The sequence below is a fragment of the Oncorhynchus nerka genome, linkage group LG12 (assembly GCF_034236695.1).
Source record: "Oncorhynchus nerka isolate Pitt River linkage group LG12, Oner_Uvic_2.0, whole genome shotgun sequence".
Lineage (NCBI taxonomy): Eukaryota > Metazoa > Chordata > Actinopteri > Salmoniformes > Salmonidae > Oncorhynchus > Oncorhynchus nerka.
In genome coordinates this window covers 26,381,531-26,453,619 of record NC_088407.1, presented here as the reverse complement: position 1 = coordinate 26,453,619, position 72,089 = coordinate 26,381,531, and the positions used below count along the sequence as shown (strand labels likewise).

General features: G+C 42.6%; 1 protein-coding gene, 1 long non-coding RNA gene and 1 pseudogene across 2 annotated transcripts; all 3 read left to right on the top strand.

The window, feature by feature from the left end:
- The first annotated feature begins 18,742 nt into the window (after positions 1-18,742).
- LOC115138023 (uncharacterized) lies at positions 18,743-47,448 on the top strand (annotated as a pseudogene).
- Positions 26,730-27,830, top strand: LOC115138034 (uncharacterized). The gene is made up of 4 exons (XR_003864881.2): positions 26,730-26,785; positions 26,968-27,065; positions 27,470-27,501; positions 27,651-27,830. It is a non-coding gene; the product is annotated as an uncharacterized LOC115138034 (long non-coding RNA).
- Positions 47,449-51,338: 3,890 nt separating the features above from the next.
- LOC115138020 (uncharacterized) lies at positions 51,339-53,225 on the top strand. Its single transcript, XM_029674409.2, has 6 exons — positions 51,339-51,418; positions 51,571-51,936; positions 52,043-52,393; positions 52,485-52,613; positions 52,752-52,801; positions 52,924-53,225. Exons 1-6 carry the CDS (start codon positions 51,376-51,378, stop codon positions 53,053-53,055), a joined length of 1,071 nt encoding a protein of 356 aa, XP_029530269.1. The 5' UTR covers positions 51,339-51,375; the 3' UTR covers positions 53,056-53,225.
- Positions 53,226-72,089: the final 18,864 nt, after the last annotated feature.

Genomic DNA, 72,089 nt, shown 5'->3' with positions numbered 1-72,089 from the left:
TGCTGATTTTATACAACTCAAAACAATGAGATTCTACCTGTAGAACAATTCTGTGACGCTGAACTGTGCAAGATACACGTTTGTTATGTCTTTGTTTTAGTTTGGTCAGGGCGAGAGCTGGGGTGGGTAGTCTATGTTTGTTTTTCTATGTTAAGCTTATGTGTTTGGCCTGGTATGGTTCTCCGTGGATAAATGAGAGACCCAATGCTGAGCTCAGACAATACACCAACAGAAAAGGTTCTGCACCATTGTCTGTGAAAATAACCGCATAACACATGTAAGGTTGGGCAGGCTCGGTGCTCAAGAGCTCCAGTGCGCCTGCACGGTCCGGTCTATCCGGTACCACCTCCACGCATCAGTCCTCCGGTGGCAGCTCCCCGCACTCGCCCTGAGGTGCGTGTCCTCGGCCCAGTACCACCAGTGCCGGCACCAACCATCAGTTCTATAGTGTGTCCCGCCTGTCCAGCGCTGCTAGAGCCTTCCTCCTCTCCAGCGCAGCCGGAGTCTCCCGCCTGCCCCGTGCTGCCAGAGCTCCTGCCCCTCAGTCCAGAGGCACCAGTGCCGCCAGTCTGCAAGGAGCCGCCAGTGCCGCCAGTCTGCAAGGAGCCGCCAGTGCCGCCAGTCTGCAAGGAGCCGCCAGTGCCGCCAGTCTGCAGTCCCCTCTGTCCCGAGCTGCCCCTCTGTCCCGAGCTGCCCTTCTGTCCCGAGCTGCCCTTCTGTCCCGAGCTGCCCCTCAGTCCAGTGGGTTCATTTAGAAGGGTCGCCGTGGTTAGGAGGCCACGGAAGCCGACAATGGGGCGGACTAAGACTATGGTGAAGTGGGGGCCACGTCCAGCACCAGAGCCGCCACCGCGGACAGATGCCCACCCAGACCCTCCCCAATAGGTTCAGGTTTTTTTTGGGGGGGGGGGTACTGTCACACCCTGACCATAGTTTGCTTTGTATGTTCTATGTTTTGTTTGGTCAGGGTGTGATCTGAGTGGGCATTATATGTTGGATGTCTTGTTTGTCTGTTTCTGTGTTTGGGCCTGATATGGTTCTCAATCAGAGGCAGGTGTTAGTCATTGTCTCTGATTGGGAGACATATTTAGGTAGCCTGTTTTGTGTTGGGTTTTGTGGGTGATTGTTCCTGTCTTTGTGTTTGTTACACCAGATAGGGCTGTTTTCGTTTTTTCACATTTCTTGTTTTGTATATTGTTCATTTATCATCTTCATTAAAGATGTATCACAATAACCACGCTGCGTTTTGGTCCACCTCTCCTTCAACAGAAGAATCCCGTGACACATGGAGAGGGAACACCCCCCTATCCACATCGATGGAACAGTAGTGGAGAGGGTAGTAGGTTTTAAGTTCCTCGGCATACACATCACAGACAAACTGAATTGGTCCACTCACACAGACAGCATCGTGAAGAAGGCGCAGCAGCGCCTCTTCAACCTCAGGAGGCTGAAGAAATTTGGCTTGTCACCAAAAGCACTCACAAACTTCTACAGATGCACAATCGAGAGCATCCTGGCGGGCTGTATCACCGCCTGGTACGGCAACTGCTCCGCCCACAACCGTAAGGCTCTCCAGAGGGTAGTGAGGTCTGCACAACGCATCACCGGGGGCAAACTACCTGCCCTCCAGGACACCTACACCACCCGATGTTACAGGAAGGCCATAAAGATCATCAAGGACATCAACCACCCGAGCAACTGCCTGTTCACCCCGCTATCATCCAGAAGGCGAGGTCAGTACAGGTGCATCAAAGCTGGGACCGAGAGACTGAAAAACAGCTTCTATCTCAAGGCCATCAGACTGTTAAACAGCCACCACTAACATTGAGTGGCTGCTGCCAACACACTGACACTGACTCAACTCCAGCCACTTTAATAATGGGAATTGATGGGAAATGATGTAAAATATATCACTAGCCACTTTAAACAATGCTACCAAATATAATGTTACATACCCTACATTATTCATCTCATATGCATACGTATATACTGTACTCTATATCATCTACTGCATCTTTATGTAATACATGTATCACTAGCCACTTTAACTATGCCACTTTGTTTACATACTCATCTCATATGTATATACTGTACTCGATACCATCTACTGTATCTTGCCTATGCTGCTCTGTACCATCACTCATTCATATATCTTTATGTACATATTCTTTATCCCCTTACACTGTGTATAAGACAGTAGTTTTGGAATTGTTAGTTAGATTACTTGGTGGTTATTACTGCATTGTCGGAACTAGAAGCACAAGCATTTCGCTACACTCGCATTAACATCTGCGAACCATGTGTATGTGACAAATAAAATTTGATTTGATTTGATTTGAGAGACGGTGTACTCTGGGATCAGACAGTAGAACTGGATAATTGAAAAACAATTAGCTTTTTATTAACTCTTTATTAAAATTATTAGCAGTATGACTGTGACTAATAATTACTGTAGCTACTTTAATTAAAGGGGAAGTTCATCCATAACACTTCTGGGCACTTTATAACACTTTCCTGGCCATTTTGAGATGAGTTGCATTAGTATATTTACCAATGTATTTAGTTATTTTCATATTGAAATCCAGGAGTAGATTAATGTCTGCCACGAATGCAAAATATAAAGACAACAATCAGCAGGACAGGATAACGTCACCATTATAGTAGCAAGCCAAATACACCACGAGCTAGTTCAGCGAATGGCAAACAAATAGCGTTATAAATGTAGTGACACTTTTGTAGTGACTGCAGGGGTTAGCAACTTTGCTTGCAATCTACCTCGAATGGTTGGAGCTTTCTGGTCCATGGTGGAAAGACGGTGGGAACAGAACCCAATTTCAACCAGTCCCAAAGTGATCAAAGCGATCACTGCACACAGATAACGCAGCCGGTGAATCACTTCAGGCTTTGTATCGACACCAAAATCAGAATGTCGGATGTCCTGTAGCCATAACTGAAACATCCCACTGGGAAAAAACTGAATCAACATTGTTTCCACATTAGTTCAACCAAAAAAAATCAATCAAATCAAATCGAATCAAATTTTATTTGTCACATACACATGTTTAGCAGATGTTATTGCGACTGTAGCGAAATGCTTGTGCTTCTTGTTCTGACAGTGCAGCAATATCTATAAAGTAATCTAACAATTCCACAACTACCTAATACACTCAAATCTAAGTAAAGGGATGGAATAAGAATATGTACATATAAATATAGGAATGTGCAATGACCGAGCGGCATATGGAAGAAGCAATAGATGGTATAAAGTACAGTATATACATATGGGATAAGTAATGTAAGACATGTAAACATCATTATTAAAGTGGCATTAATAAAGTGACTAGTGATCCATATCCATGTGTTAGAGTGGCCAATGATTTCATGTCTGTATGTAGGCAGCAGCCTCTCTGTGTCAGTGATGGCTGTTTAACAGTCCGATGGCTTTGAGATAGAAGCTATTTTTCAGTCTCTCGGTCCCAGCTTTGATGGACCTGTACTGACCTCACCTTCTGGATGGTAGCGGGGTAAACAGGTTAGGGGGGGTTGTTGTCCTTCATGATCCTTTTGGCCTTCCTGTGACATCAGGTGGTGCAGGTGTCCTGATGCGTTGTGCAGACCACACCACCTTCTGGAGAGCCCTGCGTTTGTGGCCGGTACAGTTGCCGTACCGGGCAGTGATACAGCCCGACAGGATGGTCTCAATTGTGCATCTGTAAAAGTTTGTGATGGTTTTAGGTGACAAGACAAATTTCCTCAGCCTCCTGAGGTTGAAGAGGCGCTGTTGCGCCTTCTTCACCACACTGTCTGTGTGGGTGGACCATTTCAGTTTGTCCGTGATGTGTACGCAGAGGAACTTTATTAAATTGTTCCACCTTCTCCACTGCTGTCCCGTTGATGTGGATAGAGGGGTGCTCCCTCTGCTGTTTCCTGAAGTCCGCGATCATCTCCTTTGTTTTGTTGACGTTGAGTGAGAGGTCGTTTTCCTGACACCAAACTCTGAGTGCTCGCACCTCCTCCCTCGTTGTTGGTGATCAAGCCAACTTGATGAACAAGTTGGAGGTGTGCATGGACACGTGAATTCTGATTGGATTTGCAAAAAGTAATTAATGTAAAGGCTTTTTTTCATCCAAACTTTTAACGTAAATGCAATAAAATGGTGACCTTTTTTATTGAATTCACGTTAGCTGAAAACTCAAAACCAAATCAAAACTAGATGTTGAATTGACATCTGTACCAGTGGGAAAGCTCTATGTATGAAATATGAAAATATACAGGATATGTGTACCTGACGGACATTATTGCACACAGGTACAATGCACCTCGTTTTGAACAGATATTCTGCCTACTTACTTCCCTAAAGTTAATCAGCAACTATTCGCCTAATACTTTACTTTACTTGATTGGAAACCACTACTAACTGCTAGCCTATCTACTAGCTATCATCTCTTACTGTTTGTTACTGTCATCGTGACTTCCTTCCTTGAAGACCAATAGTAAGACGCTCCTTCGTTCCGCCTCCTGTAATCATCAATCTTAGAACCATAAGAGTATCAACATATTACAGACAATATGGAAGACCTTTACGCTAGCACAAAGTAGGTCTTTGTGTTGTTATACTTTTTAGAAAAAAATACACATTCATTTGGCAATTCAATGCCAAAACACCAATTCCTGTTTATGTAACGGTAAATACACATAGTTTTTCATGCATTTTAAGTAATTTCTGAAATGTATTATTTTGATTTAATAACACAGAAATATCAACACCTACAAACTGTCTGGGGTACTGACAAACTTCCAGGAAAGTGTTAAAGAGCCCTGAAGTGTTTTATGGTGAACTTACACTTTAAGTGCATTGCTTTTATTCCATACTAATTTGAAATGTACTTGCTTGTAAAAAGACGAATAAAGAATTTAACAATAATCAAGAAAAAATAAGTTGAGTGTACTTACTCAGGCATCTTTAAGTCATAGTGTTGAACAGATCTATTGACTCAGACCATTACTGATAAGTATTACGAATGTTGCCTTGTGTCAGCCAATCATCAACACCATATGTTTAAAAAAGTCATGACGACCACCACGTAGTTGTTTGAAGTCTCTAACAAGACCCGGATCCAGAATGTCCCAGGCAGGCACCCACGCTGGCTCCTCGGGACCGTAGCCCTCCCAGTCCACCAGGTACTGCAGGGTCCCTCGGACCCGACGAGCCTCCAACAGATGCAGGACCGTGTAGGCCGGGCGGCCATCCATCCAGTCAAGAAGGCGGAGGAGTACAGTGCCTTGCAAAAGTATTCACCCCCTTGCCATTTTTCCTATTTGGTTGCATTACAACCTGTAATTTAAGTAGATTTTTATTTGGATTTCATGTAATGGACATACACAAAATAGCCCAAATTGATGAAGTGAAATGAAAAAAACGGTATTGCCATACCCGTTGACCCGGCCGGAGGAGCCGAAGAGGTCTTCTGTGCCAGTTTGCCTGATGTTGGTGTTGGGGAGAGGAGTGGAGCTGAGTATTGAACGTCTCGGCTGATGGCACCCCCGATTCAGCCTCTTGTTCAGGAAACGGGGGGGGGTGACCCGAACTGACACTCACACGGCGACAGTCCAGTGGACGAGTTCGGCCCACTCAGTTTGCCGATTCGACTGAAGGTGGAACCTTGAGGAGAGACTCACCGATGCCCCCAACAGGGAACAGAAGGCCTTCCAATACCATGCAACAAACTGGGACACGCGATCTGAGACAATTTCCTGGGGAAGTCTGTGTAGTCGAAAGACATTGATAATCATGAGATCAGTGGTCTCCATCGCTGAAGGCAACTTGGGTAAGGCGATGAAATGGGCTGCCTTAGAGAACTCATCGACGACCACCAGGATAGTGGTAAGACGTTGAGATGGAGGTAACCCTGTGATAAAGTTTACAGACAGATGAGACCAGGGCCAGCTGGGGATGGGCAGAGGTTGGAGCAACCCGACAAGTCACTGACGTGAAGACTTGATTAGGACACAGATGGAACAGGCCGCAACAAAGGATCTCACATGCTCCATCATTTTGGGCACCAGAATTTCCGCCTCGAGAACTTCAGTGTCCGATTAACCCCCGAATGCCCAGTTAATTTAGAGGAGGGTCCCTATTGTAGTACTCGGGACCGGGCTGATCGCGGAACATAAAGTCTGTTAGTGGCTCCCACGCTGGGGTCAGGTTCTCGGGTCTGGGCTTTCAGATTGTAGTCTCAATACTACATATCACAGGGGCCACGATGTGTGAGCTGGGGATGATGGGCTTGGAGTCCCTCTTCTCATTAGAGACATTGTGTTTTGGCGGGAAAGGGCATCTGCCTTCTGATTCTTGGATTCTGGGCGATAGGTTAGTGTGGAATCCAACCTGTTACTAAAACAGAGCCCACCTAGCCTGGAGAGCATTCAACCTCTTGGCTTCTTGAATAGAGAGCAAGTTCTTTTGGTCCGTCCAGATCATGAAAGGATGAGGTTCCCCCTCCAACCAGTGTCTCCTCCCCTCAAAAGTCCACTTAACTGCCAAGAATTCCCGGTTGCCAATATCGTAGTTGCGTTCTGCTGGCGAGAACCGCTTGGAGAGAAAGGTGCATGGGTGTAGTTTCTTTCCGCTGTGAAAGGAACGCCCCTGCTCCGGTGTCCAAGGTGTCCACCACCACCACAAAGGGACAAGTCAGATCAGGATAAATGAGGATGGGTCCAGAAGTGAATCATCCCTTGAGCTCCATGAATGCCCTGTCAGCCTCGGGAATCCAGCAAAGTTGCGGATAAAATGCCTATAAAAAATTGGCAAACCTGAGGTTCCCCTGGACTATCTTGAGTGAGGCGGTAAGGGGCCTGTTGGGCCATCGCCTCAATTTTTACAGGGTCCATTCGGTGGGCTTGGGGTGCTCAGGAAACCGGAATAATGGAGAGGTGAGGCGAGTGTGCGGAGCTCAATGGCGAAGTCAGCCACTGGTCTGGCCCCTTGGCGGAGGTTGAACAGTCGGCCGGACTCTTCTCATCCGCCGACTGTGTGTTCGAAGACTCATCGCAGCTCGGCAGTTAAGGCTACTATGGATCTGCAAGATGGTGGCTGCTGTTCCCACACCAACGTTGCACACCAGGGCCTTGCCTGAGAGTAGAGAGATGATGTAGGCGATCATGGCCCAATCGGTGTGGAACGAGGAGGACTGTAGCTTGAACACCAGAGAACACTGAGTGAGGAACCCCTTGCATCCTCCCGGGTGCCGTCATACGCTCATTCCGGATCACATTCCGGATCTGGGTGATCTCTGCTGGGTCCATGTTGTGGCAGAATCTTGCTGTGACGTGGTAAGGTAGGACCAGGTGTAGAGAAGAGACCAGACGAGGGATCGCTGGTTAAGGATAAAAACACAATACTTTACTGAGAAACGGTAGCCGTAGGATCACAGTACACTTGAAAAACAATGAGTCTCAAACTCACTCCGGAAACGAGTGATTTTGGTAAACAATTCAAGCTTCTGCAAAGGACCACAGAAAACACACCTCTTTTAACAGGGACACACCTGAGTCCAATAAAAGTCTCTAGGGCAGTCTCTGCCGCACTCTGGTGCCAGGAGGAACCGTGACATAATGTTAATTTGCTGAAGCATTATGACTCAGTGACAAAATGTTAGGGATTAAGTGAGCTGGGCTTGGGTCATTGATAAGTCATTGTCTCAACACAGCCTTAAAACCCTGTGAAAGTAAGCAGGAAACCAAATAAGATGTCAAATTTGGCAATAAATCTTACACCCACAGAGCTGCAATAATCTCACAGCCAGATATGGAGGGTTAAAGTCTGCTGAAACATGTAATACCACCGTTTAGGGAGGGCAGAGGGCCAGATATTATGGGGAGTTTGTTGGTGTCAAGCAGTTACCCAATCAGTTCTTTAAAATCCTAATCTGCCCAATGAACTATGATAGATTCAATTTCCTGATGCTGGTTTAAAATGTTTGTGAGCAGCTTATTGATGTCTTGTACTCTGTACTCTGAGACAATTCTCACCATTGAACTGCCCAATACAATGGCTGGAGAAGGGAATGGAGAAATCCGTCCATTTCTACCCATCAAACAATTCGTTGACACGGGCCCACGGGAAGCAGGATAGCTTATGCCTGCTGCTCCCGGCGATAGGTCCAGACCTCCCACAGCATAGTTCGAGTCAGCACCGCAGTCGCAGACAGAAGCAATCCCAGCGATGAAGGTGCTGGTAGATCAGGAACCAGTGCAGCGAAGCAATTCCTTATGTCAATGTCTCATAATAAACACAGCTTCTGCAGCGCTGGAAATGTGCTAGAAATGTTTGTTAGCCATTCCAGGAAAGAGCGGGCTCCAATGCAAACTGGCTAGCAACCTAGCTGGTTAGTTGGTAGCAGGTGTTGACACAAACACTTATGAACTAAATAAAAATAAAACAAAGTAAAACAACAGGCCAAAGCAAGAGGTCGAGGCGCAGGAGTTATCTGAGTTTGTGACACCTACCCAAGATGCACCTGCGCATTCAATTACTCACTAAACCCTACACCACTATTTGTAACTGGTTGGTTTAAATTAACTGAATTACTCTACTGTTCTCTCGCCACTATTGACCACTGTTTGTAGCTGGTTGGTATTCTTTTGTCTATTGCCTCAATCTACCAGTCACAGCTATCCGTAGCTGTTAGATTTCTTTAGACTCACACAGGTTGCCAGACTGTCCTCCGTAACATTCATTGCGCACACCTGGGCCCTATTCCCAGTGATTCGTAGTTGTATAAGTGTGTCCTTGGTTTACCAATGTCCTGTCAATTATTCTTACAATGTCCGTTGGTGTGTGTGAGTACCTGTGCTGTGAGTGTTGGGCTTTATTGCCCTTGTGTATTGCGCAGATGATTATGGGTCTCGTCCCATGTGTTAATCATTGTGCATGTGTGTTATTTATTCGAGGTACTCCTCGCTCTTTTGTTTTGGGTTTCTACCCTGTGTTTATTATGTGTTTGTCTGGTCTTTGTCCCTGTGCCTTTACATGGCACGCCTTAATTTGGGTACAATAACACTATTACGTATTCCTGCGTCTGTCTCCAGCATCCTTGATACCAATGTGACACAGACAGTTTTACCGTTTCTGCCAGGCGATGATGGATTCCTGTGTTGCCACGGTGAGTGCCATTCCTGCCTGGGCAAAGCTCACCTCATGCAGGATATTGATAACACGTGCAATGAGTGTTGGATATATCCAAGGAAGAGAGTATTAAACTGTCTAGGTTTGTTGAACAAACAGCCCAGGCTAATGCTACACAGCCCACCACCCCTTTCAGAGGCAGAGAACGTCAACTTATTGGGCAGCCACCGGTCGGAGCCTTGAGTTAGCCAAGAAACAAGCGCCCCCTCCTGAGGAGAAGAGCACTGATATTGTCACCCAACTGGTGCTGCTAGCTGCTGTCCAATCTCTTACTAAGAGGATGGACGACTATGAATCCCGTCGCCCTGTTACTGATGTGTCACTAGCTATAATGTTCCCCCGTCAGATTTGGAGGATGACGCATAGTGTAACCCTGACATGTTCTCTCTTCTTGCTCACAATTTCCTAACCCAAAAGGATGAGCAAACCCACAGCACTGCAGACTCTGGCAATCGGCCATCTTCGGTTCCTAACCAGGATGTGGAGTCAAACGCAGAGGACAGCAATACAGGTGTCAGCTTCAGGTAGGGCTGTGGCGGTCATTCAATTGCTCACGGTAATTGACCATTAATTAACATAATGTTTATCATCTGGTATGACGGCTGCATGGTCCCATGGTGTTTATACTTGCGTACTATTGCTTGTACAGATGAACATGGTACCTTCAGGCGTTTGGAAATTGCTCCCAAGGATGAACCAGACTTGTGGAGGTCTACAATTTTTATCTGATTTCTTTTGATTTTCCCATGATGTCAAGCAAAGAGGCACTGAGTTTCAAGGTAGGTCTTGAAATACATCCACAGGTACACCTCCAATTGACTCAAATGATGTAAAGCTTCTAAAGCCATGACATCATTTTCTGGAATTTTCCAAGCTGTTTAAAGGCACAGTCAGCTTAGTGTATGTAAACTTCTGACCCACTGGAATTGTGATACAGTAAAATAATGTAAACAATTGTTGGAAAAATTACTTGTGTCATGCACTAAGTAGATGTCATATCTGACTTGCCAAGACTACAGTTTGTTAACAAGAAATTTGTGGAGTGGTTGAAAAACTCATTTTTATGACTCCAGCCTAAGTGTAAACTTCCGACTTCAACTGTATCTCACCCCATGCTTCAACAGCAGGTTGAGGAGCATGCTCTCGCTGCACACTCGTGCCCCTCTGCACGCTCAAGAAAGGAATAAAGGAGAGAGAGGAGGATATGGAAACACATGGTGGTTTTCTGTATAGATAAGTTAATGTTTCACACAAGTAATTATGAAAATATTTAAAAAATCACAAATTTACTAATTACTAACGGCATCTTAATTAAATCAGTTTTGTTCGTTTTTCTGCAATGCGTAATATGCAGGGGGCTATGTATTGTATAACAGCACAATTATCCTTTTAATTCAGTTTTTTCAGGCTTGCATAAACTCTAATATGTTTATGGGGGTTTTGAATGAATCTTCAACTTAGAAAGCGTTGTCCATTTCGTTGTGTTATGCTTTGAAACAACATCCACAACAACCATGTTTTGCACTGTTTCCTCAAATTGATCATCACATCACATCAAAAGCATTATACTGTTTTGATAAGTGTTTGATGGGATTTTGATGTCAGAGTTGTAAGAGGGATAATAAAGCCCTGAGTTCCAGGCCGTTAGGACCTGAGTTCCAGGCCATTAGGACCTGAGTACCAGGCCATTATGACTCATGACTGCCGGTGTGGCAGTAATATGGTCACTGCAACAGCCCAAGCCTCTGGACCCGCGTCCTAGGGTCCAGAGTAGTAGTAGGGCTACAGATCTCAGTTCCTGCTCCCACGCCTACTGGAGGGATCTGGGTCAGGGTTTCTCAGGAACATCATCTCACTGACATCCCTGCAGCAGTGGACCACTATGAAAAGCTCAGAAGATCAGGGAACTCTGCCATGGCACCCCCTTCAGTTCATCAAACTCATTACGTTCCCCAGACTGGATGGGTTACATGACTCCCGTTGAACAATACATGGCGGTCTTAAACCGGAGCACGTAACCCCCAAGCAACACTGCCTTTGAAGGCGTGTGACAAAACTGGCAGGTGTCCAAACTCAGATCCCCGCCCTCCTGACTGCGGCTCCAGGCAACCAGCTCCATAACTTCTCTTGTCCTGTGCCTAATAAGAAGCGTCCCCCCAAGGGCCGAGGACGAAAGGGTGGTCAGGCCTCGGGGTGCGGGGCCGGCAATCGACAGCCCACCTCAGCAACCTCTTGGCTGCTGGGGAAGGGGTGGTGTAAGACCCCTGGATACTGGCAACAGTATCCAAAGGTACAGGCTCCAATTTCGACGGCCACCCCTTCCCTTTTCAGTCGTCTGAATGACCAAGGTCACAGACCTGAACCAAAGCCAGAGTTTACACAACGAAATCTTCACAACATATGTTCTAGTTCCCAAGAAGGACGGGGGCTATCGTCCCATCCTCTACCTCAGATGCTTGAAATGTTGTCTGAAGGTACTGTCTTTCAAGATGTTGCACACGACCCACATCTTTCAGTCCATAAAACCAGGAGTGGTTCACTTCTCTAGACCTCAAGGACGCCTACTTTCATATCCCGATATGGCCAGATCACTGACCCCTCCTGTGATTTGCATTTTTTGGACAGGCCTACCAGTTCAACATCCTACCATTTGGCCTGTCCCTGGCAAAATGGTTCAAACGTTTTGTCTCAGAAGCTCTAGCTCCTCACCAATTAGCAGGACTGACGATACTCACCTACTTGGAGGACTGTCTGATTTGTTCGCCATCTCACAGGTGTCTGATAATGGAGACCGAGAGGATGATGGCTCACATCTAGCACCTGACCATAAAAGTGAACTTGGATAAGAGCAATCTGAAGACCAGACAGCAGACTGCTTTCGTGGGTCTATCTCTCAATTCCCTAACCATGACAGCGTCCCTCACCCCAAGATCCTGAACCTCCTCGACCATTTCCGCCTCGGCAAACATCTTGTTGCTCCACTGTTTCAAAGCCTTTTAGGGATGATAGCAGCAGCAACGACCATGGTTCCGCTAGGCCTCAGAGCCCAGAGATGGTTCAATCCATTCTACCTTCACCCCAAAACAGACAAAAGGGTGAAGCTCAAAGTGACGAACACGTGCCTTCTGACCCTCCATCCCTGGAGAGAAAGGATTCTCTTAACTCAGGGGATTCCTCTGGGGAATCTCCCTTTCAGGAGGACTGTAGTAATGACAGACTCCTCCCTGACAGGCTGGGGGCCTGTAGGCCAAGTAGGTGAGAAGGGTGTTGCCTTCAGGTGGGCTCTACCCCGCTTGGCTACCCTCAGGACCATCCATGTGCCGGGCTTTACAAACCATGCTACACACCTCCACTCCAGGTCCGCTTCCAGGGGTGTGGCGCCTCCATCAGATTTGGTCTAGATTTGGGAATTCCCAGGTGGACCTGTTTGCCTCACAAGAGACCACCCACTGCCAGATGTGGTTTTCTCTGAGGGGTTTAGGGGGCAATCTTGGCTGGATGCTCTGTCCCAAGAGTGGCCAGAAGGGTTGATGTACGCTTTCCCCCCATTGCCTCTGATCTCACAGGGTCAAGCACGGACACCACAGGGTCCTACAAGTAGCGTCAAGATGGCCAGGCAGACCTTGGTTCTCGGAGCTCCTTCGGGTGGTGTGGGGATCCCCTGGACCCTCTTCCAACCAGGTCAGACCTCCTGTCGCAGGTGGACCGCCAGATTTGGCCTCCCAACCCAGCTTCCCTTCAGCTGTGGGTATGGCGAGTCCATCTCTCAGGAGCTAGACGCAGCTATTCATGACTCTCTAAGAAATGTGAGTGCCCCATCCACCCGCTCACTTTATGTTCTCAGATGGAGCCTATTCCCTTCTCAGTGTGACGCTAGACAGACCCAGTTACCAGCCCTGTCCTTCTCCGATTTCTCCAGTTCCATCTGGACATGGGCAAGACAGTCACCACTACTAAAGTGTACATGTCCTTCATTTCAGCTTCTCGTGACCTAGTGGATGGCCACAAGCTGAGCAGTCACCCCCTTGTGTCGTAGTTTCTGAAGGGTGTCTGCCAGCTACACCTGGGCCGCGTTCTGCGTCCCCCTGCTTGGGAGATTCCTCTGGTCTTGCGGGCCCTAGCTAGGCCTCCATATGAGCCAGTAGCTCAGTCTGATGAAATCTCTCTCAATAAAACTGCCTTTCTCCTGGCACTCTGCTCTGTTCAGTGTGAGCTACATGCCCTATCTGTAAGTGTGGACTGTTTGAGATGGAAGGCTGAGAACATGTGCTCTCTGCCGCACATTAACCTGGTGGTGGAGATATGAGCATTCCATTCTCTGCTTCCACTATCTGGCATAGATGAGAGTGTGATTTCCCTGTGCCAGGTCATAGCGCTACGAGCATACGTGTCCAAGACGCAATCTCTGAGATTAACCCAACAACTGTTTGTGTGAAAAATCTGGGCCTGCCGCTCTCTAAACAGCGGCTTTTCCATTGGCTGGTTGATACCATCTCCTAGGCCTACACAAGTCAGAGTCAACTATCACCAGGAGGCGTGGTGGCCCATTCCACCATGAGCATGGCCACATCTTGGGCAGCCGTGAAAGGTTTTTGCTTGACTGGCATTGGTGCGGCTGCCACCTGGCCCTCGCCATGCACATTTGCTAGGTATTACAGAGTTAACTTGGCAACTCCCGCTCCACTAACCTCCACCATACTTTCCACCGAGGTGTTAGGGATGTAGAATCCACCATTCCTCGCGACCTTGTTAATAAAGGCATCCAAGGTAAGGAACGTAACACTTATCAGCGACAGTCATCCTTCGGTCTTATAGATCTGTAGTTATGTAGGTAATTTGTTTTTTCCCCCCTCGCATGCCACTAACACGCCCTCACACACAGCAACATAGTTACAGGTACTCTGTGGTCAGTGATGAATACACAATGACTAGATGAGTATGTCTCTTTGCTATGGTCTGCTGGCCTTTTCCACACACACAAAGCTCTACTCTCATGAAATCTCTCTTATTGCTCTCTCTCTCTCTCATTTTAATATAATATTTAAGGGCTTTATTGGCATTTATCTTTGCCGAAGCAAATTAAGGAGATAATAAACAAAAGTGAAATAAACAACAAATGAACAGTAAACATTACTCACCGAAGTTCCAAACAAATAAAAGACATTTCAAATGTCATTATGTCTATATACAGTGTTTTAACTATGTGCATAGTTAAAGTACAAAAGGGAAAATAAATAAATATAAATATGGGTTGTATTTACAATGGTTCTGTCCATCGTTAGGAGACCAAGGTGCAGCGTCGTAGGCGTACATTTGAGTTTATTTTCAAATGACACCGAAAAACCACAAAAAATACAAACAAACGAACATACGTAAAGTTCTGCAGGCTCCACAGCAACTATGCAAAAACAAGATCCCACAAACTAGGGTGGATAACAGGCTGCCTAAATATGAATCCCAATCAGAGACAACAATAGACAGCTGCCTCTGATTAGGAACCATACCCGGCCAACAAAGAACTAGAATGCCCACCCAAATCACACCCTGACCTAACTAGATAGAGAAATTAAAAAAGGCTCTCAAGGTCAGGGCGTGACAACAATGGTGTTTGTTCTTCACTGGTTGCCCTTTTCTTGCGGCAACAAGTCACAAATCTTGTTGCTGTGATGGCACACTGGTATTTCACCGAGTATATATGGGAGTTTATTAAAATTGGGTTTGTTTTTTAATTCTTTGTGGATCTGTGTAATCTGAGGGAAATATGTGTCTCTGATATGGTCATACATTTGGCAGGAGGTTAGGAAGTGCAGCTCAGTTTCACCTCATTCTGTGGGCAGTGTGCACATAGCCTGTCTTCAAATCAAATCAAAACAAATGTATTTGTCACATACACATGGTTAGCAGATGTTAATGCGAGTGTGGCGAAATGCTTGTGCTTCTAGTTTCGACAATGCAGTAATAACCAACGAGTAATCTAACTAACAATTTCAAAACTACTACCTTATACACACAAGTGTAAAGGGATAAAGAATATGTACATAAAAATATATGAATGAGTGATGGTACAGAGCGGCATAGGCAAGATGCAGTAGATGGTATCGAGTACAGTATATACATATGAGATGAGTATGTAAACAAAGTGGCATAGTTTAAAGTGGCTAGTGATACATGTATTACATAAAGATGCAGTAGATGATATAGAGTACAGTATATACGTATACATATGAGATTAATAATGTAGGGTATGTAAACATTAAATTAAGTAGCATTGTTTAAAGTGGCTAGTGATATATTTTACATCAATTCCCATTATTAAAGTGGCTGGAGTTTAGTCAGTGTGTTGGCAATAGCCACTCAATGTTAGTCGTGGCTGTTTAAAAGTCTGATGGCCTTGAGATAGAAGCTGTTTTTCAGTCTTTTCGGCCCCAGCTTTGATGCACCTGTACTGACCTCGCCTTCTGGCTGATAGCGGGGTGAACAGGCAGTGGCTTTGGTGGTTATTGTCCTTGATGATCTTTATGGCCTTCCTGTGACATCGGCTGGTGTAGGTGTCCTGGAGGGCAGGTAGTTTGCCCCCGGTGATGCGTTGTGCAGACCTCACTACCCTCTGGAGAGCCTTGCGGTTGTGGGCAGAGCAGTTGCCGTGCCAGGCAGTGATACAGCCCGACAGGATGCTCTCGATTGTGCATCTGTAGAAGTTTGTGAGTGCTTTTGGTGACAAGCCGAATTTCTTCAGCCTCCTGAGGTTGAAGAGGCGCTGCTGCGCCTTCTTCACGATGCTGTCTGTGTGGGTGGACCAATTCAGTTTGTCTGTGATGTGTACGCCAAGGAACTTAAAACTTACTACCCTCTCCACTACTGTCCCATCGATGTGGATAGGGGGGTGTTCCCTCTGCTGTTTCCTGAAGTCCACAATCATCTCCTTAGTTTTGTTGACGTTGAGTGTGAGGTTATTTTCCTGACACCACACTCCGAGGGCCCTCACCTCCTCCCTGTAGGCCGTCTCGTCGTAGTTGGTAATCAAGCCTACCACTGTTGTGTCGTCCGCAAACTTGATGACTGAGTTGGAGGCGTGCGGGTCTCGAGCTTGATGACGAGTTTGGAGGGTACTATGGTGTTAAATGCTGAGCTGTAGTCGATGAACAGCATTCTCACATAGTTATTACATTTACATTACATTTAAGTCATTTAGCAGACGCTCTTATCCAGAGCGACTTACAAATTGGATTATTCCTCTTGTCCAGATGGGTTAGGGCAGTGTGCAGTGTGGTTGAGATTGCATCGTCTGTGGACCTATTTGGGCGGTAAGCAAATTGGAGTGGGTCTAGGGTGTCAGGTAGGGTGGAGGTGATATGGTCCTTGACTAGTCTCTCAAAGCACTTCATGATGACGGAAGTGAGTGCTACGGGGCGGTAGTCGTTTAGCTCAGTTACCTTAGCTGTCTTGGGAACAGGAACAATGGTGGCCCTCTTGAAGCATGTGGGAACAGCAGACTGGGATAAGGATTGATTGAATATGACCGTAAACACACCAGCCAGCTGGTCTGCGCATGCTCTGAGGGCGCGGATGGGGATGCCGACTGGGCCTGCAGCCTTGCGAGGGTTAACACGTTTAAATGTTTTACTCACCTCGGCTGCAGTGAAGGAGAGTCCACATGTTTTGGTTGCGGGCCGTGTCAGTGGCACTGTATTGTCCTCAAAGCGGGCAAGAAAGTAATTTAGTCTGCCTGGGAGCAGGACATCCAGGTCCGTGACTGGGCTGGTTTTCTTTTTGTAATCCGTGATTGACTGTAGACCCTGCCACATACCTCTTGTGTCTGAGCCGTTGAATTGCGATTCTACTTTGTCTCTATACTGACGCTTAGCTTGTTTGATTGCCTTGCGGAGGGAATAGCTACACTGTTTGTATTCGGTCATGTTTCCGGTCACCTTGCCCTGATTAAAAGCAGTGGTTCGCGCTTTCAGTTTCACGCGAATGCTGCCATCAATCCACGGTTTCTGGTTTGGGAATGTTTTAATCGTTGCAATGGGAACTGATGATCTGATGAGACAAAAATAGAGCTTTTTGGTCTAATCTCCACTCGCCGTTTTTGGAGGAAGAAGGATGAATACAACCCTAAGAACACCATCCAAACCGTGAAGCATGGAGGTGGAAACATCATTCTTTGGGGATGCTTTTCTTCAAAGGGGACAGGACGACTGCACCGTATTGATGGGAGGATGGATGGGGCCATGTATCGCGAGTAAGAGCAATGAAGATGGGTCGTGGATGGTTCTTCCAGCATGACAATGACCTGAAACACACAGCCAGGGCAACTAAGGAGTGGCTCCGTAAGAAGCATCTCAAGGTCCTGGAGTGGCCTAGCCAGTCTCCAGACTTGAACCCAATAGAACATCTTTGGAGGGAGCTGAAAGTCAGTATTGCCCAGCGACAGCCCCAAAACCTGAAGGATCTGGAGAAGGTCTGTATGGAGGAGTGGGCCAAAATCCCTGCTGCAGTGTGTGCAAACCTGGTCAAGAACTACATGAAACGTATGATCTCTGTAATTGCAAACAAAGGTTTCTGTACCAAATATTAAGTTCTGCTTTTCTGATGTATCAAATACTTGTCATGCAATAAAATGCAAATTAATTACTTAAAAATCATGCAATGTGATTTTCTGGATTTTTGTTTTAGATTCCGTCTCTCACAGTTGAAGTTTACCTATGATACAAATTACAGACCTCTACATGCTTTGTAAGTAGGAAAACCTGCAAAATCAACAGTGTATCAAATACCTGTTCTCCCCACTGTATGTTGAAGAGGGTGTGGCTTAAGCTGCATCGCTCTCGCTCTCGCTCTCACTGTTTCTCTCTTTCTGTGGTTTTCAGTCGGATATCTCATAACTCTCATACTGTAGGCTATAATACTTGCACTTCAAGTTGACCATTTTAGCAACAGTTAACCAACTCTGTTGATGAGGCAGCTTATGTATGTATATATATTGGACTGAAATATGTGAAAAAAATGTCCTTTGACCTAGAGATCAGAAGTTCTTAGTCAAACACAACCCACAGTGTTAACTGTAATGTGTATCATTATCAACTAGGCCTAGAAGAATCTGTGTCATTAATAACAATATAATGAGAGGAATTTATATCCATCCAATTGAGTGTAAATCCTGAATGAGAGATCACTAAAAGAGGACTACTGTATTGTGTTTGCTGTGTTTTTTCCATATATGTTTTTGGGGAGGTGAAGTGACTGTGTGGTGATAGAAGCCCTAGAGGATGAGAGTGTCATACCATCAAAGTCACTCACTCTATGTGTCTCTTAGACAACAGTAGCTGCAGTAATAAAGAATATTGGATGCCAAACTGTCTGATAATATACCTATAAGTCCAGCTAGGAGACTCTGAACTGTAAAATACACAGTTAAAGACCATAGACTCGAATGAGTCGTCAACAAATATGATGCGGTCCAGTTCGACCAATCACCTGTAACTTCATTGTTGAAGTGTTGTCTACATGGGTGGACTCTTTCCACTCAAGACCCAAGTTGTGAAGAGCTGACAACTTTAAAGATGATCACACTGTGTCTGATATTTCCACTTCTCGTAGAGATTGGTAAGTCCATCTTTAATTATTCACTGCTTATGTGATGATTTGGAGACATAAGGTTTCCAATTACTATTTTATAGACACTTTGAGAATCCAAAGTTGTATTTGAGATGTGTAACAGCTAATATATGTTTATGTTCTCTAGTTCACGGGGTAGCTGGGATTGAATCTTTATCCATACGTCAGGAGAGTGGTCTCAAGTCAGCCAAAATTGGGAACACATTGATTTTGCGTTGCTTCTATGAAGGCGACATGGCCATGCATTTCTCCTGGTACAAGCAAAACTTGGGAGATAAACTTCAGCTCTTCTCAACCATTCATTATAAGTATGACAGGAATGCAACATTCTACCATGAGTTTAAGGATAACCCTCGCTTCTCAGTGCAAAATGGCCCAAAAAAGAATCACCTAAGGATCTCAGACATGCAACTCTCTGATTCCGGCACTTACTACTGTGGAAATGCTTATACCAATAGGGTGGAGTTTGGAAAAGGAGTTATTCTCATTGTAGAAGGTACGTAGAAAGTTTTTGATTTAAATCGGAATTTACAGATATACGGTGTAAAATGTGCTATTATGTTAGTCAGATGAGATCTTAATTTAACAAATGATAAATTAAAATACTCGCTACCGTGATAATCTAGAAATGAATGGGTTAGTTTACCTTTTTGTCAGGTTCCAGAAACATGCCTATACTCCAGCAATCTGTGTCTGAGTCAGTCCAGCCAGGAGACGTTGTGACTCTGAACTGTACAATTCACACCGAGACCTGTGCAGGAGAAGACCGTGTCTATTGGTTCAGACGTGGCTCAGGAGAATCCCATCCAGGAATCATGTACACCCATGGAGACAGGAGTGATCAGTGTGAGAAGAGCCCTGAGGCTGTGTCTCCTACACAGAGCTGTGTCTACAACCTCCCCAAGAGGAACCTCAGCCTCTCTGATGCTGGGATGTACTACTGTGCTGTGGCATTATGTGGGGAGATACTGTTTGGAAACGGGACCAAGCTGGAAATTCAAGGTAATTCCAATTTCCTCTGCTATACATTGCCACAAATACATTTTAAAATATGCCACATATCTCAAAATGACTGCTTTTTGTTTCAACCAATTCATGCCCCTATAACACAGAAGCCTTAGTTTTAGTAGGACCTTTATTGTTGCACAATGTATTTGGTAAAAAGTGTTTGTCTCTACAATGGGTACTTTGAAATTGACTAGTTTACTAGTATCATATTTTACCTAAGCGTTCATGAATACAATATGAATCTACTGATACCTTTTCACAGTTCCAGAGGATTATTCTCCATTTGATCTAAGTCCTACTGTTCTTGCCTTGGTCGTGTCCAACATCGTTCTTGGGACAGTGACCCTTCTGCTTGCCTGGGCACTTTACAAGAATCTGAACAGACATCACAGAGGTCATTCTTTTACTTTATATCATGTCTGTTTCATGTATATGTATAAAATATCAAGTCTGTCAACGCCAATTTAATATCTAACTTATAAGCATTGTCGATTAACTACATGAGGTAGGAAAATGTATTGTCTTAAAAAAGAATAAATGTCCTTCCTCTGTTTCAATCTCTGAAGGGAGGAAAGAAGGTCCAACATCCCAGGGGAATCAGGTAAATTCAAAAAAGTTCATGAATATATTCTCAGTTTTTACATAAGTGTCTCTTTACAACTGTCATTTAGGTTTCCTTACAACTAGTATTCAGCTTGGAAGTAATAGATCACTGTACTAGATGTAACTTACTTTTCTTTGTGATGGTTGTTACTTATTTCCATGGACTTTCTCTCTGTCACTGTTCCACTGACTGCAAGGTCATTTAGTGGGTGTACGGTGTGTTCGACAGGTCTTTTGTAGAGGAGAAAATCACATGTCATATAGCAGTTCATACTAGCATCATAATGCATTTTGCCATGGTTTCACCTCTCACAGAATCAAGACAGTGACGTGTTGAACTATGCTGCTGTGAGTTTCACTCCCAAGAAGAACTCTTCTCCCTCCGGAAGAACAAGAGGGAAGACCAGCAGAGAGGATGCAGTGTACTCTGAGGTCAGCTACCTTCAGCAGGAGTGAGGAACACAGTATCACCACTGTCACAAAGACTCCCAAGCAGAACCAGTTTACTCTTTGTAATAAAAGGACTGTTAATAACTGAAATGTATGTCATTTTGACAATGTCTATATGTTAGAGTTATATGATTATCCTGTAATGCATTCAAACCTTTTACTTGTGCTTTTAATGAATAGAAATTCTCTGATACAGGATCCCTTGTTCGCTGTATGTTTATGTTTTTTTATCATAATAAACTCTAATATTTGAACCCTCCATACATCTGTTTCCTCTGTAAAGTATATATATGTTACCACAGGATTAAAAGGAATAGTAGTTTAGCTGAATGTGTGTCAGGCTCCATCAGTCAGAAACCCATCTTACACAATGAAAGGGTTACACAATGTACAGATCGTTCTGACTCTACATACCTCATACCTCAACTGACCATCCTACCAATCCTCGACTTCGGCGATATCAGTTACAAAATAGCCTCCATTACCCTACTCAACAAATTGGATGCAGTCTATCACAGTGCCATCCGTTTTGTCACCAAAGCCCCATATACTACCCACCATTGCGACCTGTACACTCTCGTTGGCTGGCCCTCGCTTCATACTCGTCGCCAAACCCACTGGCTCCATGTCATCTACAAGACCCTGCTAGGTAAAGTCCTCCTTTATCTCAGCTCACTGATCACCATAGCATCACCCACCTGTAGCACGCGCTCCAGCAGGTATATCTCTCTGGTCACCCCCAAAACCAATTCTTTCTTTGGTCGCCTCTCCTTCCAGTTCTCTGCTGCCAATGACTGTAACGAACTACAAAAATCTCTGAAACTGGAAACACTTATCTCCCTCACTAGCTTTAAGCACCAGATGTCAGAGCAGCTCACAGATGACTGCACCTGTACATAGCCCACCTATAATTTAACCCAAACAACTACCTCTTTCCCTACTGTATTTATTTTATTAATTTATTTATTTTGCTCCTTTGCACCCCATTATTTGTATTTCTACTTTGCACATTCTTCCACTGCAAATCTATCATTCCAGTGTTTTACTTGCTATGTTGTATTTAATTTGCCACAATGGCCTTTATTTGCCTTTACCTCCCTTATCTCACCTCATTTGCTCACATCGTATATAGACTTGTTTCTACTGTATTATTGACTGTATGTTTATTTTACTCCATGTGTAACTCTGTGTCGTTGTATGTGTCAAACTGCTTTGCTTTATCTTGGCCAGGTCGCAATTGTAAATGAGAACTTGTTCTCAACTTGCCAACCTGGTTAAATAAAGGTGAAATAAAAAAATTAAATAAAAAATATACAGTTGAAGTAGGAAGTTTACATACACTTAGGTTGGAGTCATTAAAACTCATTTTTCAACCACTCCACAAATTTCTTGTTAACAAACTATAGTTTTGGCAATTCGATTAGGACATCTACTTTGTGCATGACACAAGTCATTATTACAACAAATATTTACAGACTTCACTTATAATTCACTGTATCACAATTCCAGTGGGTCAGAAGTTTACATACACTAAATTGACGGTGCCTTTAAACAGCTTAGAAAATTCCAGAAAATTATGTCATGGCTTTAGAAGCTTCTGATAGGCTAATTTACATCATTTGAGTCAATTGGTGGTGTACCAGTGGATGTATTTCAAGGCCTACCTTCAAACTAAGTGCCTCTTGTCATGACATCATGGGAAAATCAAAAGAAATGAGCCAAGACCTCAGAAAAAGATTGTAAACCACAAGTCTGGTTCATCCATGGGAGCAATTTCCAAACGCCTGATGGTACCACGTTCATCTGTACAAACAATAGTACGCAAGTATAAACACCAAGGGACCACGCAGCCGTCATACCGCTCAAGAAGGAGACGCGTGCTGTCCCGAAATCCACATAATCCACATAATTACAGAAGATTGTGTGAAAGACATTTTATGCAACCTATTTGATAAGACACAGGATCATTTTAACAACATGCCCATTAAGAGAACACATCGGACACCGTCAACACTGCGCCCAGGACTAGCCCCACGCAACCCCTGGCCTATCCTGGTGAAATTCTTACCATACACTGACAGGGAGAAGGTCCGACTCACAACCAAAGGGCTTAGGACTTTTCAATGGAAGGGGACAAAGGTGGAGTTTTTCCCTGACTTTTCCAAAGAGGTTCAAGACAAGAGAAATGCCTTCTCGGAGGTGAGGCATATGTGCATGAAACAGGAACTGAAATAGTCGTTGCAATATCCTGCTATGTTCTCGGTTACTTTGAGAGGATCATTACATCGTTTCACAAACCCAAAAGAGGTGTCTTGGACGTCAACGAGGCCGAAAATATTGAATAGAGTGGTAGGCTATGGAAGTTCCATATGTTGGCAATGGTTCATCACTGATGGACTAACATTTTTCTGGAAGGAGATAGAACTTCCCATGTTGTGAGTAACTGTCTCATCGAGTGTTTATGCTACAAATGCTGCCCAAAATGTATCTTTCTGGTTTACAGCTGACATCATTATAGTACTAGATTAAGCAGGACTATAGTCCAAGCATATCATTCTGTATTATGGCTATAGTGGGGATAAACATATATATTATTTTAAGTTTTCATTCTAATAACAGCAATAGTGGGGCAATATGCCATGAGTGATGGGCACAAGCCAAAGTGTTAGTCAGCTTATTTTATTTTATCATTACTTTGACTGTCTTTCTTTTGTGGCTGACCACAGTTTACATTCCTTTCTTTTTTGAGTTATTCAGTTCATGTATCAGTCTACACGAGAAATGTCATCTCTTCTCTTTGCGGAAAATAATGATCAGCCAGTCTTTATGTTCAATGTTTTGGTTGATTTATGTCATCTCTATGACATGTCATATCTGTCATTTCAAAATGTATATGGTCATGCCTATATTTGGCGTTGGTAAAAACGTGCTAATTCTAGTTGGCGCAAGCGCCCGGAAGACCGAGGGGCACTTCACACGGATGAAGGCCTGATTTGGCGGGGGGAGGGGAACTACCAGTCGTTTACTTTCATTGATTCGCTAAGCAGTGGCTATCAGAAATGTATCGATTTAAAATATTCTAACACTTGTTAGGTTGTGGTAATAATATATTTACAACCTTTCAGATATGTACTTTTTACCTTTATTTAACTAGGCAAGTCAGTTAAGAACTAATTCTTATGTTCAATGACGGCCTAAGAACAGTGGGTTAACTGCCTGTTCAGGGGCAGAACGACAGATTTGTACCTTGTCAGCTCGGGGGTTTGAACTTGCAACCTTCCGGTTACTAGTCCAACACTCTAACCACTAGGCTACCCTGCCACCCCATAATGAACAATGTGATTAAAGTTATGTTGTGGAATGTGAATGGGACTAGGTTCATATTTAAAAAGATGTAAGGTATTGAATTATCTTAAACAAAAACACTCAGATGTGATTAAACTCAAAGAGACCCACCTACTAGAAAAGGATTCTCCTAGGGTGGGAGACAGATGGGTGGGTAGTGCTTACCATAATACATTCCACCCATATTTTCCAAAAGTATACATATTCAAGTGGGAAAATAGTTTAAGGACAAAGAGGGATGAATCTTGACTCTACTTGTAAAGATTTCAGGGCAACATATAATATTTGGAAATATTTATGCTCCAAATGAAGTGGACCCAGACTTCTTGCTTCAACTTACAAAATAATACTCGATTTTGGTGATTTTCCTCTGGTGCTAGGGGGGAGGTGGGCGTTTTGTGAATTCCTTGAAACACACATTATGAAATTCTTTGAATCCTAACAACATTTCTCTTGTAAATCTGACAAAAAACAAATATGAGCTGAATATTGTATTCAGTAAAATGGTGGAATATTCCCTGTACAGGCTGAAGCAGAGATGGTACGAATCTAGTGAAAAGGCAGTAAGATTGTTGGCCAGTCAATTGAAATCTAGAGAAACAGATGGGCAAGTAGGTGGAATCAGAAATCAGACAGGCAAGATGATTCCCAATCATAAAGAAATAAAGGTATTTGGAGACTTCTATCAGGAACTTTGTACGTCAGACGGTCCCTTAGATATGCAGAAAGCAGAGGCATTCTTTCAGAATCTGAACCTTCCTATATTAACAGAGGATGACAGGAAGTGGCTCGACCGCCCTATTACTTTGGAGGAATTGACCGAAACTATAAGACAAGCACCCAGTGGTAAAACTCCAAGGTTGGATGGGATACCCAGTGATTCGTATAAAAGGTTTGCAGAACAGCTTAGCCCAGAAATATTAAAAACATTTAACACATCGATTGACACAGGTCAGCTCCCACCTTCTATGAGTGATGCAGTAATCACCCAAATCCTCAAAAAAAGGAAAGGATCCCCATGAGTGTGGGAGCTACCGTCCAATTTCTTTGATAAATTGTGATGGAAAACTGTTTACAAAACTTCTGGCTATGAGGGAAAATCATGAATCCAGATCAGGTGGGATTTGGGAAATGCAGAACTTCATCTGATAATCTTAGGTGCCTATTGCATGTCATCTGGAAGGCAAAAGATTTGGATACTTCCGTGACAGCCTTATCCCTAGATGCAGAGAAAGCCTTTGATAGGGTGGGCTGGGACTACTTGCGTTATAATATGAATACATTTGGATTTGGACAGGGCTTTCAGAATATTATTAAACTTCTGCACAATGACCCCAAATCCATAGTAGTCACTAACGGACTATGATCATCTCCATTTTCTGTAGGATGAGGCACAAAACAAGGTGACTCTCTCTCGCCCCTCTTATCTATTATAGCATTAGAACCATTAGCCAAAGCCATTAGGCTGCATCAGTCAATCAAAGGGATTAATATGGGAGGTAGGGAGAATAAACAACTGCTTTATGCAGATGACATATTGTTATTAATATCTGACCCCCAATTCTTTGCCTTTACTGGACCTTGTAAATGCATTCTCATAGATATCGGGCTATAAAGTCAACTGGACCACATCTGAAGTAATGCCTCTATCAAAACATTGTCTGAGAAATGACCTCCATAAAAACTTGAAGTACCTGGGGATCACGTTAAATCCTGGTCTAAGGAACATGATTTATGAAAATCTTGACCCACAGACTATTTGAGTCAACAAAAGTTGGAACCCAGAATACAGTAATGTCCCTTGCTAAAAATATATGGCCTCGGATTTATAAGAGAGAGAGAGATCTTCACCTTTCTTGACAAGCTATGCTTTGTTAAGGAACAACCCTAAATTGAAAAAAGGGGGACACATGGTTTTCTGGAAAGATTGGTATAGAAATGAGATAAAGAACATTGGTTGTCTGTATTAAGAAAACACTTTGACCTCTTTTGAAGAGCTATGGTCCAAGTATAATTCACAGAAACAATACTTTTTGAGGTATCTCCAATTTAGAGATTGTTTGCTTAATTAAGGTAGGACAAAACAACAACAAATGCCAATATATTCCAATATAAGCGTTAAGATAGAAATCCTATGCAAATTACCACATAACGCAGGGCTTATACAGTGGAGAGAACAAGTATTTGAAACACTGCCGATTTTGCAGGTTTTCCTACTTACAAAGCATGTAAAGGTCTGTATTTTTTTTATCATAGCTACACTTCAACTGTGAGAGATGGAATCTAAAACAAAAATCCAGAAAATCACATTGTATGATTTTTAAGTAAATAATTTGCATTTTATTGCATGACATGTATTAGATCACCTACCAGTATTAGATCACCTACCAACCAGTAAGAATTCCGGCTCTCACAGACCTGTTAGTTTTTCTTTAAGAAGCCCTCCTGTTCTCCACTCATTAACTGTATTAACTGCACCTGTTTGAACTCATTACCTGTATAAAAGACACCTGTTCCACACACTCAATCAAACAGACTCCAACCTCTCCACAATGGCCAAGAGCAGAGAGCTGTGTAAGGAAAAGGAAACAATAAAAACTATAACAGAAAAAGAAATGAATTAATATGATGTATTGTGAAAGTACCACAGAATAGAAATAAAGTATAATAGCATTTTATAGCAATCTGAGAATTCTCCATTGGTAGGAAACTGGGTAAAAGTATAGTTCTGATTCTAATTGAAATCTGTTTTGCAGGAGAGGATATTGGAACCATGAAGCTCTTCCTACTGGTTGTGATCCTGGGTGTTGTAACTGCTGTTCTACTGATAATCATCCTCATCCTGGTCCTCAAGGTAAGACTAGATGCGAACAGACTAAACACAGGTATGGAGCCTATTTCATATGGGCCTGGCTATTATCTACACTTACAAAGTGAACATGTTTCCTATGACATATTGCAGGGGTAGGCAACCCTGGTTCTGGAGTTCCACAGGCACTTCATGTTTTTGATTTAACTGATCTGGAAGACCAGGTGTGTTGAATTTAGGCAACCACTGAACTGATCAATTAGCTTAGTTAGGCAGGTGTGGTGCCGAGTTGGAACAAAATCCTGTACTACTTGCGGCACTCCAGGAACAGGGTGGCCTACCCCTGACATACTATATACTGAGAATTGAAAGAGTAGGTAAAATATTGTGCGCACAACAATGGAATAATCAGTTGATATCTTCTCTCATCTGTTTTATATCATATTCAGGACCTGAATCGCAACAACCACAAAAATATCAGGTAAGTGCTATTTGTTCAGTAAAATTATTTAGAAAATGTAAGCAATTCAGAACCGGTATAAATTATAATTGTATGTTAGGTAGTTTTCAAATGAACAGAACCAAGATACTAATGCACTGAATTATGCCGCCCTGAATTTCACCACCTAGAAAAAGATGAGGGAGAGAAGAGAGGAGTTGGACCCCCATGTAGTGTATGCTGCTGCAAGATGGCAAAGTGGAGGGTGGAGAGGACAAGTGGTGTGCCATATCTTTGAACCCAAGTTTAAATCCTCTATTGTATGTGTAGTTAAATCAAATGTATTACAAATAAATCAGTAAATATCTCTAGTTTCTGTGCTTTGTACCTCAGGGTCACTGTAGCCCTCTTCCACTCTGTTAGGCCACACAGCTCAGTAGTACAGGGGTGGTCAGAGAGGGGGAGTTTGACTCAAACCACAACTGTTTAATGGCCACAGAGGAGTAGTTGCCTCTCTCAGCTTAGGTCACTGCTGTGTGTATTAGTGATTTGGTTATTCTTTAATAATTTGTTTGTTCGTAAAGTAAAAAGTACCCAGCATTGGACAATCATATTACATTGATTAATTAATAAAAATAGTTTAATCAACCTCCAATGTTTGTCATGTTATTCGCCCCTTTAGTATTTCCTGTCATGACTGCACTGATCACAGCCCCCTATTCTGAAAAGCATCTAGTTACCTTATAAGGAGAATATGATTAGAGTCTGAGGTAGAGGGGCCAGTGAAGAAGGCATCACTTCCTGTGGTGTGTGATTGAGCAGTTCAGTGATGAGTGAGACCTGCTGAGGTGAACATCACTGGGCCTCTTAGACTAACACTGGGGGATGGGTCTCGCTCGCTCTCTCTCTGCCCGCTGCCTAACAAATTGTACTTGTTGAAAATGTTGTAAATGTTGTATCTCGAACAAATGTCTTTCAATGGGTGCTCCTATGGGACAGCCGAATAACCCTTTTAGGTTCTAGATAACACTTTTTTTGTGAGTGTGCCTGCTCAAAAGAACCTGGTCACTTTTCCACCATCTGACATGTAAGTAGAAACGCGTGGTTGATTTGAGTAGCGGTAAACCGTAAGGGGATGTGAGATGGAGACTGTAGACATATCTTGCGTCATCCTCTCTCTGCTTAAGACAAACCTGCACTAAAATATGACTGGCCTTCAGCTCTCACAACACCTCTCAGTGCATCAAAACCACATGTTCTTTTCACAACTCTCTTCATCTGGAAGATAACCAGACCCCTGCTGCTCAGAAGTGCAAAGTATGTGAAGAATACAAACAAGCTGAAAGCCTTTTCTATAACCTAAAGTATTCAACACGAGTAGAAAGTGCATACTCAGATTGGGTGTTATCTCCGTTTTTGAACAATTTTCCTTCGGGATAACTTCTGTCACCTCTGACCCATTCCCTCAAACAGAACGACTTAAGTCAGTATCAATGTTCAGTGCTATTTATTCATGCTAATACAATAAGTGAATACACAGGGATTTGACGAAAGCCAGTAACATACCACATACATCTATGGCCAATATCAATAGAACGTATCTATTTAATGGTGTAGATGAACATGGTCAGACAGAGGAGAACTCCAGTTCTTATGATGGAGAGAAGGACCAAGAATGTCATCTATGGATCAATGTCACCATCTGAAAAAAGTCATCACTCCACTATAGTGCTATGGGCAGTTGTCGATAATGTGTTATCAGTCATTAAATATAATGTTAATAGCATAAGAGTAAAGAAATGTTAGATACCTTCAACATCCAGCTTGGTCCCGTTTCCAAATAATATGTCCGCACATGAGACCGCAGCACAGTAGTAAGTTCCAGCATCAGAGAGAATGAGGTTCCTCTTTGGGAGGTTATAGACACAGCTCTGTGTAGGAGATCCAGCCTCAGGGCTCTTCTCACACTGATCATTCCTGTCTCCATGGGTGTAAATGATTCCTGGATGGGATTCTCTTGAGCCATGTCTGAACCAACAGACACTGTTCTCCTGCACAGGTCTTATTGTGTATTTTACAGTTCAGACTCTCCTGGCTAGACTGACTCAGACACAGACTACTGTTCAACATGCTGGGTCCTGGAATCTGCAGCTTTTCCATGACTATAAAATCACATTACTATCAATGATTTGCACAATTTCCAAATACAACATATTTGCTAAAATAGAAGATAAAAACACCTGAATGTATCAGATGTACCCTGATGTTTCAGAAAAACACAACTCCCGAAGATCATGCTTTCATAATCAATTGCAGCACCGTAATACATCCCCATGTTGGATGCCGTGGAATCTGAGATGGTCAGCACAAATCTGGTGCCACTCTTCCTTGTAGCAAAGCAAAGCTTTTTTGTCAAACTCTCCAAAGACAATTGCAGTGAGAATACAGAGATAACATCTGGGGCTTGTCCGGTCATCGTCATCCACAGTGATGAAGCATTCCAAATCAACTGTGTCTCCAAGAGTGAAGGGGCTCCAAACAGACTGAGTGACAACAACAGCAAGAGACAAAGCTGAAAGATATATATTTATATTAATAAAGAACTCAATATCTGTTTTCTTAAATACGTAAGCATGATTGTCCCTTTAATAGTAAGTTTGCACTCTTACTACCCCTAGCTTTACCTGCTCTGAATAACAGATACATTTTTTTACATTTAAGTCATTTAGCAGACGCTCTTATCCAGAGCGACTTACAAATTGGTGCATTCACCTTATGACCTCCAGTGGAACAGTAGTGCATCTAAATCTTTTCAGGGGGAGGGGGGGTGAGAGGGATTACTTTATCCTATCCTAGGTATTCCTTAAAGAGGTGGGGTTTCAGGTGTCTCCGGAAGGTGGTGATTGACTCCGCTGTCCTGGCGTCGTGAGGGAGTTTGTTCCACCATTGGGGGGCCAGAGCAGCGAACAGTTTTGACTGGGCTGAGCGGGAACTGTACTTCCTCAGTGGTAGGGAGGCGAGCAGGCCAGAGGTGGATGAACGCAGTGCCCTTGTTTGGGTGTAGGGCCTGATCAGAGCCTGGAGGTACTGAGGTGCCGTTCCCCTCACAGCTCCGTAGGCAAGCACCATGGTCTTGTAGCGGATGCGAGCTTCAACTGGAAGCCAGATAGATTTTCTTTATATAACAGAGTTTCATCATTGTCCTTCTAATGTGTATACTGGTCATCTTGTCTGTCAGATAAGAATGAGACAGGGGGTTAGCTGTCATACACATCAGGAGGTCAACATTCTTATCTGTATTTTAAACTGTACCTAAATGATTTGTAAATAAATTAACAGTATTTTCAAGTTAAAACAAAATACAATAGTCATAATGAATGTACCTTTTTCTCCAAAGTCCATCATGAATAGGCAGTACATTACTGTATCAGACTCAAACGTGTGAAAAAAATCAGCTATGCCCCTTTCTTGTAGTTTGTTCTTCGTGATCTAACTGATATTAGAAAATTGGCGAGAATAAACCACAGTGTGAGATGACAGGAACTACAAGTCTGGAGCCAGAGATGACCTGATATTATTGGTTAGTAGCTCTGACACCCAGACAGAACTGCAGGTTTTGATGATGAGCTATAAGACCTGTCTGCCTTTGTAGCTGTAGCTACAGCCGGGCTATAGGGTTAGCTTTAGGGTTAGGGTTAGGACTAGGGCTATAGGGTTAGCTTTAGGGTTAGGGCTAGGGTTAGGGCTAGGGCTATAGGGTTAGCTTTAGGGCTAGGACTAGGGCTATAGGGTTAGCTTTAGGGTTAGGACTAGGGCTATAGGGTAAGCTTTAGAGTTAGGACTAGGGCTATAGGGTTAGCTTTAGGGTTAGGACTAGGGCTATAGGGTTAGCTTTAGGGTTAGGACTAGGGCTATAGTGTTAGGGTTAGGTCTAGGGCTATAGGGTTAGCTTTAGGGTTAGGACTATGGCTATAGGGTTAGGGTTCGGGCTATAGGGTTAGCTTTAGGGTTAGGACTAGGGTTAGCTTTAAGGTTAGGACTAGGGCTATAGGGTTGGTTTAAGGGTTAGGACTAGGGTTAGCTTTAGGGTTAGGACTAGGGCTATAGGGTTGGTTTAAGGGTTAGGACTAGGGCTATAGGGTTAGCTTTAGGGTTAGGATTAGGGCTATAGGGTTAGCTTTAGGGTTAGGATTAGGGCTATAGGATTAGCTTTAGGGTTAGGACTAGGGCTATAGGGTTAGCTTTAGGGTTAGGACTAGGGCTATAGGGTTACCTTTAGGGTTGGGGTTAGGACTAGGACTAGGGCTATAGGGTTAGGGTTAGGGTTAGAACTAGGGCTATAGGGTTAGCTTTAGGGTTAGGACTAGGGCTATAGGGTTAGGGTTACGGTTAGGACTAGGGTTAGGGTTAGGACTAGGGCTCTAGGGTTAGCTTTAGGGTTAGGACTAGGGCTCTAGGGTTAGCTTTAGGGTTAGGACTAGGGCTAAAGGGTTAGCTTTAGGGTTCGGACTAGGTCTTTCGGGTTAGGGTTAGGGTTAACATCCATAGACTATCTGTAGGGACTGTCCAAATAAAGCATTCCCAGCAGCTATAGCCATGCATTGAAAAATATTTAACACCCACAAAAGTTGTTGTTTCAAATAATTATTCAAGTCAAATGTTATTCGTCACATGCTTAGTAAACAACAGGTGTAGCTAAAAGTGAAATGCTAACTGATGAGCCCTTCACTGCCAAGGCAGAGAGAAATAACATAGAAAATGAAATAAAAGTAATAATAAATACACAATGAGCAACGATAACTTGGCTACATGCACGGGGTAACAGTAGCGAGTTGTATGCAGGGGTACTAGGTAATTGAGGTAGATACGTACATATAACTAGGAATAAAGTGACAGATAATGAACAGTAGCAGCAGCGTATGTGATGAGCACAGGGGGTTAATTAGGGAGAACTGGCTCATGGTAATGACTGGAGTGGAATCAGCGGAATGGTAACAAATACATCAAACACATGGTTTCCAGGTGTTTGATGCCATTCCATTTGCGCCATTCCAGCCATTATTATGATCCATTCTCCCCTCAGCAGCCTTCTATGGTGATGTGTCATAAAGGTTAGTGCAATGCAGATAGTCCGGGTAGATATTTGGTTAACGTTTTATCTAACTATACTCAACAAACTGCACATTTTAGAGTGGCATTTCGTTGTCCCCAGCACAAGGTGCACCTGTGTAATGATCATGCTGTTTATTCAGCTTCTTGATATGCCACACTTGTGTATGGCAAAGGAGAAATGCTCAATAACAGGGATGTCAACAAATTTGTGCACAACATTTGAGAGATATAAACTTTTTGTGCATACGGAAAATGTTGGGGATATATTATTTCAGCTCACGAAACATGGGACCAACACTTTACATGTGGTGTTTATATTTACATGTTGCATTTATAGTTTTGTTCAGTATACTTAGCAGACTTTTGGCTTGGGGTAGAAGCTGTTCAGGGTCCTGTTGGTTCAAGACTTGTTGCATCGGTGTCACTTGCCATGTGGTAGCAGAGAAAAGAGTCAATGACTTGGGTGGCTGTAGTCTTTGACCATTTTTAGCTCTTTCCTCTGTCACAGCCTGGTAGAGAGGTCCTGGAAGGCAGGGAGCTCAGCCCCAATGATATACTTGGCTGTACGAACTACCCTCTGTACGGCCTTGCGGTCAGGTCCTTAGCTGAGTGATGAGCTTGGGAAGGCACTACACTGAGCTGTAGTCAATGAACAGAATTCTCACATAGGTGTTCCTCTTGTCCAGGTGGGAAAGGTCAGTGTGGAATGCAATAGAGAGTGCGTCATCTATGGATCTGTTGGGGCGGTATGCGAATTGGAATGGGTCCAGGGTGCTCTGAGTACGCGTCCTGGTAATCCGTCTGGCCCTGTGCCCTTGTGAACCTGTTTAAAGGTCTTACTCACATCGGCTACGGAGAGCTCAATCACACAGTCGTCCAGAACAGCTTGTGCTCTCCTGAATGGTTCAGTGTTGCATGCCTCGAAGTGAGCATAGAAGGCATTTAGCTCATCTAGTAGGCTCGTGTCACTGGGCAGTTCGCGGATTGGTTTCCCTTTCCCTTACATTTGTAATCCGTAATAGTTTGCAAGCCATTCCACATCCGATGAGCATCAGAGCCGGTGTAGTAGGATTTGGTCTTAGTATTGTGTTGACGCTTTGCCTGTTTGATGGCTCGTCAGAGGGCGTGGCAAGATGTCTTATAAGTATCCAGATTACTGTCCCGCTCCCTTTAGTTTACTCAACTTTTTGGTCCAAGTGTAACCTAAACAATAAAAAAATTGTTAGTTTCAATTTCAGTCAATTTAAAATGTAAAATGATATGTTTGCTCAACTTGTCTCATAGGCTCATTCAACTATCAATTATTATTTTGGCATCTTAACTAAAAAAGGCTGTGGAAATAGTTACTCACACACAGTGCTCTTAAAATACAATGGCAACTTACATATTTGATACACATTGTGCATGTTTATTTATACTGTTCTTATTATTCAACATGTCCTCACCTGGGATTTGAACTCACAACCTCTTGGATCATGGCTACACTGATCTTCCAGCTATGCCACCATGTCTGTTATAATTATCAGTTAGACTGACTATTCTCTCATCATTGATTTAATTTCCTTATATATGAAATGTTCTGTGGTGTCTTCCTCAAAATCACAAAAGTGGAAATAGCTGACAGTAGCCTGTATTTCTGTGGATTGTTTCCACAAGGTTACATGTCAAAAAATGCTATGTACGTTTTCCACTATTTGTCTGGCTTTTGATACATTTGAAAATGTTTATCAAGCTAATTAGGAGTTATCACAAAAGAAATGCAAACCATTGCTGGCCATATTTTTTATCATTATAATTTTGAGGAACACAAATTATATATTCTACTGATCCTGATGTTAAAGGACACAAAGGACATGAGGAAAAGCTACCACCACTCTACTACCATATATCTACAACACAAAATGTGTGTGTATATTGTGTATGTTATAGTGTGTGTGTGTGTGTGTGTGTGTGTGTGTGTGTGTGTTATTGTGTGTCTCTTCACAGTCTCCGCTGTTCCATGAGGCGTATTTTTATCTGTTTTGTAAATCTAATTTGACAGCTTTCATGAGTTACTGGGTGTGGAATAAAGTACCATGTTGTCATGGCTCTATGTAGTACGGTGCACCTCCCATAGTCTGTTTTGGACTTGGGAACTGTGAAGAGACCTCTGGTGTGCCATTCAGAGGGTGAATGGACAAGACAAAATATTTAACTGACTTTGAATAGGGTATGGTAGTAGGTTCCAGGTGCACCGGTTTGAGTGTGTCAAGAACTGCAACGCTGCTGTTTTTTTTAACGCTCAACAGTTTCCTGTGTATATCAAGAATGGTCCACAACCCAAAGGACATCCAGCCAACTTGGCACAACTGTTGGAAGCATTGGAGTCAATATGGGCCATTATCCCTGTGGAATGTTTTCAACACCTTGTAGAATCCATGACCCAATGAATTGAGGCTGTTCTGGGGGCAAAAGGGATGCAACTCAAAATTAGGAAGGAGTTCCTAATGTTTTGTACACTGAAAGAAATATTTGTTTGTGTACTGACCGAAATTCCTCTTTACTTATTCAGATATTGAGGCTCAACTACAACCACAAAATAGCCAGGTAATAGAAACTGTTAAATGTACTTCATTTGTGTACATGACCTAAAGATAACAGTACTTGGATTAAGCTATCTTTTGGAAGTGTTTGTTTTGTTGATACAGTATTTGCATGTGTTGTGTAATATTATAATTTGTTTTCTACAGGATCCGGGTCAGGACCCAGACTCTCTGAACTACACAGTGTTGAGATTCAGTCAGTTGAGAACAAGGAATAAGAGAACAGCTAAATATCTAATAATGAAGATGGAGCATCTTGTGTACGCTGCCACAAGATCATGTTTTAATGTTGATTTGATTAGCACTGAAGAAGAACAAATGTAATACACTGAAAAGTTGTTTTATAATTGACTGTTGTTGTGCTCTGGCCCCCTATTTCAAGTTGTTAAAAATCCCCTTTTGACAGCCATCATGGTTAGAGGTAGAGTAGGAGGGGCCAATGAGCAACGCATCACTTGCTGTAGTGTGAGTGACAGGAAGGAGCCCAGTGTTGAGTGAGACCTGCTGAGGTGAACATCACTGGGCCTCTCATGACATTTGTCTGAAAGACAGTAGAATACTTTTTTTTTTAAATAACTATAGAATAGATTCCCAGTATTTTACCATCTTTTAAAATGAAAGATGACATAGCCCTGTGGTAATATATCTAATTCTGTGTAAATAAGATTACATAATAATACTTGTGGTAATGTACTGCACTATATATTTATGGGGAAATATCCACTAAAACTAACAAATTGTACCAAATAATACTTTTTGTAGTTTGTGTGCATGATGTTGACTCTCTCGCTCTCTGTGCATCTAAATCGCACACATTCTCTTCTCACCAATCATGCCTCACATCTCTTTCCATCTATACCACCAGACTACAAATACCTGACCAAAACCAAACTACCCCAGGCTTCTCTCTCGCTCTCTCATCTAAACAATAATACATTTGAATTTAATTGAATGCTGGACACCTGGGGTTTGGGACACCTGCACAACGTCATCATATTGAAGACTTTGGAGCTCTTGTAGGTCTACTTCAGTCAGTGCATCCTTGAGGCATTTGCATGCAGAGTGAATTCATCCATAAACAATAGACCTACTGCTCTAATGTTGAGTGTGCAGAGGCAGGTGTCAATCTTCTCTGCAGACTCTCATCTGATGCATTCGCTGCAGACGCTACATCCTCGGCCTGTGGTCAGTGTCACCTCGCTGGTATGAACAGGGATGGAAAACAACACACACCTCATACAAAGATCTCTGTGGTCAGAAGTTTCCACTCAACAAACAGACCTCATGCCTTCATACGTTTGGCATACACATTTCTTTCTTAGGTACTTTTGATTTCACACCTCATATTTCCTGTGACATGATGTGTTTTATGTGTTATAGTTTGCTACCAATGCAGTTTGATTTGCATACAGATAATTTGTCTCATTGTGTTTCTAAGGCCTGTGATGATCCTTGTGATGTCTTTGGTCATCATGCACTTTTTCAATTTCTGTATTTGTTCTGAACAGAGGGATTCAGAAGAAGTTGATGACCAAATGTCACAGGGGTATTTTGACGTCTTACACTTATGGCCCACGGTTGTTTTCATGTCCTCATTGTTTAGACGGACATGAGGGTGCAGTAAGGACATGCACTCATCAAGACTACCTACCACAGGAGGCTGCTGAGAGGAGAACAGCTCATAATAATAGCCAGAATGGAGCAAATGGAATGGCATCAAACACCTGGTAAATATGTTTCATGTATTTCATACCATTCCACTGATTCCACTCCAGTCATTACCACAAGCCCATCCTCCCCAATGAAGGTGCCACCAACCTCCTGTGCTACCTAAAGCATAAACCAAATGACAAATGAGCTTCCAAAATGGCACCCTGTGTGCTCTGGTCAAAAGAAGTGCACTATGTACTGTAGGGCAGGGATCATCAACTAGATTCAGCCACGGGCTGATTTTTTCTTGAGCAGATGGTCGGGGGGCCAAAATATAATGGATCACAGCATTAACCAAATGACAAGTGTGCTTCCAAATATTGTGGGCCCTATTCAAAAGTAGTGTACTGTACAGTCTTAGATTTTTTTTGTTTACAATTTTTTCTCTCCAAAACCCTTGAACGTGCCGTCCTTGGCCAGCTCTCCCACTATCTCTCTCAGAATGACCTTCTTGATCCAAATCAGTCAGGTTTCAAGACTAGTCATTCAACTGAGACTGCTCTTCTCTGTATCACGGAGGCGCTCCGCACTGCTAAAGCTAACTCTCTCTCCTCTGCTCTCATCCTTCTAGACCTATCGGCTGCCTTCGATACTGTGAACCACCAGATCCTCCTCTCCACCCTCTCCGAGTTGGGCATCTCCGGCGCGGCCCACGCTTGGATTGCGTCCTACCTGACAGGTCGCTCCTACCAGGTGGCGTGGCGAGAATCCGTCTCCTCACCACGTGCTCTCACCACTGGTGTCCCCCAGGGCTCTGTTCTAGGCCCTCTCCTATTCTCGCTATACACCAAGTCACTTGGCTCTGTCATAACCTCACATGGTCTCTCCTATCATTGCTATGCAGACGACACACAATTAATCTTCTCCTTTCCCCCTTCTGATGACCAGGTGGCGAATCGCATCTCTGCATGTCTGGCAGACATATCAGTGTGGATGACGGATCACCACCTCAAGCTGAACCTCGGCAAGACGGAGCTGCTCTTCCTCCCGGGGAAGGACTGCCCGTTCCATGATCTCGCCATCACGGTTGACAACTCCACTGTGTCCTCCTCCCAGAGCGCTAAGAACCTTGGCGTGATCCTGGACAACACCCTGTCGTTCTCAACTAACATCAAGGTGGTGGCCCGTTCCTGTAGGTTCATGCTCTACAACATCCGCAGAGTACGACCCTGCCTCACACAGGAAGCGGCGCAGGTCCTAATCCAGGCACTTGTCATCTCCCGTCTGGATTACTGCAACTCGCTGTTGGCTGGGCTCCCTGCCTGTGCCATTAAACCCCTACAACTCATCCAGAACGCCGCAGCCCGTCTGGTGTTCAACCTTCCCAAGTTCTCTCACGTCACCCCGCTCCTCCGCTCTCTCCACTGGCTTCCAGTTGAAGCTCGCATCCGCTACAAGACCATGGTGCTTGCCTATGGAGCTGTGAGGGGAACGGCACCTCAGTACCTCCAGGCTCTGATCAGGCCCTACACCCAAACAAGGGCACTGCGTTCATCCACCTCTGGCCTGCTCGCCTCCCTACCACTGAGGAAGTACAGTTCCCGCTCAGCCCAGTCAAAACTGTTCGCTGCTCTGGCCCCCCAATGGTGGAACAAACTCCCTCACGACGCCAGGACAGCGGAGTCAATCACCACCTTCCGGAGACACCTGAAACCCCACCTCTTTAAGGAATACCTAGGATAGGATAAAGTAATCCTTCTCACCACCCCCCCCCTTAAAAGATTTAGATGCACTATTGTAAAGTGGCTGCTCCACTGGATGTCATAAGGTGAATGCACCAATTTGTAAGTCGCTCTGGATAAGAGCGTCTGCTAAATGACTTAAATGTAATCTTAAATGTAAAAATCTCAAAAAGATAAATATTTATTATCATGTGACTATCAGGCTCTCCGCGTGGTTATTTTGTAATATAACAAACAATTATTAGAACATTGGATTTATTGTGTAAAAGGTGTAGATTCCAGGAACAATCATCTTACTCAGCAGTCTGTGTCTGAGTCTGTACAGCAATGAGACTCTGAACTGTAAAATACACACTGAGACCTGTGCAGGAGAACACAGTGTCTATTGGTTCAGACATGACTCAGGAGAATCCCATCCAGGAATCATTTACAACCATGGAGACAGAAGTGATCAGTGTCAGAAGAAGAGCCCTGAGGCTGGGTCTCCTACACAGAGCTGTGTCTACAACCTCCCCAAGAGGAACCTCACTCTCTCTGATGCTGGGACTACTGTGCTGTGGCCTCATGTGGGGAGATACTGTTTGGGAACGGGACCAAGCTGGATGTTGAATGTGGTCACTCTGATCCACAGATGAGAATCCTGGTACTTCTCTCCATCATAAGAACTGGAGTTCTCCTCTGCTGTCTGACCATCTTCATCATCATCTACCTCACCAGAAGATACATAAAGCTAAGGCCAATGTCTGTAGAGCTTAGATTGTCTTTGCAGTAATTGTTGGATATATCATCACTATCTAATGCAACTTATAATTTATTGAGATTTCTGAGTTTGATATTGCATTTTTTTATTAATGGCTGCGAACTGATATGTGGCTTCTTTTTTTATGAATAAATATCAATTTAAACAACTGATACTGACTAAAATAGACTTCTTCCATCTTTTGTGTGAATACCCAATGTGTGTATGAATAAATGTGTGTGCAGAGAGCTTGCAAAGGGAAGATTTAAACTGACCCAAAACGTGGGTGTTACCATGCTAAACACAACCACCCATGCATGCACACAGTTAGCTGTTCACACGTACCTGAACCCGTTGGTCTCCTGTAAGCACAAAACGAGGCCACTACTATGCTTTGGACAGGCGTGAAAGCCTTCTACACACCCTCTCTGTATGTGGTTTTCAGCAGGATGTCTGTGTGCTCTCACTGTTTTCTCTTGTTGTTCATGACAATGACAATTAGCAATACAGTCCACTGACATGTAAGACCCTGTCACGTTCTGACCTTTATTTCCTTTGTTTTGTCATTATTTAGTATGGTCAGGGCGTGAGTTGGGTGGGCAGTCTGTTTGTTTTTCTATGTTTTGGGGTATTTCTATGTTTCGGCCTAGTATGGTTCTCAATCAGAGGCAGGTGTCATTAGTTGTCTCTGATTGAGAATCATACTTAGGTAGCCTGGGTTTCACTGTGTGTTTGTGGGTGATTGTTCCTGTCTCTGTGTTTTGCACCAGATAGGGCTGTTTTTGGTTTTCCACGTTTATTGTTTTGTAGTGTTCATGTTTATCTGTTTTTATTAATCATGAATCAATATAACCATGCTGCGTTTTGGTCCTCCTCTACTTCACCACAGGAAAACCCTTACAGACCCTCACAGTATATTATCGCCAAAACTGACTAGAAGGCCAGGTTGAATTAATTATTGGACTACAATCATTAGCTCATAGTTTCTAAATAGCATTTATCTATTTATCCCAGGCTGCATCCAGAAGGTCTTGCCAGTTAACCGTTACACCCATACTAAACCGACAGGTGTTACACTTCAGTTAGAGCATGATTCTGTGAATAATAGGTAATGAGAATGACATAAAAATACACTACAGAATGAAACAAGTCTATGTTATTCCCCCATATACACTCATGGTGCTCCACCACTGTTCCCCCTGCTACATATCAAGACCTGTTGTAAACCAAACAGACCTCCTATTGGTCATCAGGAGAACTGTAACTGTTACATGGGGTTGGGCCAAGTCTAAGGAAGATAACTGGGTGTCAGACCAAGAGCCTGTGCAGGTCCTTGTACTGTAACTGTAGCTCTTTACTGTTTGTACTCTGTTTGAAAATGTATCGTATGCTTGCCAGATAACAATTCTTACTGAAGAAAATGCATCTGTTTTCACACTGCAACCTCAGTATTGTACGTTCTTTATCACAGTGCCATCCGTTTTGTCACCAAAACCCCATACACTACCCACCATTGCGACCTGTACGCTCTCGTTGGTTGGCCCTCGCTTCATACTCGTCGCCAAACCCACTGGCTACAGGTTATCTACAAGTCTCTGCTAGGTAAAGCCCCGCCTTATCTCAGCTCACTGGTCAGGTATATCTAACTGGTCACCCCCAAAGCCAATTCCTCCTTTGTTCGTCTTTCCTTCCAGTTCTCTGCTGCCCATGACTGGAACTAATTGCAAAAATCTCTGAAGCTGGAGACTCACATCTCCCTCACTAGCTTTAAGCACCAGCTGTCAGAGCAGTTTACAGATCACTGCACCTGTACTTAGCCTATCTGTAAACAACCCATCTATCTCTCTACCTACCTCATCCCCATACTGGTATTTTATTTATTTATTTATTTTGCTCCTTTGCACCCCAGTATCTCTAACTGCACATTCATCTTCTGCCAATCTACCATTCCAGTGTTTAATTGCTATATTGTAATCACTTCGCCACCATGGCCTATTTATTTCCATGGCTTACCTCATTTGCACTCACTGTATATATACTTTTTTGTTTTCTTTTGTTCTACTGTATTATTGACTGTATGTTTTGTTTATTCCATGTGTAACTCTGTGTTGTTGTATGTGTCGAATTGCTACGCTTTATCTTGGCCAGGTCGCAGATGTAAATGAGAACTTGTTCTCAACTAGCCTACCTGGTTAAATAAAGGTGAAATAAAAAATAAATCCAACCGGTGAAAGAAAATTATACAATGGTTCCACAAAATGAATTGATCATCTAGACACCAAACAGTGTCTATGCTTCACACACCCTGCACAACATATCCTACACAGTAAGCATTGGTCCACTTAAACTGGATAGTTACATATTGGTTTCCTTACCCTATAAGCATTCTATGGACAAGAAATGACAGCAATCCATGCTTTGGTTCAGTTTCCCTGGGACTGTTTCCAAATGCTAATGTTTTAGCATTTGTGGCACAAATCCCATTCAAGTCATGGGACCGATATTAGCATTTGTCGCACATTATGTCCAAATCATTTGAAAGTATCTCAAATTAATTGTGAAGCTCAAGAAAGTCACCTTTAGATGATTGAACATCATGCTAAAATCAGTACCTTTTGCACTTTTTTGAATACTATGTCTTGAACATTAGGTAGCTATGCATATAATCAGATATCACTGTATAGGAAACAGGTTTACTGACAGGTTAGATACGGGACCAAGAAGGACATCAAAGGTAAGTGTGCCTCTCCTTGTCTGGGCGGTGCTCGGCGGTCGATGCGGCCGGTCTTCTAGCCATCGCCGCTCCACCTTTCATTTTCCATTTGTTTTGTCTTGTTTTCCCGCACACCCTCACACTCTACGTGTATATTATCCTCTGCCCCCCCCCCGTGTCTGTGTGTGTAATTGTTAGTTAAGTTTATTGTGTGACGCGTCAGGCTGTTTTTTTCCGGGCATTGTTTTGAACCCGTGGTATTGTATTGTTGTACATGATTTTGTGTGACTAGTGCGCTATTCGCTTTTGCCTTTGGCTGGAGTGTTGTGGCTGTTCCGTCAGACTCTTTTGCTTCTGCTAATTAAAGTGTGCCCGTTCACTCATCTCTGCTCTCCTGCACCTGACTCCAGTTGACCAGTTGCGCACACAGTCTGACAAAGTGACACATCTTACTTTTGTTTATAACAATTGTACAATATACTGTGTCAAAATGTATACAGTATTAGTTCTTTATATCACATAAGAAATTGTGCCAGCCTCCATACAATACAATACAAACAATACAAAAGTCTTTATTGACTCCAGTTTTTTAAAACTTTATTATCTGTATTACTGTAACTGTAGCTACTAATGAATAAAGTAAATGATTTGACATGGACTGGCTTGTGATAAAGCATTTAACAATAATCAAGACAAAGGAAGGTGATTGTATTTATTTAGGCCTTACGCAGTCACTTTAAAGAGTAAGTGACATGGATTTAGCACCATAAAACATATCAAATATAATATATATAGAAAAGTATGTGAGTGAATTTGTCTATTTCAGTCACACCCGTTGCTGACAGGTGTATAAAATTAAGCACACAGCCATGCAATCTCCATAGACAAACATTGGCAGTAGATTGGCCTTTCTAAAGAGCTCAGTGACTTTCAATGTGGCACTTTCATAGGATGCCACATTTCCAACAAGTCAGTTTCTCAAATTTCTCCCCTGCTCAACTGTAAGTGCTGTTATTGTGAAGTGGAAACATCTAGGAGCAACAATGGCTCATCCGTGAAGTGATAGGCCACACAAGCTCACAGAATGGGACCACCGAGTGCTGAAAAGCGTAGTGTGTAAAAATCGTCTTCGGTTGCAACACTTACTACCCAGTACCAAAGTGCCTCTGAAAGCAATGTCAGCACAAGAATTGTTTGTCTGTGTCGCATCAGCCTTCGCTTTGGCTCCCCCTCCTGTCCAGCTCAGGTGTTCGGCGTCGTCGGCCTTCTAGCTGCTGCCTAACCTACTACTGGCAAACGCCCTTCACTCATCAACCCTGGACTTGTCTCATCATTACACACACCTGGTGTAAAACTCGCCGCAATTGGACTCTGGAGCAGTGGAAACGTGCTCTCTAGAGTGATGAATCACACTTCACCATCTAGCAGTCCGGCGTACAAATCTGGGTTTGGCAGATGCCAGGAGAACGCTAACTGCCCCAATGCATACTGCCAACTGTAAAGTTTGGTGGAGGAGGAAAAATGGTCTGAGGCTGTTTTTCATGGTTCGGGCTAGGCCCCTTAGTTCCAGTGAAGGAAAATCTAAAAGCTAAAGCATACTGTACAATGACATTCTAGATGATTATGTGCTTCAACCTTTGTGGCAACAGTTTGGGGAAGGCCCTTTCCTGTTTCAGCATGACAATGCCCTCGTGCAAAAAGAGAGGTTTATACAGAAATGGTTTGTTGAGATCGATGTGGAATAACTCGACTGGCCTGCACAGAGCCCTGACCTCAACCCCATCGAAAACCTTTGGGATGAATTGGAACGCTGACTGAGAGACAGGCCTAATCGCCTAAAGTCAGTCCCCGACCTCACTAATGCTCTTCTGGCTGAATGGAAACAAGTCCCTGCAGCAATGTTCCTACATCTAGTGGAAAGACTTCCCAGAAAAGAGGAGGCTGTTATAGCAGAAAAGGGGGGACCAAATTCATATTAATTCCCATGATTTTGGAATGAGATGTTTGACGAGCAGGTGTGCACATACTTTTGGTCATGTAGTATATGTATTATACACCAAATGAAGAATATTACACACATTTGTTTTCTTCGTTTTGTGATAAGCGACAAGGGTGGACTGGCCATCTAGCATTTTGGGCAAATGTCCGATGGGCTGGTTCATTTTAAGCACAGTGGGCCCATCTAACTTGGGATTTTCACGCAAAAATATCACTCTGGTTAATAATGGCAGCCTCAAGGGAAAAAATGGGCCAGTGTGGGGGCCTCAATTATAAAAATGGGCCAGGGTGGGGGCCTCAAGGTAAAAAATTAGTTGCTGTGTTCGAAAGGCCAATATCTAGTCCTAGAACGCCCCTGACAAGCGAGCACATAGATATGCTAATGTTCATGTTATCATACATTCATAGACATTTCTATATTCATTTGAATGGGAAAACATGTTATAAAGATGGCTTTCAAGCATGAAGTGCAAATTTGATATTTTGGACAGATATCTGTTTCATTTCTGGAAAGTAGTTTAAACGGTATCAGTTCCACGTTAAGTTCTAGGGTTTAACAGTTGTTTCCCCTCTCATGCCACTAACACCCCCTCACAGTACATAGCAACCTATTTACAGGTACTCTGTGGTCTGTATCTACGCTTTGTTAGGGCCTGCTGGCCTGTTGCACACAGGGCCCTTTTCTCACTCTCTCTCGCTTTCTCTCTCTTGCTCTATCTGTCTTTCTGTTTTTTTCTCCCTCTCTCACCCCTCTCTTTCTTCTTCTCTCTTCCCCTCTCTTTCTCCCTCTCTCTCTCCCGCTATCTCCCTCTCCCTCTATCCCTCTCCCCCTATTTCTCTCTCTCTCTGTTTCTCTCTTTCTGTGGTTTTCAGCTGGCTGTCTCAGAGCTGTTACCTCTCTCATACTGAACTTAGTCTATACTCCACTTGCTCTTCAAGTTAACCATTTTAGTAACCAACAGTAAACCAACTCTTGATAAGGCCGCTTTATCTATTCATAGTTGACTGGAATCTGTGAAAATACACAAATAGATATTTATTGGGTCATTTGACTTAGTGATTTGTAGTTCTTAGTCATACACAAACCCTGATTTTAAGTGTGATGTTAGGCCTCTAGAGCCATGGACCTACTCAATAACAATATCATGGGAGGGTATTCTATCCATCTGTTCTACTGAGTGTAAATCCTGAATGAGAGATCACTAAAAGAAGATGACTGTATTGTGTTTGCTGTGTTTTTTTCCATAGATGGTTTTGGCGAGGGTGAGTGGCTGTATGGTGATAGAAGCCCTCGTGGATGACAGTGTCATAGCATACATGTTCCAAAAAGGTCACAACTATGACTTTATTTTACAACAGTAGCTGCAGTGATAAAGAATAACGGATGCCAAACTTCAATAATAAGTACTTCATTTGTAATAAATCTATAATGATCCGAATCTACCTATAAAACAACTATTATGATTCAGTCCAGCCAGGACAATCTGTGAGACAGAGCTGTACTATACACATGAGGAGGACATGGGCGCGCCTGAATGAGGCATCAACAAAAATGACGCGTCCAGTTCGACCAATCACCTGTAACTCGATTGTTGAAGTGTTGTACACAGGGGTAGAGTTTTTCCACTCAAGACAAGTTGTGAAGAGGATGACAACTTTAAAGATGATCACACTGTGTCTGATATTTCCACTTCTCGTAGAGATGGGTAAGGAAATCCTTAATATTTTTCTTATGTGATGTCCACACTTGATTTGGAGACACAGGGTTTTAAATTATTGTTTTACAGACACTTTGACAATCTAAAGTTGTATTTGGGGTAACCTGTAGCATAGTTACTATATTTTCATGTTCTCTAGTTGATGTAATAGCTGGTACTGAGTCTTCATCCATACATCAAGAGAGTGGTCTCATGTCAGCCAACGTTGGAGACACAGTGGTATTGCATTGCTTTCAAGAAAGTGACATGGCAGTAAGCAAACCTTGGGAGATACACTTCAACTCTTCTCAACTGTCAATAAGTTTGAAAGGAACGCAACATTCTACCATGAGTTTCAGGATAACCCTCGCTTCTCGGTGGAAAATGGCCAAGAAAAGAATCACCTAAGGATCTCAGACATGCAGCTGTCAGATTCAGGCACTTACTACTGTGGGAGCTCTTATAGCAATAAGATGGAGTTTGGAGAAGGAGCCATTCTCATTGTAAAGGGTAAAGAGAAATATTTTTTTTAAATCTGAAATTAGACATATACAGTGAAAATATGAGGTATACTCTTAATCAGGTGAGATTATAATTTAACAAATGATCAGTTAGAACACTTGTGATCATGATATTCTAGAAAATCTATGGGTTAATTGACCTTTTTGTCAGTTTCAGGGTCCAGAAACATGAATGTGCTCCAGCAATCTGTGTCTGAGTCGGTCCAGCCAGGAGACTCTGTGACTCTGAACTGTACAATACACACTGAGACCTGTGCAGGAGAATACAGTGTCTATTGGTTCAGACATGGCTCAGGAGAATCCCATCCAGGAATCATTTACACCCATGGAGACAGGAGTGATCAGTGTGAGAGGAGCCCTGAGGCTGAGTCTCCTACACAGAGCTGTGTCTACAACCTCCCCAAGAGGAACCTCATCCTCTCTGATGCTGGGACTTACTACTGTGCTGTGGCCTCATGTGGGCAGATACTGTTTGGGAAAGGGACCAAGCTGGATATTGAGGGTAGGTTCATTTGGAGGTGAGGTCTCATTCTAAAGTCTCTTAAAAAATACAGACTTTCAGATTAGACAATCTACAGAAATCTATGATCTATACTTAGTTCCCTCTATCACTGTTTTAATCATCACAGGCCATAGAGCAGACCCTCTTCTCTTGGTGTACTGCCTGGGTGTAGCATTGGCTCTTTCGTTCATCCTGATCATTGCACTTGCTAGCATCATGTACAAGATGAACAAGAGAAAGTGCAGAGGTAAATGATTAAAAAGTTAGATATTGCCATCTCTGAATGTAGCAAAAGTGGACGACGTGGCAGGATTTATAGTCTTTTGTGTCGCTGTTCTCAGAACTGGTCTCTCAGACAAGAGGTCCTACAGTTTCCCAGTCAGACGCAGGGGTAAGCATGAATCGTTCTGTGTTGTGATGAAAATAGGACCTCAGTCAGCTCGCAAAAAACCCCGATTACAATTCATGTTAAAAATATAGTTCTGTTTCTCACAGGCCGAAGATGCAGACAGTCTCCATTATGTAGCTCTGAATCTGAGCAACAAGAACAACAGGTCTAGAAGACAGAGAAGCAACATTGAGGAAGAGACGGTGTACTCTGGGATCAGACAGTAGAACTGGATGAATGAAACAGTTGTCATTGTATGCAAGATAGCTCTTTAATAACTATCTCTATATGAATGCTTCAGTAAAATGTGATGGACTCTTTCAAGTGTAATATAAAGTAAAAATAATTGAATGTATTACTTCTCTGTCCAACTCATTTTACATCTGATATGCATGTGTAAAGATAAATAAAGCATTATCAACTGTTAACCTTTCTAGCGCAGGGACAACATGGACAACATTCCGCTGAAAAGGCAGTGCTCGAAATTCAAAAATATGTTTTAGAAATATGTAACTTTAACACATTAACAAGTCCAATACAGCAAATGAAAGATAAACATCTTGTTAATCTGCCCATCATGTCTGATTTCAAAAATGCTTTACAGCTAAAGCACAACATATGATTATGTTAGATCACTGCCAAGTCAAAAAAACACAGCCATTTTTCCAGCCAAGGATAGGAGTCACAAAAAGCAGAAATATAGATCAAATTAATCACTAACCTTTGATGATCTTCATTAGATGACACTCATAGGACATCATGTTGCACAATACATGTATGTTTTGTTCAATTATGTGCATATTTATATCCAAAAATCTCAGTTTACATTGGCGCCTTACGTAAAGTAATGTTTTGATTCCAAAACATCCAGTGATTTAAGCAGAAATACTCATAATAAACATTGATAAAAGATACTAGTGTTATTCACAGAATAAAAAGATAGACTTCTCCTTAATGCAACCGCTGTGTCAGATTTTAAAAAAACTTTACGGAAAAAGTATCATCTGAGAACGGCGCTCAGAACCCAAAACAGCCAGAGGAATAGCCGCCATTTTGGAATCAACAAAGTTAGAAACAACACCATAAATATTCACTTACCTTTGATGATCTTCATTAGAAGGCACTCCCAGGAATCCCAGTTCGACAATAAATTACTGATTTGTTCCATAAAGTTCCATCATTTATGTCCAAATAGCCACTTGTTATTCATCCAGACAAAAACTCGAAAAGTTCCGTTACAGTCCTTTACAAACAAGTCAAACGATGTATGGAATCAATCGTTAGGATGTTTTTAACATAAAACATCAATAATGTTCCAACCAGAGAATTCCTGTCTTCAGAAAAAGCACTGGAACGCGAGGTAACTCTGTCGGGAGCGCGCGTCATGAGACCGAGGCACTATGCCAGACCACTGACTCAAACAGGTCTCATGAACCCCTCCTTTATAGTAGAATCCTCATTCAAGTTTCAAAAGACAGTTGACATCTAGTGGAAGCTCTAGGAAGTGCAATCTCATCCATATCTCAATGTGTACTCGGTAGGCAAAGCTTTGAAAAACTACAAACCTCAGATGTCCCACTTCCTGGTTGGATTTTTCTCAGGTTTACGCCTGCCATATAAGTTCTGTTATACTCACAGACATCATTCAAACAGATTTAGAAACGTCAGAGTGTTTTCTATCCAATACTACTAATAATATGCATATATTAGCATCTGGGACAGAGTAGGAGGCAGTTCACTCTGGGCATGCCATTCATCCAAAAGTGAAAATGCTGCCCCCTATCCCAAAAAGGTTTTAAGCTAAAATAATATGAATAAATTGAACTCAGAATGCATTCTGTTCACACTCCTCTATGGTCATAGTTACAGTGACTTTCCAGACCGTTAACACAGGAAGACTGACCTGCAGCAACACACTGCACTATACTTTTCCTCTCAGGGCCAAAGTACTGTTCATACCCCTGAGTGCAACACTGGTCTCTAAACACAATGCTTACAAGGTAAAGGTCAATGTTCTCATTTATGTGAAGTCAGGTGGTCCCATCCATCATGTTACAGAAAATACAATGCAGTTGTGGTGTAGGAGGTTTACTTCTTTGTTTTCTCTTTAAGACATAGGCCTACTGATTGCATGCCAAACACCCACTCACATACACAGCAACCTATTTAAAGGTATTCTGCGGTCTGCTATGAACAAAACTTGAGGCTGTAGCTATCTACAGTTTGGTAAGGCCTGTTGGCTTCTACACAGGACGCTCTCTCTCTCTCTCTCTTTCTCTCTCTTTCTCTCTCTCTCTTTATCTCTCTCTCTCTCTCTTTAATTGGTTTCAGCAGGATATCTCAGTCAGTTGTATGACATACACTTTTGCTCTACATGTTGTCCTTTTTATCAACAATAGAACACCATTTTAATGAGGCAGCAAAAGATCTATACATATTCTACAGAAATCTATGAAAAAACTATATTAACTATTTATTAGGTCATTTGACCTAGATATATGAAGTCCGTAGTTAAACACAAACCATGGTCTGAAGTGTGATGTAAAGTATCATCATCATCTGGACCAAGAAGAAAAAGCCTCCTTCTAATTATACAATGGGAGGGATTTTATCTGTCAATACATTACAGAATAAAGTAAAGACTATTGACACATTTTCTGTTTCTCTGTGTTATGAAGTGACTGTGTGGAAGTCATAGAGGCCCTAGAGGATGACAGTGTCATAACATGTGGCCAACCAGGTCCCAACTACTGTACGACTCCCATGGACCACAATGGCAAGAAAAACATTTAAGGGATCAATTGACTCTTGCTGTTGTGTCTCTTACTTTGGGTGGACATGCCCTCTGTTGGCCAGCTGCAGTACATAGTTGTTCATTGTTGTTCTTGCCATTGTGGTCCATGGGAGTCATACAGTAGTTGGGACCTGGTTGGCCACATGTTATGACACTGTCATCCTCTAGGGCCTCTATGACTTCCACACAGTCACTTAATAACACAGAGAAACAGAAAACATGTCAATAGACAGTATGAGGTGTAGTTAGGTCACAGTTGGGTCATAAAGTTGTGCAATACAGAATCAAGCTATACAACAACATGAAAGTATGGTGTTTGTTCCATTCGTGGCCTACTGGGCCGCCTATCGATTGTTCAGCCAATGAAATCTGACCATGAAAAACAGACGGTACCTTAGATTTGATTTCTATTAAACCTTTATTTAACTAGGCCAGTCAGTTAAGAACAAATTCTTATTTACAATGCACCGCCCTATGGTACTCCCAATAATGGCCAGATGTGATACAGCCTGGATTCCAACCAGGTACTATAGTGACAAATCTTGCACTGAGATGCAGTTCCTTAGACCACTGTGCCACTCGGCAGCCCTAAATGAACCATTGAACGCAAACGCAGGTTTCCATTCTTCTCTGTAGAGAGACTGCATTTTACACAGGTCAATCTCATCCCGTGAAAGAGCAAGCAAGGAAAATCAACTCCTAACCTTTCTTTTAATCTGGAAAGCATGTCAGTAACATCTAACTCAAATGACTAATGTTATACATGTTTACTATACATTTAAAGTGCTTACTATAGGTGTTTGGTAAATGTAATAAATGCAGTAAATATCATTGTTTTTTTACAGGTGCATGTCAAACACCAGTTCTTGTTCAGCCCACTTCTTCCCAGAATGCAAAGCTGGGCGACAATGTGACTATTGAATGTCACATAACCAGTGAGAACACAAACTACATGCTACGGTACAAACTCACCACTGGCATGGTGCTTCAGTACATCACTAAATCTTTGAAGAACCTGAGTGATGTGGTATTCTACAATGAATTTGATGATGGGTATCAAAGGATCACATCTTTACTTTGTCAAAAAGGTGCCAACCTCACCAGAGTTCACTTCCTCCTGAAAGCTTGAACTGCCTTCTACAGACATGAAGTGAGAAATACAATGCAAACCCCCTGTGTATGTCAAAGAGGACATATGTACCTGTAGTCTCAGCCACCGACCCAACTGATGAAAAAATACAAACCAGTAACTCTGACTGTACATCATTTGAAGGGCTGCTCTAACTATGGTATGCCACAGGACACATGTTAGATTGTAGTTTTTATCACATGTTTTATGCCTGTTCAGACAGCCAATAATATCACTCAGTTCAGAGTTTCCACCTACTTCATAATGATTACCCAATGAGTGTCATCATATAAAAGGTGTCCCGTTGTCAGACCCACACTCTATACAGTTCAGAAAGGACAGTAAAATTATGATTATATATTGGACAATCTTTTTGTTTTACGCCAATTTGGGTAAGTAAGAAATATACATGTGGATCCTTTTACTTTTTTACATCATAGTCTTTTTGAATCCATTTGAATGACTATGTAGTCTGAATAATGACAATAATGTATAATTCTGTACTATAACTTTGTCTGATTGATTTAGTTTGTTTGCTTCACAGGTTGTGTACTTAACAAGGATGTAATCCAACCAGACCCTGTGATAGTTACACAACTGGGACAAAGTGTATCTCTCACTTGCTTTTGTCAATCTAATTTGATGGTCAGGGTCTATTGGTTCAAGCAAACTGTTGGACAGAAGCCTCTTCTCATGGCATCATCATATTATCGCACTAAAACTAGTTTTTATTCCAAAAACTTTAACAAAGACTTTACTGAGACTAAACGTTTGAGTGTGAAGAGAGGATTTGACAGCTCTAACCTGAGCATCTCCAAGACAGAGTCAGGGGACTCAGCTACATACTACTGTGGTGTTATGGAAGAGGGCGAACTCAAATTTGCAGAAGGAACTTCTTTAATTGTCAAAGGTAACTTAAGTCGCAACCTAATGTGTGTTCATATAATGGTAAATGAATTAATCTAGCAGTCAAAGAAAATGTACACACAATGATCTTACTCCGTCACTCTCTTCAGGTTCAGAGTCCAACAGCATGTCTGTGCTCCAGCAGCCTGTGTTTGAGTCAGTCCAGCCAGGAGACTCTGTGACTCTGAATTGTACAATACATACTGAGACCTGTGCAGGAGAACACAGTGTCTATTGGTTCAGACATGGCTCAGGAAAATCCCATCCAGGAATCATTTACAACAATGGAGACAGGAGAGATCAGTGTGAGAAGAGCCCTGATGCTGGGTCTCATACACAGAGCTGTGTCTACAACCTCCCCAAGAGAAACCTCAGCCTCTCTGATGCTGGGACTTACTACTGTGCTGTGGCCTCATGTGGGGAGATACTGTTTGGGAAAGGGACCAAGCTGGAAATGGACTGTTAGTGATATTTCTGACATTTCTAAAATGTTCTAATATTTTATCCATGCTTGAACAAAATGTCCTGAATTTCCTGTCTGTATTTCCACAGATGGTTGTAAGAAGGAACGTGTTCTCTTGGTGTACTGCGGTGTAGCGTTGGCTCTGTGTGTCATCATCATCATTGTCCTTGCTTGTGTTATGTATAAGAGTACCAAGAAAACCTTTCTGCTGTGCAGTGGTAAGCGTTATCATTAACCACAATATATGATTAAACTGTTGGTGCGGTACACATTACATGTTTTAGTCATGAAACTGGGTTAATTCATTTTATGTTGATGATGTTGATGATGATGATTCCTTCATGTTTGTCTAAAAGGAACGCATCCTCAGCCAAGTGGTCTGACAGTCCCCAGTTCTCATGACCAGGTATGCAGACCTTATAGTGAACTACTCACGTATAGTGAGTATTACTTTGATGAACTGTAAACAGATCCTTCTATCAAATTTCCAATTTCAGTCTTTGGAATTTGCTTTGTTATTCCTCTTAGGATCAAGAAGATGATGACACACTCATGTCGGTCCATTACGCTGCTCTGAATATCATCCACAAGAAGCCAAAGACCCAGAGACAGAGGAGTGCCATGGAGAGAGACACGGAGTACTCTGGGGTGAGGTGCTAAAACATGGACAAAACACTCCTCTAAGACTTGCATAGCTTTTTCTGTTAAACACTGTGTTTATATCATTATAATTGTGTTGCAATTGCTTATATTCTGTCTAACTCCTTTTTACATTACTGTTGTGATACTGTTGCTCATTTTAGATCAAATAAAACATGAATTCACTGTCATTTTTATGTATTGTTTGATTTTCACTCATATTCTTCAAGTTTAACTGGTAAGTTTGCATGGACATTGCATCCTGATTGCATGGTATGCACAATAGCATTCGTAGCTAGTCTTCACACACCTCAGTGCATCAAAACCACAAACATCCATGTCACTGAGAGCACAACTCACTCTCATCATGAGAAAATCCTGAACTAAAAATATACTTTTTAGCCGAGTATATTTTGAAGGGAGCTGATAGTGTCGAACATATCATCCAAATATGACAATGTACACATTGTAATTAAGAAGTTTTCGCAAACAATAGAAAATGTGAATATGCATATGTGCAGGTTGAAGTAGTGTACTTCATTTCTCTTTCAATAGGGTGCAACAGTGTACATAGAAGTCCTCATAACTGCTTTAACTTCAGAGTTGGCAGCAACTTTTAGAATTGTCCAGATGTTAACGTTTTTCACTAAGAAACATTGAAAATGTACTTTCCCGTGATAGATCATGTGCGTCGTCATAATAGCTGTCAACAAAGGCCCAATAAAGACAATGTTCGGTTGAGAATCTTTAACGAGGTAATTGATTACATGCATATTACACATCTGTATCATGCTATAAATCCATTTCAGAATCATAGAGTTACTTGTATCAAACAGTCTAGGTAGTCATCATCACTGGATCATTACTACTAACATCAACTATGTTATTATAAAGTGTAGCTTAGTTACCAGGAGGAAACACACAATCATTCAAAATAAAATGGGTAGCAGAGTGATCTCTATATGATGAAGAAAATTACTCATGTGTTTGTGTGTAGTTTTCTATTGAATTCTAGGGAGTAGTTGAATAAGAATGGGAAACAACCTATTTATTCAAGTCATCTCTCCTCTGTAATGTGTTGTCCTCTTTAAGTTGTGTTGATAGCATGTCAATCACACCCACCCCTACACAACAAGTTCATAGGTACTCTGCAGTCTTCTGTAAGCCCAAGAAGAGATTGTGTCTACGCTTTAGTCAGGTGGGCCTGCTGGCTTTGTGCAGACAGGCCCCTCATACCTGCTCTCTATGTCTCTATGTGGTTTTCAGCAGGATGTCTTTGTGGTGTCACTGTTGTTATCATTATCTTTACTTGCTGTTCATGTTGCCCCTGACAGATTACATCCAAAGCAAAACTGTTATTTATTAAACTGACTCAAATATATATTTGTGACCCGTTTCAGGAAACAAGGCATATGTCGCAAGTCACTACTTCACAGGAGAGGCATTTAAACGTTTAATAGTATTTTTATCTCAATGTGTTTTTTTTGCCAGAAATGCCATCTGGAACATGTGCACTTTCATGTGCCTAATAACACACTTTTGTAAATATAAATACAAAAAATATTACGAGCCTATCTATTGTTTATCCACAATATTTTTTATCTGGACACTTCCTATTTTTGATATTGCTAATATGCAAATATGCAAGTAGCTATGTCACTGTAGCTTTTACACCTTCCAGCAGGCCCACCTGTATCCTGTGCAGGTGACAAATAAACTTAGATTTTATTTCTTATAGTGTGTGTTTATCAGAGACAGAGGGTGTGAAAGATGCTGAACAGGTGTAGACAAAGAAGAGGTCTCCAGTAGGTGTACCAAAACATTCAAAAGGTTATCAACTTTCAAAGCAGATTTACTTTCCCAGATTTACTTGATCCTCAACTGCAGTGTATGACATTTCATTTTGAGTCTCTACTTTCATCCAATATAAAAAAATATAAAAAATCCAATTTTGCCACATAAGACCGAATTGAGGTGGTCGGTCAAATGTACATAAAATTCCCATGACCCTCCCCTGTACTGTAAAATAAATGTAACGCCCTTCCCCCTCACAGAATTAACTCCAAATAATGTTTACGACCACAAATGACAATAACTGTAGCGACCCTGCGTTTATAAATGTGGATATCAACTTTGCCACTTCCGCATGCTTTTGTGGCAGAGTAGGTAACACACAGGGCTACGAGCCAGGAGGTTGAGGGTTTGCCCACCACCACAGACGAGCTCACTCTCCCTGCCTGTTTCATTACACTACGATCAGAGCCGGCTGCAAGCAATGATCAGCTAGGGGGGAATCTGATTTTCAAAATGTTGATGTTGATAATTCTATAAAATATATTCAATGAATTTTCCACCAACATGTTATTGTGCCAATGCACCACACAACCAATAAACAAAGCATACCGAGCTTGGGCACTCCAATGTCATGGTTTGCATTTTCAACACCACAATAAATAGACAATGTCATTCTTGACAAACAGAAAAAACATTCCTCCCTAAATTGTAGGCTTTTCCGGTATCAAATAAAAATAAAAATCTCATGCGCCGAAAACAACAGGTTTCACCTTACAGTGAAATGCTTACTTACGAGCCCCTAACCAACAATGCAGTTTAAAAAATATGGATAAGAATAAGTAATAAAAGTAGCAAGTAATTGAAGAGCAGCAGAAAAATAGCAATGCGATACTATATACAGGGGGGTACCGGTACAGAGTCAATGTGCAGGGGAACCCGTTAGTTGAGGTAATATGTACATGTAGGTAGAGTTATTAAAGTGACTATGCATAGATGATAACAACAGAGAGTAGCAGTGGTGTAAAAGAAGAGGGGGGGGGGGGGCAATGCAAATAGTCTGGCTAGCCATTTGATTAGATGTTCAGGAGTCTTATGGCTCGGAGGTAAAAGCTGTTTAGAAGCCTTTTGGACCTAGACTTGGCGCTTCGATATCGCTTACCGAGAACAGTCTATGACTAGGGTGGCTGGAGATTTTGAATTTTTGGGGGGGCCAAAAAATTGACACCACCTGGTATAGAGATCCTGGATGGCAGGAAGCTTGGCCCCAGTGATGTACTGGGCCGTTCGCACTATCCTCTGTAGTGCCTTGCAGTCGGAGGCCGAGCAGTTGCCATACCAGGCAGTTATGCAAGCAGTCAGGATGCTCGATGGTGCAGCTGTAGAACCTTTTGAGGATCTGAGAACCCATGCCAAATCTTTTCAGTCTCCTGAGGGGGAATAGCTTTTGCCGTGCCCTCTTCACGACTGTCTTGGTGTGTTTGGACAATGTTAGTTTGTTGGTGATGTGGACACCAAGGAACTTGAAGCTCTCAACATGCTCCTCTACAGCCCCTTGATGAGAATGGGAGCGTGCTCGGTCCTCTTTTTCCTGTAGTCCACAATCATCTCCTTTGTCTTGATCACGTTCAGAGAGAGGTTGTTGTCCTGGCACCACACAGCCAGGTCTCTGACCTCCTCCCTATTGGCTGTCTCGTTGTTGTCGGTGAACAGGTCTGCACTGTTGTGTCATCGGCAAACTTAATGATGGTATTGGAGTCGTGCCTGGCCGTGCAGTCTTGAGTGAACAGGGAGTAGAGGAGGGGACTGAGCTCGCACCCCTGAGGGGCCCTCGTTTTGAGGATCAGAGTGGCGGATGTGTTGTTACCTACCCTAACCACCTGGGGGCAGCCCATCAGGAAGTCCAGGATCCAGTTGCAGAGGGAGGTATTTATTCCCAGGGTCCTTAGCTTATTGATGAGCTTTGAGGGCAGTATGGTGTTGAACGCTGAGCTGTAGTCAATAAATAGCATTCTCACATAGGTGTTTCTTTTGTCCAGGTGGGAAAGGGCAGTGTGGAGTGAAATAGAGATCTGTTGGGGCAGTATTCAAATTGGAGTAGGTCTAGGGTTTCTGGGATAATGGCGTTTATGTGAGCCATGACCAGCCTTTCAATGCACTTCATGGCTAAAGACGTGAGTGCTACGGGTCAGTAGTCATTCAGACAGGTAACCTTAGTGTTCTTGGACACAAGGACAATGGTGGTCTGCTTAAAACAAGTTGGTATTACAGACTTGGACAGAGAGATGTTGAAAATGTCAGTGAAGACACTTGCCAGTTGGTCAGCGCATGCTTGCAGTACACGTCCTGGTAATCCGTCTGGCCCTGTGGCCTTGTGAATGTTGACCTGTTGAAAGGTCTTACTCACATCGGCTGCGGAGAATGTCAACACATAGTCTTCCAGAACAGCTGGTGCTCTCATGCATGTTTCAGTGTTATTTGCCTCGAAGCTAGCATAGAAGTAGTTTAGCTCTTCTGGTACACTCGTGTCACTGGGCAGCTCTCGGCTTTGCTTCCCTTTGTAGTCTGTAATGGTTTGCAAGCCCTGCCACATCTGACGAGTGTCAGAGCCAGTGTAGTACGTTTAGTCCTCTATTGGCGCTTTACCTGTTTGATGGTTCGTCGGAGGGCATAGCGGGATTTCATACAAGTTTCCGGGTTAGAGTCCCGCTCGTTGAAAGCGGCACGCTTGCCTTTAGCTCAGTGCGGATGCTGCCTGTAATCCATGGCTTCTGGTTGGGGACAACTTTTTCGATGCACTTATTGATTAAGCCAATGACTGATGTGGTGTACTCCTCAATGTCATCGGAGGAATCCCAGAACATTTACCAGTCTGTGCTAGCAAAACAGTCCTGTAGCTTAGCATCTGCTTCTTCTGACTATTTTTTTATTGATCGAGTCACTGGTGCGTCCTGCTTGAATATTTGCTTGTATGCAGGAATCAGGAGCATAGAATTATGGTTAGATTTGCCAAATGGAGGGTGAGGTAGAGCTTCGTATGTGTCTCTGTTTGTGGAGAAAAGGTGGTCCAGAGTTTTCCTTCTCCTCTGGTTGCACATTTAACATTCTGATAGATTTGGTAAAACAGATTTCATTTTCCCTGCATTAAACCTCTGGGTATGTGTTTTCCTGTATGCATATTGCAGAATACAACTCATTCAATGCGGTCTTAGTGCCCGACTCAGTCTGTGGTGGTATGTAATCAGCTACAAAAAATACAGATGAAAAATCTCTAGGTAGATAGTGTGGTCTTCAGCTTGTCATGAGATACTCTACCTCAGGCGAGCAATAGCTCGAGACTTCCTTAGATATTGTACACCAGCTGTTATTTGTAAAAATGCATAGTCCGTCGCCCCTTGTATTACCAGACACCACTGTTCTATCCTGCCAGTGCAGCGTATAACCAGCCAGCTGTCGTCGTTCAGACACGACTCCGTGAAGGATAAGATATTACAGTTTTGAATGTCCCGTAGGTAGTTTAATCTTCTGCGTATGTCATCTAAATGTCAGCCTTCTTCTCCGATGCCATCTTAACATATTGAAGGCTTGACTTGACAATCTCCGAATGTCATTCAACTTGTTGGTGTTTTGTAACAGATATCTCTTTCTATTCATCAATTTGTTGCTGAACAATTTAGAACGCTTGATTGCTTGATGTTATTTGTCAACAAAAAAATACATATAACATAATGTATATTAAGTGCCTTGGGAAAGTATTCAGACCCCTTGACTAAAAATCTGTTATGTTACAGCCTGACTCCAAATTTGATATTTCCAAAACAAAATCAGCAATCTACACACAATACCCCATAACGGCAAAGCAATAATAGGTTTTTAACACCACTTTATTTTAAGAATGTGAAATGTCAGAATAACAGTAGAGATAATTATTTCTTTCAGCATTTCTTTCTTTCATCACATTCCCAGTGGGCCAGAAGTTAGCATACACTCAATTAGTGTTTGGTAGCATTGCCTTTAAATTGTTTAACTTGGGTCAAACGTTTCAGGTAGCCTTCCACAAGCTTCCCATAAGATGGATGAATTTTGTCCCATTCCTCCTGACAGAGCTGGTGTAACTGAGTCAGGTTATTAGGCCTCCTTGCTCACACACCCTTTTTCAGTTCTGCCTACAAATTGTCTATGGGATGGCGGTCAGGGCTTTGTGATGGCCACTCCAATACCTTGACTTCGTTGTCCTTAAGCCATTTTGCCACAACTTTGGAAGTATGCTTGGGGTCATTGTTCATTTGGAAGACTCATTTGTGACCAAGCTTTAACTTCCTGACTGATGTCTTGAGATGTTGCTTCAATATTTCCACATAATTCTCCTACGTCATGATGCCATCCATTTTGTGAAGTGCACCAGTCCCCCCTGCAGCAAAGCACCCCCACAACATGATGCTGCCACCTCCATGTTTCACGGTTGGGATGGTGATCTTTGGCATGCAAGCCTCCCCCTTTTTCCTCCAAACATAACGATGGTCATTATGGCCAAACAGTTCTATTTTTGTTTCATCAGACCAGAGGACATTTCTCCAAAAAGTACGATCTTTGTCCCCATGTGTAGTTGCAAACTGTCGTCTGGCTTTTTTATGGCAGTTATTGAGCAGTGACTTGTTTTACTGTAGATATAGATACTTGTGTACCTGTTTCCTCCAGCATCTTTACAAGGTCCTTTGCTGTTGTTCCTGGATTGATTCGCACTTTTCGCACCAAAGTACCTTAATCTCTAAGTGACAAAACGCGTCTCCTTCCTGAGCAGTATGACGGCTGCGTGGTCCCATGGTGTTTATACTTGCGTACTATTGTTTGTACAGATGAACGTGGTACCTTCAGTCGTTTGGAACTTGCTCCCAAGGATGAACCAGAATTGTCGAGGTCTAGAATTTATTTTCTGAGGTCTTGGCTGATTTCTTTTGATTTTTCCATGATGTCAAATGAAGAGGCACTGAATTTGAAGGTAGGCCTTGAGTTTGAGTTTTAATGACTCCAACCTAAGTGTATGTAAACTTCCGACTTCAACTGTATATCAAAAGTTTGGGGACACTTAGAAATGTCCTTGATTTCCATGAAAACATATATGAAATTAGTTGCAAAATGAATAGGAAATATAGTCAAGATGTTGACAAGGTTATAATAAGTATTTTCAATTGAAATAATTGTGTCCTTCAAACTTTGCTTTCGTCGAACAATCCTCCATTTGCAGCAATTGAAGCCTTGCAGACCTTTGGCATTCTAGTTGTCAATTTTTTGAGGCAATCTAAAGAGATTTCACCACATACTTCCTGAAGCACCTCCCACAAGTTGGATGTGCTTGATGGGCACTTCTTACATACCATGCGGTCAAGCTGCTCCCACAACAGCTCAATAGGGTTGAGATCAGGTGACTGTGCTGGCCATTATAGACAGAATACCAGCTGACTGTTTCTTCTCTAAATAGTTCTTGCATAGTTTGGAGCTGTGCTTTGGGTCATTGTCCTGTTGTAGGAGGAAATTGGCTCCAATTATGCACCATTCACAGGGTATGGCAAGGCATTGCAAAATGGAGTGATAGCTTTCCTTCTTCAAGATCCCCTTTTACCCTGTATGAATCTCCCACTTTACCACCACCAAAGCATCCCCAGACCATCACATTGACTCCACCATGCTTGACAGATGGCGTCAAGCGGTCCAGCATCTTTTAAAAAATTCTGCGTCTCACAAATGTTCTTCTTTGTGATGCTAAAACCTCAAACTTTGATTTTTCTGTCTATAACACTTTTTTTCCAATCTTACTTTGTCACGTGTCTGTGTTCTTTTACCCATCTTATTCTTTTATTTTTATTGGCCAGTCTGAGATATGGCTTTTTCTTTGAAACTCTGCTTAGAAGGCCAGCATCCCGGAATCGACTCTTCACTGTTGACGTTGAGACTGGTGTTTTGCGGGTACTATTTAATGAAGCTGCCAGTTGAGGACTTGTGAGGCGTCTGTTTCTAAAACTAGACACTAATGCACCTGTCCTCTTGCCCAGTTGTGCACCGGGGCCTCCCACTCCTCTTTCTATTCTGGTTAGAGACAGTTTCTGCTGTTCTTTGAAGGGAGTAGTACACAGAGTTGTACATGATCTTTAGTGTCTTGGCAATTTAATTTCTCAGAACAAGAATAGACTGACGAGTTTCAGAAGAAAGCTCTTTGTTTCTGGCCATTTTGAGCCTGTAATCGAACCCACAAATGCTGATGCTCCAGATACTCAACTAGTCTAAAGAAATACAGTTTTTTCCTTCTTTAATCAGAACAACAGTTTTCAGCTGCGCTAACATCATTGCAAAAGGGTTTTCTAACAATCAATTAGCCTTTTAAAATGATAAACTTGGATTAGCTAACACAACTTGCCATTGGAACACAGGAGTGATGGTTGCTGATAATGGGCCTCTACGCCTACGTAGATATTCCATTAAAAATCTACCGTTTCCAGCTACAATAGTCATTTACAACGTTAACAATGCCTACACTGTATTTCTGATCAATTTGATGTTATTTTAATGGTCAAAAAAATGTGCTTTTCTTTCGAAAACAAGGACATTTCTAAGTGACCCCAAACTTTTGAACAGTAATATATATATATATATATATATATATATATATATATATATATATATATATATATATATATATATATATGTAATCTATAATTATATTATTTACAATGAATACTGTCTTTGTGAGAATAATGTCTTTGTGACTTTATGCCTTTCTCTGTAACTGCCAAGCAGCCTACTGGTCTGACTTCTGTGTATCACATACAGTACTGCATCAGTCCATTTGGACTAGTGTCAGGGCAAGAGAGAGTAAACATTCAACGGACTGCAAGATGATTCTAGTATTCATCTGTATGGTGATTCTGCATCTCACTTGTAAGTACTGTATGTAACCTGCATGGACTTCCAAGTCCATTTCTCCTCTGTGTTTCAGTATCTATTTACTGTAAGGAGGTTTGAGGTCAATTACATTTAAATTCCAGTCAATTCAGAATGTAAACAAAAATTAAAATTCTAAATGTTCCTCATGAAAAGCATTGAAGAGAATTGCAATTTCAGTGTACTTCCTGAATTGACTTGAATTGAAACGGAATTGATCCCAAACCTGACTGTAAGATGACTGAATATGTCCTCTGCCTTGGCTCAACTTACTTACTTTAACTCCTATGTAAATGTTTACATCTTAGCCAAACATGAGCACTTTACCTATGAAAGGTTTACACTGTGGGCAGATAATTCCCTCTCCAACTACAGTATGTACTCCATCCTGTGTGTTACAGATGTGGCCATGCATCAGACTGAATCTCAGCCTGTGCAGACAGAATTTGTGCCTCTAGTGGATTCTGTAACCCTTGGATGCTTCTCCACAGTGGACTTAGTGTTATCCTGGATATGGATAAGTGTAATTTCACATTGCAAAAGCATGAAAATAGTGGAGAGCCAGACGTGATCACCAGGAAGGAACATGGGAGCCTCACTGTGGTGGCAGTCCACCTAATACTTCTGATGGAGGACTGGAGTCTCAAGTGGGCAGCGTTCCACACATCCTCTGCGCACCGGAACCACTCGACCACTACAGGAGCCTCGGTCTGGCTCAGAGTCCACGGAGCTAGGGCCAGCTGATATCCCAGGACGCACTGGAAGGGAGTCAGCCCGGTAGAAGACCCTAGGAGACGGAAGGTCACACGGTTGCCCCTCTGCCCCTCTGCTCTAGTGGACCCAGGGTTAGCACGCTGAAGCTGGTGCCCCTTCTGACCGCAATAGCTGTCTCTGGCGACGCTGGAGAGGTGTGTGGCCCCTACCTCCATGGGTTCAAGTTTTACACCGGCGTTCCCGAAGAAGGTTATCCAGACGGATGACCATCGAGATGAGACCGTCCAAGCATATGTTGTCATCCCGACATGCCAACTCCGTCTGGACCTCCTCACACAGTCTACTGCGGAATAGAGTGGGGAGCGCCGGCTCATTCCATCCGCTGGAGGATTCCACAGTCAGAAAGGTGAGGGCGTACTCTGCAGCGGTCTTGGCACCCTGCTGGAGTTGCTCACCTCCATCTCTGCCCTCTAGAGGATGGTCGAAGACCGCCCTGAACAGAGCCATGAACCTCTCATGAACCTCTCATAGGAATCCAGCTCCTCCTATACTCTCTCCAAGACTGCCGTAGCCCACTCCAATGCCCGTCCCATCAGCAGGGAAATGACCATGGCAACGTTGAACCTCTCAGTGGTGGGGGCTCCCGTTTGATAGGCAAATAGAGGGAGCACTGGAGTAGGTAGCCACAGCATTTTGATGGAAGACTGTCATACTTCTCCGGAAGGAACAGTCGGGCACAACTGACTTGGGCGGACAGATGGGTAGGCTGGGGACTGGCTCACTTGACGACCCGTGGTAGGAGACCCTCTGATAGGGGCATGGAGAACCTTGTTGGTGGTGTCGTTGCGGAGGAGAACGGAGGATCTCCTCCATGGCCGTACCCAGTTGCGCCAGCTGGTCGTGGTGTTGGTGGGGTAGATGACCCTGTTCGTTGACCGTCTGGAAGATTGTTTTATATTCTGCTGTTTCCATATTGCAAGGTGGTATTCTATAACATATATGCCGGGAGTCAGGTGCAGGAGGTGAGTTTAGTAATGATGAAAGGATAAACAAGAACAAACATCAGCCGCATATTGAACGTGAGAGAAAACAATATCACCTAATGACTGATGAAGACTGAGGGCTAAATAAAGGGGGAGTAGTCAAGGAGAAAATTATGAGCAGGTGTGCTTAATAATGGGCAGCAGGTGTGCACAATGATGGCTGCCAGGTGTACGCAATGTGGGTTGGTTAGTAGACTGGCAATGTTCAGCGGGAGTGAGGGAGCAGGAGTAGAGTGCTTAAAAAATGTAAGTAGTGTGCTAAAAATAGCACACAAAAATTAGGGTTGAGCAAGGACACTTCACTTAACTTTGAATTATATTTTTTGCCTGATATTAAACTGCTTTACATCCTCCTGCTTCATATTGGTAGCTGGGGTAATTTAATAATTGTGGATGAAGTATGTATCTCTCTCTTATTATTTTAGAATCTGAGAGTGGACACAGAGAGTTACGCTGCACTGAGATTCTCAATAAACAGATCTGAGCGTGAAAGAGGGATGCCAGGATGGAGATGTTTCTGAGACACACATTGTGTGTTGCGTCCGTCGTTAGATGAATGAGACCAAAGCGCAGCATGGAAGGTGTTCATGATTTTTAATACTGAACTCCGACAAAACAACAAAATAAACAGCAACTATGCAAAAACAAGATCCCCCAATCAAAGGTGGGAAAAAGGGCTGCCTAAGTATGATCCCCAATCAGAGAAAACGATAGACAGCTGCCTCTGATTGGGAACCATACCCGACCAACAAAGAAATAGAACAACTAGAATGCCCACCCAAATCACACCTCGACCTGACCAAATTGAGAAATAAAAAGGCTCTCTAAGGTCAGGGCGTGACATTGTGTATGCTCCCATAAAGCAACAGCTGTGAAATGTTTTGTTTGATTATATTAACCTATCATATCTACTGTGTAATTGTGTCAGTATTGCATAAAAATTTGCATTTTATTTCAAATAAGATGCATTTATTTATTAAAGGTCTGAACAGCAATATCTACATCATCAACATGTCAAAGGCTGTCATATGGATATTTTACTTTTACATTATGTCACCTAAACTGACGAGCACTGAAACATTTGAGCAGACAGTAAACCACATGTGTGTTTGTAACAGCTGAAGGATTAAGAAACTGAATCATTGAATTAATCTATTTACTGGTGAGGTAGATGATGAAGAAGATGGTCAGACAGCAGAGGAGAACTACAATTCTTATGATGGAGAAGGGGACAAGGATCCTCATATCTGCTTTAGTTGCCACTTGAATATCCCCACCCTCCTGAAAAAATTACATGTTTTCTATTATACAGTAGAGGTTATTACAGTGTAATCGCGTGTATTTTATTTTGCCTTCATTTGATCAGGTAAGTCAGTAGGTAGGACGCCAGGTAGCCTAGTGGTTAAGAGCATTGGGCCAATAACAGAAAGGTTATTTGTTTGAATCTCCTAACCGACTAGGTGAACTATCTGTCTATGTGCTCTTAAGCAAGGCACTTGTCTTAACCCTAATTGCTCCTGTAAATCGTTCTAGATAAGAGTGTCTAGTTCTAGCTAATGACTAAGATGTGAATGTAAGTCATTGAGGAGACATTGTATTTTGCAATAACCACCTGTGTATGTAAATATAGTGTTATTGTCATTTTAACAAAGGATCAAAGGAGGTTTATCTTGCATTTCCAGCTTTGTCCCATTCCTGAACAGTATCCCCCACATAAGGCCAGAGCACAGTAGTAAGTCCCAGCATCAGAGAGGCTGAGGTTCTTCTTGGGGAGGTTGTAGACACAGCTCTGTGTAGGAGACCTCGCCTCAGGGCTCTTCTCACACTGATCACTCCAGTCTCCTTGGGTGTAAATGATTCCTGGATGGGATTCTCCTGCGCCATGTCTTTACCAATAGATACTGTGTTCTCCTGCACAGGTCTCAGTGTGTTTTTTTTTTTTACAGTTCAGAGTCACACACAGACTGTTGTGGCTGAGTAAAAATAGAAATGTTCTATTGAACATGCCATCATAATAAAAGTTAGTAAAACATATCCATCTCTCCAAGAATAAAACATGTGCACAGTGGTGCCAACATCCTAACAGCTATTATCTTCTTCAAAACCTGTGTCTTGAGTGGAAAAGTCTACCTCTGTAGAACAACACTTCTTAAATTAGGTTATTTTGTTTCTGATATGCATTCTGCGGTATCTTGTTTGGCATTTCAGAAGATTTCAGGGTTTCCACAGTGAGCAGCAAGGATATGCTGAAGGTAGACTAAGTGCCCCTGTGGTAACCTGACCTAACTCAGATTACTTTTGGGCTGACACTGTTGTGTTTATCTTCTATGATCTATGCTTCAAATGTAGTACAGTGAAGATCAGAATTACACTTTTTGGATGAAGAATGAAGTTTATCAAAAGCCTGGACTTGATTTTAAGAGGACAGATATTGTTGTTTTAATAACCCCACTCCCCTTTAGGCAGTGGGGAACAGACATGGCATTCTACGCCTTATGAGAAGCCCCAAGGATTTATTATTGTATATTTTTAATATAAATGTCATTTTAATATATATTTCATCTTTTCAATAATATTACAATTATTTTCTTATTATATTCTTCTTTTCAATGACATTCTGATCTCATCGGTTTGTGCTTGAAAGGAAAGGGTTAAAACTGAGGAGAAAAAAGATACAACCAGGATTTTTCTTTGGTGGTCTTCTGAGCAGATAAATCTAGCTAGATTTCACCAATGGCTAGGCCCTCAGAAGCTCTGCCATTCAACCATTTTAGATCAGAATTTTGAAGTGACAGTGGAATCTACCAATCACATGTCGACTTGTAGGTAACCTTTGTCGTTCTCGAAGGCGCACATTTAACTGTGCAATGGCGAGCAGTAGTTTTCCCACAGTCTAAGATAGCTAGTTTTTGTTGTAGGCTAGTGTGCGGCGGCTGCTGTAGTTGGTATTATCAAAGATGATGTTGAAGCTCATTTTTTAGCGTCATTCTTTTCACAATGAACTTTGAACAAGAAGTTGTTTAAAATGATCATCATCTGGTGAAAGGAACAGTTATTTTACTGTAGCTCGCTTGCTGTTGTTAGCTATCTCTGAAACTAGTTGTTCATGCTCTTTAAACATTGTTGCATTTCAACTTTAGATGGTTAGTGTGTGTGCTTAATGTGATAACGATGTTTGCAATGGGAGTTAATAGTTGTACATTTCGATTGGGAAATGTTTAGCCTAATGGTTGAGTTTTTGTGTTCTTATGATTGAGACCTACTGGCTTATTACGTCCTCATGAATGGACTGCTTATTCTATAACATCATGCTGTGTGTGACTGCTGTCTTTCTATCAGTCTGTGTTTTACAGAAAGTGCACTCTCCTACTGGTATTACGGTTGCTGTCCTTTCAGCATCACGAGCCTGTCAAACTCACATCCTTTGATGTGTCACTGTTTTCTCTTTGGGTGATAGTGACGGTGTTAGGCTACCATAGGTTGTGTAAGCAATGTGTTTGTTATTGCTGTTAACGTTAGTGTGGGTGCTGTTTCCCCCTCTGAAGGCCTAGGTCCAAAAGCTACGGTAAACCACTGCCTTTAATGTATATTATGTCACTGCTCCTGCCAATCACAAGAGTTCCTAAATTCAGCAATCTATTGGTGCAGTCAAAAGAGTGCTCCCTATTGCCAAACCAGACAAACCACTACCAATATCAGCCGATAGTTACCCACTCCAGGAGGTCCTTCAGCCCACTACGATAAAAAAAAACACAACGGTGAGGAAAATCTCACAGTGAGAACAGATTTAGATTTGGAATATTTACTGTCAACCAGACCCTTTTCAAAGGTTAGGCCCTCTCCTATTCTCGCTATACACCAAGTCACTTGGCTCTGTCATAACCTCACATGGTCTCTCCTATCATTGCTATGCAGACGACACACAATTAATCTTCTCCTTTCCCCCTTCTGACGACCAGGTGGCGAATCGCATCTCTGCATGTCTGGCAGACATATCAGTGTGGATGACGGATCATCACCTCAAGCTGAACCTCGGCAAGACGGAGCTGCTCTTCCTCCCGGGGAAGGACTGCCCGTTCCATGATCTCGCCATCACGGTTGACAACTCCATTGTGTCCTCCTCCCAGAGCGCTAAGAACCTTGGCGTGATCCTGGACAACACCCTGTCGTTCTCAAATAACATCAAGGCGGTGGCCCGTTCCTGTAGGTTCATGCTCTACAACATCCGCAGAGTACGACCCTGCCTCACACAGGAAGCGGCGCAGGTCCTAATCCAGGCACTTGTCATCTCCCGTCTGGATTACTGCAACTCGCTGTTGGCTGGGCTCCCTGCCTGTGCCATTAAACCCCTACAGCTCATCCAGAACGCCGCAGCCCGTCTGGTGTTCAACCTTCCCAAGTTCTCTCACGTCACCCCGCTCCTCCGCTCTCTCCACTGGCTTCCAGTTGAAGCTCGCATCCGCTACAAGACCATGGTGCTTGCCTACGGAGCTGTGAGGGGAACGGCACCTCAGTACCTCCAGGCTCTGATCAGGCCCTACACCCAAACAAGGGCACTGCGTTCATCCACCTCTGGCCTGCTCGCCTCCCTACCACTGAGGAAGTACAGTTCCCGCTCAGCCCAGTCAAAACTGTTCACTGCTCTGGCCCCCCAATGGTGGAACAAACTCCCTCACGACGCCAGGACAGCGGAGTCAATCACCACCTTCCGGAGACACCTGAAACCCCACCTCTTTAAGGAATACCTAGGATAGGATAAAGTAATCCTTCTCACCCCCCTTAAAAGATTTAGATGCACTATTGTAAAGTGGCAGTTCCACTGGATGTCATAAGGTGAACGCACCAATTTGTAAGTCGCTCTGGATAAGAGCGTCTGCTAAATGACTTAAATATAAATGTTAAATGTTATCACTTTAAAATGGACTAAATATGTTGAAATACATTTGATCAATTCGGAGTATTTAAAATTCTGGGAACCACGATGATAAAGTACAATCTATGAATAAAATATCTTATCATTCTCTCTATCAAACCAAATGCTAGAGTGGAACATCAGTGGTTGGTAATAAGACCATTTTTTATCATTGTATACAGATATGGTTGTCATACTAAGTCCTGTCCATAATCACAAATTATTTGAATCTATTTTATTTGAGGATTCAGTCCTTCCTTCGTGGTCTGGTAGTGTGGATCTAAACACAGAATGGAACACATACACAGTACCAGTCAAAAGTTTGGACACACCAACTCATTCAAGGGTTTTTCTTTATTCTTACTATTTTCTACATTGTAGAATAATAGTGAAGACATCAAAACTATGAAATAACACATATGGAATCATGTAATAACTTAAAATGTGTTAAACAAATCAAAACATATTTTATATTTGAGAGCGGACCAAGTAATTTGGTGTCACTCTAAAGAGGAAAGGTGGAATAAACGAGTCAGGAGTAGGTTTTCTTGATTGAACACAGTCCTCTATTGAGAGATTTCTGATAATACAAACACTCCAACACAATCAATGAGAATCTCCCAAGGAACAACATACATCTTCTTCTTTAGATGACAGAGGAACACTAGACGTTTATCTTGAAAGTGTACATTTACCAGCTGTCAGGTTTACATCTGAATGTTGTATAAGATGAATGCATAAGTATAAGAATACTTTTGTAAAGATAACAATGTGATTTAGTCTTCTAAATGAGAATGTGTTGTTTTATGGTAACTTGTGCACAGTCAGTAACCACGCCCAGGTGGGGACAAACATGATGAGACGGACCCTTTTCTACCCAAGTATAAAAGCTCCCGTGACGCAATTCACACCAGACCACGCAAACCGTGGTGTAAACTAAGGTTGCAAATGGTTGAATTTCTAAGACCATACGGTGTGTAACGTTGGCTACAAGGCTAGAAATGGTTCAACTCTAAAACATTGCCACGAAGGAGCAAATCTTAGACGAGGACTTTTCAGTTTGCAGCTGGAAATGTACTTAGCCTAGGACGAAGAATACCGACAACACCGAAACATCTCTTCTATGCGACAACATGGGTATGCCTGACTTATCCACTAGGAATGCAACTAGAGACCTTTCTGTCGACTCTCTCCAGCAGACGGACCGGCGACGACAGAGACAGACAACAAGGCACACACTCGTAAATATGTACAGTACCGTTTAAAAGTTTGGGGTCACTTAGAAATGTCCTTGTTTTCCATGAAAACATACATGAAATGAGTTGCAAAATGAATAGGAAATATAGTCAAGAAGTTGACAAGGTTATAAATAATGATTTTTAATTGAAATAATAATTGTGTCCTTCAAACTTTGCTTTCGTCAAAGAATCCTCCACTTGCAGCAATTACAGCCTTGCAGACCTTTGACATTCTAGTTGTCAATTAGTTGAGGTAATCTGAAGGGATTTCACCATATGCTTCCTGAAGCACCTCCCACAAATTGGATTGCTTGATGGGCACTTCTACGTACCATACGGTCAAGCTGCTCCCACAACAGCTCAATGGGGTTGAGATCTGACGCAAGAGCACAAAAAAGAGCTTTGAGGACACCTCACCCATTGGCCCCGCCTCTGGAATGGGAGCCGAACAACTGGTTCGATGAGATACCTCAGGTTCAAGCACCACCCCCGGACGAAGGAGAATGCGAGTCACTAAACAAACCAGAGAAAGTCAAACCAGAAGTAGAGTTTGACTGGGTGAACTTGATGGAAGATTTGGGTTTAGATGATGCATAGACACAGCCACCAGAAGCACTGCAACTAATAATGGCACTGCCACCTCACGACACAGCCACCCGAAGCACTGCCACCTCATGACACAGCCACCCGAAGCACTGCAACTAGTAGCACTGCCACCGCATGCTTTCACAGCAGCACTTCAGTGAGAGGATACGCCGCTTTAAAAATAGAATTCAGAGCATGGGTTGACTTGGTCCTGAAAAAAGAGTATATAGAAAGCATGCTTTCAATGGAAAGGCATGATAGTGCTACTTGACTTCTCACTGACAGACTGCTCGTGATACTTCAACTATCATCAACCTAAAAGGTCATATCTGACTTTCATACTGTAGAACAATTGTATCTCTTGACTTCTGACTTTTGAATGAGACATACTGAGACAACTACCCTCTACACTCCTATTGCTTAATACATCCACCCCCTAACCGGAGTCGATAAATAGCATCAGTGGTGTTACAAAGGGTCTTGATCTCGAACCGTTCTCTTCACTAATCAGTAAATCTTAGTACAACTTCTAGTAGGAGAAACAGATCACTGAGTGATTGGATAAACCTCTAGAGAAATTGTGAGTGGAAGAACATACTCTTTGGGAACCAACCAGGTCAACCTACGCTAAGGTCATTAACCGCTTGTTGTAATAAGGCATTAATAGTAGTAAGTGTTTTGATGATTTTTGATGTTATGGATTAAGAACCAAAAAAGAAACTGTAATAACGTGTACAACTGTGTAAACTGTAAACATTGAATAAAAAATAGAAACTAGACCCAAAACCCTAGGGGAGAGAACGCCTCTGACACTCCCGAGTTGGGGGGACAAGTCTAGTTTCTACACTAAAGACAATATAACGGTTTGGACAGAATAATCATTTTATTGTAGTATAGTAATACTCTATATTAATGCTCAAGCAGGATTAGTCGACGGACATAGACAGTAAATCGTACCTGTCACGCCTTGGTCTTAGTATTTTGTGTTTTCTTTATTTATTTGGTCAGGCCAGGGTGTGACATGGGTTTATTTTGTGTGTTTTTGTATTGGGGTTTTAGTAGGTATTGGGATTGTGGCTGAGTAGGGTTGTCTAGGAAAGTCTATGGTTGCCTGAGGCGGTTCTTAATCAGAGGCAGGTGATTATTTCGTTGTCTCTGATTGGGAACCATATTTAGGCAGCCATATTCTTTGAGTGTTTCGTGGGTGATTGTTCCTGTCTCTGTGTTAGTTGTCACCAGATAGGCTGTATAGGTTTTCACGTTCCGTTTGTTGTATTTGTATTGTTCGTGTTTTTTTCTTCATTAAAGATGTATCGAACTAACCACGCTGCATTTTGGTCCGCTCCTCTTTCGACGGAAGAAAACCGTAACAGTACCCAAGTTTTAGTATACGTGAGTCTAGATATAAGAAGTATAAAAAGTGAAATTGAAAGTAAAACAAGAGGTACTCTAAGTCTGATTAATATTATCTAAGATCCCGAAAGCCTAACGGCATCACACAGGGCTAATCTCCGAATAAAGGGCAGGATACATAACCAGGTCAGTCTGGCGGACCTGTGAGTCACCTGTTAGCCGGGTGACATAAGAACTTGTGTGAGACGACTTGTATCACTCTCGACGGGTGTACCTTAGCGGTCCTATAGCAAAATCCCATACCGCGACAGATCCAGTAACTGTGCTGGCCACTCCATTATAGACAGAATACAAGCTGACTGCTTCTTCCCTAAATAGTTATTGCATAGTTTGGAGCTGTGCTTTGGGTCATTGTCCTTTTGTTGGAGGAAATTGGCTCCAATTAAGCACCGTCCACAGGGTATGGCATGGTGTTGCAAAATG

Excerpts from the sequence above, each read along its gene's own strand:
- LOC115138020 (XM_029674409.2), top strand. The coding sequence starts at position 51,376 with ATGATTATATATTGGACAATCTTTTTGTTTTACGCCAATTTGG. Across the intron at positions 51,937-52,042 it reads AACTTCTTTAATTGTCAAAG|GTTCAGAGTCCAACAGCATG; the intron begins GTAACTTAAGTC and ends CACTCTCTTCAG. Across the intron at positions 52,614-52,751 it reads AACCTTTCTGCTGTGCAGTG|GAACGCATCCTCAGCCAAGT; the intron begins GTAAGCGTTATC and ends TTTGTCTAAAAG.